The sequence below is a fragment of the Podarcis pityusensis genome, assembly GCF_964106645.2.
Source record: "Podarcis pityusensis genome assembly, chromosome: 3".
NCBI lineage: Eukaryota > Metazoa > Chordata > Lepidosauria > Squamata > Lacertidae > Podarcis > Podarcis pityusensis.
The window spans coordinates 92803305-92869159 of NC_138026.1; the positions used below are offsets into that span (position 1 = coordinate 92803305).

The following is a 65855-nucleotide window of genomic DNA, read 5'->3' on the forward strand; positions in this document are numbered from 1 at the left end:
GGGAGCCGGCGTACAGCTTCCGGGTCATGTGGCCAGCATGACTAAGCCGCTTCTGGCCAAACAAAGCAGCACACGGAAACGCCGTTTCCCTTCCCGCTGGAGCGGTACCTATTTATCTACTTGCACTTTGATGTGCTTTCGAACTGCTAGGTTGGCTGGAGCAGCAACGGGAGCAACGGGAGCTCACCCCGTCACGGGGATTCAAACCGCCAACTTTCTGATCAGCAAGTCCTAGGCTCTGTGGTTTAACCTACAGCGCCACCCGCGTCCCTTCCGGTTCTCCTATATACATCTTAAAATTCAACAGCTGACTAGAAAGCTAGTATCTTCTCCTCATACAATTGGAGGATACTGAATAAATGCTACAGCCACTGGAATATTCTCTTTCTCTGCCTTTCGCTTCCATCATCCTGACCCTTTCCCTCTTACGTTGTGTACATATTTACCTTTGAATGTTTCCTCCTTCTTCGAGGGTGTTGCACGGCGTAATGTGCTTGCTCATTCCACCCTCACCCGGCCACACTTTCCACCTTGCATTTAGGCTTTAAGACCTGCTGTGTCCTTCTGCCTTGCACGGAGCCCAAGAGCTATGGCAAACGTGGCAATTAAATTGGCCAGGGAGAAGGAAGCCCTGAAAGGTCTGGGCTCCAACCAGAATGCCGTGAAATACTTAAAACAGGATTTTGAAGCTCTGAAGAGGCAGTGCTTACAGTCTGGCACTCTCTTCAAAGACGAGGAATTCCCCGCCTGCCCTTCTGTTCTTGGCTACAGGGATCTGGGGCCTTATTCACCCAAAACTCAGGACATTATCTGGAAACGACCTCCGGTAAGATTTTTACATTGTGTTCATAATCAATCAGGTTCAGATAACATTTCATTCATCCAAGTGTCCTCTTCAGACTCACAAGGAAATCCAAATTATTATATAGTAATTTTACTTTGAACCCTAGATAGAGTTTGTTTTAATGTTTCTCTAGTGGCCATCACCTTGATCTTGCAGATTTAAACAAGAATAGAAATGCTGAAGCTTCTTCTCCAATGGTTTGTCCTTTTGGGACTGATAAGGTTGTCAACCAGAGCATCTAAAATCAGGGATGCTTTTGGAGTGGCAATATCTGGATTAAGGGACATTTAACATATTGCATGGAAATATAGTGTGTGAAAATTAGAGCCATTTATTATGTTCTTGAGGTTGTGGTGGTCTGGAATAAGGGACATCTGGCAACATTCAGTGTTGAGAACGCCTGGAAATATATTCTTTGGGGATTTCCTTCTGCCAATTTCTGAGGTTTTAATAAGCTTAAACTTCACTGTGCTATTAGAGATACTGTTTCAAAGGCACATTGATGGCACATTAACTGTCAAAACGGGGAGGGAAAACCTTTCTGTGTCTGTATCATTTTTGCAGGTTGTTAGATGTAATTCCATTCTGCTCTGTTTCCACATTAGTCTTCAAATCCTCTGAAAATACTGTTTAAATATGTATTTAATGCATTCCCCCCTTTTAAATTAGTATTTTCTCTCAAAATATTTATCCCCATTTTCTTTCAAAACATGTATTTAGACTGCAATCCTTTACCTACTTTATTGAGAGTCCCATTGAACTCAGTGAGGCATCTTTCTGAGTGGTCTTATCATCTTGTCCCGCTGATTTCTCCTACCCCCAGGGAAAGCCATACATTAGCACTCAGAGCAAATGACAATCGGTTTTTTGTGTGGATTGCCATTTGTTAAAGAGCTGGTTTTCCCCGGGAAAGGAGTGGCGCAAGGGGGAAACAGCTCAGACCCGAACTTTCTAGGCACGGGGCAAGCTTAAGTGTGGACAAGCCCTGTATCACAACTACTGAGAACTACACCCCAACATTGGGAGGAATGCAAAATCTGGTGGACAGCAAAGTTCTGATCCCATTAGTCCACGAGCTGCAGATCAGGCCATTTTGTTTGCGCATTTGCAAGACCGCATACTATTCCTATTTCAAAGCCAAATTGCAAAAGAAATGAAAGTAGCTTTAAAAACCAAACTCTCTTTAATAATACAGTGGTACCTCGGGTTACATATGCTTCAGGTTACATACGCTTCAGGTTACATATGCTTCAGGTTACAGACTCCGCTAACGCAGAAATAGTGCTTCAGGTTAAGAACTTTGCTTCAGGATGAGAACAGAAATCGTGCTCTAGCGGAGCGGCAGCAGCAGGAGGCCCCATTAGCTAAAGTGGTGCTTCAGGTTAAGAACAGTTTCAGGTTAAGTACAGACCTCCGGAACGAATTAAGTACTTAACCTGAGGTACCACTGTAGTTACCTTTATTTTATTTTTTTGCCAAGTACACCCCCCCCCCAATGTTCTTTTCAATTGTTTTCCTTTGACTTCAATTTCATTGTCTTTTCCTTCTCTTGACTCTCTCGCACAGTTTCATAGATCACATAAACATAGGAAGCTGGCTTTTACTGAGTCAGACCATTGGTCCATCTCGCTCAGTATATACTAACTGGCAGTACTACATTTCAGATGAAGGAGAGTCACTGTTCTTCCTGGACCAATGCTGAGAATTGGGCCTGGGAACTTTTGCATGCAAAGCCATTCCTAAACTTCTCTTTCGTTTTGGAAGCATTTTCAGATAGTGCAGAGGTCTCTTGTCAACAGCAGGGTGGATGGAATGGGGTGTGTGTCTTCAGTTGCCTTCATAAAGTTTACTGTTCAGTGAAATTGCATATGCAGTTTTTACTACATTTTTTAATGAAACAATCAAGGAACAAACACCTCCTTAGAAAGGCTTTTACTCTCCAGGCACTTAAGAAAGATTTGAATGCAATGTGAATGAAGAACAGAACAATAAAAACATGTGACTGTTTCTCAGGAAAGCAGTTGCAGCTTATTTTCATTGTTGTGTGCCTCCCCAATCTCTGAGCTGTATGGGGTTCCAAGCATTTATCCAGGCTTCGTGATTCTTTCTGGAAATGAGGCACAGTGGAAATGGGGGCGTCTTTGTGATACATAGGCTATTTACGTGTATATACAACCTGAGCCTACGATTGAGGGGTTCATGACATGAACACTCTAAGACGGTCTTGTTTTTCTCATAGCTGCAGCCTTGCAGATGATGCTGACCACTGGGCTGTTATCAGCATAATCAGTATTCTAATGCTGGTTCTTACTGTGTTATGTTGTATTTTAACTACTGTTGTTCTTAACTGCTTTGTTCTTACTACTTTGTATTTTATAACGATGTTGGTATTTTTTATTAAATTGCAAGCTGCCTTGAATCCCAACTTGGGATATAAATACATTAAAATAAACGGGAAAAAATTGTAAAAACAATTAAAGATATCTCAAAGCAGCTACAGATTTTTTTTTTTTTAAAAACCCACATTCTTTCACCCAGCAATCTTGGGTACCATATGAATAGTATAAAGCAATGCTGATATTTTGACAATTCTGGGTGGTATTATGATTATTCTTACTGTATTGGCCCAAATATAAGCCGCACCCACAAATAAGCCACACCTTTAACATTTGGCGGCTTGGGGGAGGCTTGGGAGCCGCAGATGGGATTGCCCCGCAATCCCGGGTTGCTCTTTGGGGCAGGGGAGCCGCACCGCTTTGCCAGTGGCCTCCCTCCCCTTTACCCCTTTGTTCTGGCTGCTTGGGGGAGATTTGGGAGCAGTGGGTGGGCTGGGCGTCGTTGCCCCGTGCTTCCGGGCTGCTTCCTGGGGGTAGGGAGCCGCACCACTTTGCCGGTGGCGTAAGGTCACGAATATAAGCCACACTTTAACTTTTCACGATTTGAATTTGGAAAAAAGAACTGCAGCTTATATTCGGGCCAATACAGTGGTACCTCAGGTTTCATACGCTTCAGGTTACAGACGCTTCAGGTTACAGACTCCGCTAACCCAGAAATATTACCTCAGGTTAAGAACTTTACCTCAGAATGAGAACAGAAATTGCGGCATGGCGGCAGCGGGAGGCCCCATTAGCTAAAGTGGTGCTTCAGTTTAAGAACAGTTTCAGGTTAAGAACGGACCTTCGGAACAAATTAAGTTCTTAACCCGAGGCACCACTGTACAGTATTATTAAATTTTATGTACCACCCTTCATCCGAAGATCACAGGCCGATTTACAGCATAAAGATACAAAATGAAAACACAAAATACCTCTCATAATAACAGCAACTCATCTCAAGATCTGATAGTGTGACTCAGAGAGTCTTCCAGTTACAGCTACATGGGAAATGAAAACTTTTCTCTCAAAAGCTGTGACACCTTGGCTTCTCCCCATTCCCATAACAATCTACCACCTGCCGCCTTTCACCTACATTTAGAACAGCATGCCATATGCCTGGATCAAGAGCAGGTTTCTTTCTTTTCCTTTTAACAAACTCCTTTGGAGTGTCTGTGTGGATTTGACAGGAACTTCAACAGGCTGTTCGTGTTTGATTTTAGACCTGCTGCTTTATATCCGCTCCTAAACATTTAGGTTTTTATGCAGCTTTTAGTGGTGCTGTTGGTAGTTTGTTCAGTGGATTGCATTTTTATCGATTGTTTTGTGTTTTTAATTTTGTACATTGCTTCAAACTATTCCAGAAAAGAGAATACAGTGGTACCTTGGGTTAAGTACTTAATTCGTTCCGGAGGTCCGTTCTTAACATGAAACTGTTCTTAACCTGAAGCACCACTTTAGCTAATGGGGCCTCCTGCTGCTGCCACGCCACAATTTCTGTTCTCATCCTGAAGCAAAGTTCTTAACCCGAGGTACTATTTCTGGGTTAGCAGAGTCTGTAACCTGAAGCGTCTGTACCCTGAAGCGTCTGTAACCTGAAGTACCACTGTAGTGCTGGTGACAGTCTTGGGAGTGAGGACCTTCAGAATTGTAGTGCAGAGAAATAGTTCAATTTGGATATCATTCTTAGAATAAGACAGAATGGCACATCGAAAGAAATATGTTCATGAGCCCTTTGTTTCTTAGAAAGTAAAATAATGAGAACTTACGCATCTGCCTACAATTATGTGAACCATTATGCTAAATAGACAAAGAATGCAAGCTTATGCATGTTTCCTCAAATGTAATACCCACTGTGTACAGTGGAGCTGACTCCTAGGTAAGTATGCATAGAATTGCAATTTTAAGAATTTGTGCTGACTATTTTTTTTAACCTCAGCAAATCAACCAGAGCTTAATTTTTCAATTATCTTGATGTTTTAAGCGGTGTCATCAATGATGCTCTGGTCTTTTTGTTAAAGTGGCTCAGCTGAATTCCTGATCTAGAACTTACGTAGAAATAAATGAGCTTTCCACCCCAATAATGAATCTGAAAGCATTACTGCAGAACAGTCTTAAAACTAGTTACAATTAAATATTACAAAGTAACAAAGTAACACATTGCACTCAAGTAGCAATCAATGCAGTTCAGTCCAAGAACTTCTGTCTTTGAATCCAGATTCCATTAGGTTGGAAGCTCCTTCTCCCAACCAACATGCTATAGAAGCCAACTTCTAGGGGCTGTGGGGACTTCAGCCCCCACAATAAAATATTTGAGGGGGCCAGGCCCCCACAAAGTTGATGTGCATTCCCATTCAAATAGTGTGTGTGTCATGTGATCGCTTATGCAGGGCGGGGCTTACCAGGGACCCCACAATATTTTATTCCAGTTGGTACCCCTGCAACACGCTGATTAGGTAGGTTCACATTTAAATGCAAAACCGGAATTGAATTTCTCCCCCAATCTTAGCAGAGGTTATTGCGATAATCATTTAGTGCATTTGAGCAGCACTGAATTTGTAGGGAGAGCTCAGTTTCAGTGGAAATCTGCAGGTGACGAAGATGCTAAAACATCACAAGTTAGGAATCATCTTTGGTACAGGATTTTGAGAAATGGTGTGCATGCAAATATAGCATTTAATTCATTTTTGTTTTCAGGAGCTAGTCCCCAACCCTCAGTTCATTGTGGGAGGAGCCACTCGTACAGATATTTGTCAAGGGGAACTGGGTAAGTAACTGAATAGCACTCCCTCTCGCGGTCTTCTGGGGTGTTTGGGGAAGGAGGGAAACATCACAAACACCAAACCATACATGTTTTAATTAGATGTACAAAGGTGAGTGCAAAGAAGAAACTCCAGATAAGTTAAGCAAATAAATAAATATCAAAGAAGCAATATGAATCCAGGATGTAAAACATGTCACTTGAACCCAAACTTTATTGCTTGTTTTGCACATGCCCCCCCAAAGACTAGTCTAGGAAGCTGAGGCAGGTTTCACCCTCATTTTCATCTTCTGTGTCAGGTTTCTTTTTTCATTCATTTAAAACTAGCACGCCCTGTCTAATTTAGAGGAATAAGAGACAGGCTGTCTCTAAGGGTTTCTTTCATTAAACTTTGTCTCTTTGTCAATAACAAAAATTAGTGGAAATATCAGCCTGGCAACTCTCAAGAGAACTTGAAAGACTCAGGATGCTTTCCATATATTGTACAAACAACCTGCTTTTTATTATAATACTAATAAAAAAACAGAACACACCAGGAAAAGAAAAGCTTAGCCTTAAAAGCTTTGCCTTAAATGCAGAATCACATCCATAATCTTTCAGAATAACATGGTTTAAAATGGATCTTCAAAGGCTGTTTGCATCTGTACACATAGGTTAATACTTCTGCTAAAGCTTTCAAATGCCAAGGGCCCTTTTTAAAAACATTATTTTACAGAGCATGGCATTTAAAATAAGTTTAAATTTCTATATCCTTGCCTTAAAGCGTAATAAATCAGCAAGCCCATTTGAAACGCAGGGCAAGTTCCTTATGGAGGTGACAGAAATGAGACGTTTCCATAATTTGACAGCAACGAAAGCATTAATAGGTTCATATGCTACAATGTCCAATTCTCCCATTGAATCTGATTCTTCCAGGAGACTGCTGGCTTTTGGCAGCTATCGCATCTCTCACATTGGATCAAGAAATTTTAAGCCGAGTTGTTCCCAAAGATCAGAGCTTCCAGAAGAACTACGCTGGGATTTTTCACTTCCAGGTATATCTTCCATATTATTTATAGAGTAGGAGACACTTAAGCAAAAGTAGTCAACAATGTAAAACCAGGATCATGTCCTGGAAAAGGCAGAAGGACTTTGCCCATCATGTATTTGCATACTTTTCTGTGTGTATAGTATAGGCAAGATATAAACCAAGCAGAAACTATTTCTTCTCTCCAACCTCAGCCAGATAGTCCAGCTCTCTATATGACTTCACTCAGCAAACTTAAAAGTTATTTGTACAAGAAAAGATAAAGCATTGTGTAAAAAGTGGTTAGCTATGCCTCATGATTTTATATGTTGAATCCAGCTTGAAGTGCCTTTGATGGCCTGATATTCAATACGTGAGCTTTCCTTCTCCCCCCCTTTTTTTGGTCAGTTCTGGCAGTACGGAGAGTGGGTGGACGTTGTTGTGGATGACCGGCTCCCCACCAAAAATGGGCAGCTCCTTTTCCTGCACTCTGAAGAAGGCAGTGAGTTCTGGAGTGCCCTGCTGGAGAAGGCCTATGCCAAGTAAGCAAATGATTCTCAGATTTTGCTCAATGGAGGCAGCTGTCATGAGGCCTATCAGTCACAGTCTACCTTCTGTACAGTGTCTAATGCTACCAGTGAATTTTTCACTGGGTGAAATATAGGGCTGTAGCCAACAGTGTTGCTCAGCTGATGGTAAGGTTTTCATCGCTTGAATGTCAGTTTGCATTTCTTCATGCAGAAAGTATTTGATGTGTAGAGATCTTTCCTGTTCTAATTAATTCAAGAGGGTTCCGGAAGCTTCTCTGTGTGAAAGGAACTAGCAGAAAGGTTCATGATGTTTGGGTTATACCTTCAGAGAAGCTGAGTACAGCTGGCTTAAACTGGTTTTTTGTTATCTCTTCTGTCAAGGTCATGCTGACTATAAAAAAAGGCCAGAAGGAGCCTGGGCTTCACTTTCTCTTTCTATCTCTCTTCCTTCTGGTGTGGTGTTCTGTACATAGCGTTAAGGTTTAGTCTTATTATAAGTTATTGTAAGTTTAAGTTAAGACTGCTGCAACTGGATTTCTTATGGACAGTGCCAATCCTGAACGTATTGAACGTATGCTCATTTGCCTTCAGTAGCTCTGCTGGATGAAATACAACTGCCTCTGGTCTATTTTTGGGGAGTCCTGCAAAATGTTTAAATTTTTACTCTGCTAACTATACATTGGAACCTGCTCTGGATCAATATTGAGTAGAATTCCATGACATTGTATAGGTAGGGAAGCTAATTCTATTCCCCATCCCTCTGCAATCCCTGTGTCCTCTCTAAGGGGTCCCTTCACCCCCTGCGGCAGATTTAGGGAGTGTGGTGGGAGGCAGAGAAATTGTCTTATTTAATCTGTATGACGTGTGTGTGTGTGGAGACTGCCCTCATGCTTTTTTCTGCACTGTAGGTTGACAAGGCTGTTAGTTTTGGCTTCTTTTAGGTTCTCATTTTTCCAGTCCTAAATGCAGTTTGCTCCATTTCCACATACATTGCAAGTTCGTTGTTGTTGTTTTTGACCCAGTTTGCATGAACATTTCCAAACACATTTCTCCTAATATGCACAAAATTTGCCTAGGATATGGGTTTTTGAAATGGATGTTCATCTAATAGAATTCATTTATGCATGTTATCTGCTTTCATATACACATTGTTTTGCACATATTTTTCCACTAATGTGCACATTCTTGTACACATATTTTAACTGGAGAGCCACATTTTAAAATTTAGAGAAGTGCAAAGTTTCAAAAACACTTAGAGAAGTGTGGATAGACAAATTTCTTCACCATCCATACTGCAGGCTGAATGGCTCATATGAGGCTCTCGCTGGAGGATCTACTGTAGAAGGTTTTGAAGATTTCACTGGTGGCATCTCTGAATCATATGATCTGAGAAAAGCTCCATCCGACCTGTATCAAATCATCCAGAAGGCCCTGCAAGCCGGTTCACTGCTGGGTTGCTCCATTGATGTGAGTTACTGGCATCATCATCATCGTTTTTCTGTGCTCCAACCTATGTTGTGGTGAAGTGACAGAACGCTAGCAGCAGATATTTGTGTTAGGAACTTGGAACAGCAATTGTCCCACTTTAGGGAAGCAGCATCGAGTCCTACAGCTAGAAAAATGCACTTGGTGTTTTGACAAAAGTTGCATCCACACTTGGTCTTTAGTCAGGGGTTTGGAAAACAAGTCCCATGAAGAGAGAATGTTTAGCATGGAGATGACTGATGGGCTCACATAGAAGAGGACAAAGACTTGTTCTCTCTGTTCTTGGGTTGGTGAGGGGGCAGCAGTCAGGACTAGATCTAAAGAGTTTAAGTTATAGGATGGTAGAGCCTGGCTGAATATGAGAAGAAATCTATCGATGGAAATAGAAGTTTGATAATGGAACCAATTATCTAAAGGGGCAGTGGGTTTTCCCTCACTGGAGGCATTCAAGCAAAGGCCAGAAAGACATCTGTTGTAGATGTTCCAGCATGTACATTTGATTTCCTGCACGGAGCAGGAAGTGGGACTAGATAGCCTACAAGCCTTACAACTCTATGATTCAGAAGGAGCTCACCAGGTGGAGTCATTGTGCTAGCTTCCTGGCTGGCGGGCTGGCGTTGCTTACTGGGAAAGGCAAATGCACTAGTGGAGCAGGTGTGTTTGCACTGTGCAAACTTCCACAGCTCCTTGCCCCTCCTGGTAAGCAGCAGAGACCTACCTCCTGGGAAGTTAGCAAAGTAGCTCTGCCTCACCCCAGCGAATCACTTCTAGGATTTTAAAGCACCGTGTTGTGTTTTTACAATAATTTTATACGCCCTAGATAACCAGTGCAGCTGAAACAGAAGCAATCACAAGTCTGAAGCTGGTCAAAGGTCATGCTTATTCTGTTACTGGAGCGGAAGAGGTAAAAATATAGTGTGTGTGTGTGTGTGTGTGTGTGTGTGTGTGTGTGTCTCTGTGTGTGAGCTTTAACAAAGTGAACTGTCATGAAATTAATACTGTTGCACAGCACCCCAAGTGTCTGAGCAGTGCAAGCTTCCAGGGTATTTGTTTTCTTTTGGAAAATGAGGCACAGTGGAGACTGAGGTATCTTTATGATATATGGTTTATTTACACATATATACAACCTGAGTCTAGGATGGAGGAGTTCACTCCAAGAGGTCTTGCTCCTTCCACAGATCCAAACAGACACCAGCTATGGCTCTCTGCCTGGCTGCAGCTTTTCTCCAGCTTCTGGCTCATATAACTCCTCACTCTAACCTCTCTAAGCTCTGGGCTTATCTTCTAACTAACTCTGAGCGGAGTCTTAATTGCTCATCCCCAGGCTATAACCTCATGAGGAATTTAGCTTTGCTTAATTAGCTTTCAACACTTGTTGATTCCAGGGGATTAGCATTGTCTAGCACACAGCTGAAGCCACACACAGATTGGGCTTAATCTGGCACCCAAATCTTAACATGCCAATAACTGACTGTGGCGATCACACACAGGGCCCCCGGACGTTTGACGGTCTATTGACCCTGTGCCACCTCTGCGATTGCTTTTTCCGCTGCCACCACCCCGTATCTCACGGGGACACACGGAGTCCAGTCAGTTGTTAACATAAACAAATAATCAAGTTTATTTTTAAATGCAGGAACAAGCTTATGGTTTCAGTTAGTTTTTCTTGACAGTTTCTTATTCTTAGTTTCTAACAACTTCAAACTGATTATTCCCAACTATCTATCTGACTCCACCTAACAATTCCTCTCACTCTCTCACAATACAACTCTACCAACCCACACTTAATCCTCCTTCTTCCTTCTTCACTTCCCAAACCTCAACTCCCAACTCCCAAACCTCAACTCAATGACTTTCAAAACCTCCCACTCTAACTTTTATTCCCCCCTTGCATTCTCACTGGCCAATCACATCACACCTATTTTAACCCTTTCCTTATGACCCATCCTAGGAGGCAAACGCCACACTGATTAATTCTAACCTTTGGTTGATCTGGAGGTTATAGTGGTCTGGCACTCACAAACTCCTAACAATACTAAATGGCACAAGTAGTTTGTGAAAGTGCACTCCTTTTAACCTTCCCTCTAAAAAACTTAAAGCGCACTTTAAGACTGAAGTTTGCAAAGTGGTTTCAAAAACATAACATAACATAACATAACATAACATAACATAACATAACATAACATAACAACATAACATAAAACAACAATAAAACCCATAACTTATCTGTAGAAATGCAATGAAGGAGAAAAACCAGCATTTTAGGGCTGATGTTTTGGACAAAAGTTCCATCCACCCATTGGATGAGCTGGTTACATTTAAGAACAGCCGGTTAATGGAACAGGTTTCTGGGGACTGTGTGGAGGTCCCTGGAGGTTTTTCAGAAAATTTGTGTCCGGGGAAACCTTGCTGTTTCAGGGATTGTACAACGTGTCCCATAAAATCCAATTCATGAGCCCTTGAGTTTTGTGGTAGCACTAAGAAACTTGCCATAGGCTGCGGCTTTTGCTCGCATTGCTTTTGTTCTTAATGAATTTATTCATTTATTTATTATATTTAAATACCACCTTTTCCTCCAAGTCACTTAAGCTGGGGCACATGGATCTCCTCCCTCTCCCGATTTTATCCTCACAACAACCCTGTGAGGTAGGTGGGGCTGAGAGGTGATGACTGTGAGCTTCAGGGCCTGAGGGGGGATTTTAACCTTTGTCTCTAAGGTCCCACACTCTAACCATTACACTACACTGACTCTCACAGGATGTTTTCTAAACAGGACTGTCATCTATCAGGACGGCAACACTGAGGGGGATTATAAAGTCCTGATGTTCTGTTTGTGGTGCTTCCCACAGGTTAACTACCGTGGCCGTCCGGAGAAATTAGTCAGGTTGAGAAATCCATGGGGTGAAGTGGAGTGGACTGGGGCCTGGAGTGATAAGTATATTATTATCAGTATATATCAGTATTCACTGTTGCTATCAGTACGCAAATTTATGCAGTTGATTCTGTTTCCCCCATTTGCATTATGCATCCTTTGCACTGAATGGGGTAGAATAATGGAAATACAATGTAACTTGTCTAATTTTGCCACAGCAGACAGTGAGATGAATAATGTATTTTGGGCAGAAGATGAACTGCAGCAGAATGGAAACAGCGCCGGTTGGGACAAACACAGGACTGGATGGAAAGCAATGCTTTCTTACATCCTTAGTCCTGGGTCATCTTCAGATTGTCACACCCCCACCCCACACCCAATGCTTGTATAGTAACTCCTGAAATGCCATTTATTCATCTACTTCAGTGATGGGGTATCTGTGGCTGTCCAGATCTTGTTGGATTCAAACCCCCATCAGTCCCAGACATCATGGCTAGTTCTCCTAGATGATAGGAGTTTGGGTCTGGAGGGCCACAAGTTCCCTATCCTTGATTTATTTATTTTTTGAATATGTACCCCACCCTTCTCCAAGGAGTTCAGGAGATTATCCTATGTTAGTTCCATAGCAGCTCCATGAGGTAAATTAGAATGAGATATGGTGGTTGATCCAAAGCCACCCAGAGGGCTTCAAGGCAGGGATTCGAACCCAAGTCTCCTTAGCACAATTACCACACACTAGCTGAATACTGTCCTCCACCTGTGAGATTCACACATTCTATAAGCATTTGTAGTGTGGGCATCTGACTGGGAAGATGTTCGTGTTGATTTTTTGAACGTTGCCCTGGAAATGAGATGGAAAAAAAGGAGCTATCAATCTCTTTTACATTGTCACTGGCTCTGCCATATAACATATGAAGTTCCTCTAAAATTACATCTGGCAAAGTTAATATATCAAATGACAGCTGAAAGGAAGAAAGTAATATTAATAAGTTAGGAGGGCTATCTATTAACTCACACCCATGGCTTTTCATGCCTGGATAGTAGAGCAGAAACATATAGGAAAAAGAGTATTTCTAAGAGGATTCTTAAGCCTGGCTGAACATGGGGCCGAGCTAGACACAATGGCTAACTGCACCTTTGCATTTTACGCACATACTGAAATAAATGTAAGCACCAGGTAAAGGGAGGTGGGTGGGGGCTGATAATTATCAGCATTATTGGAAGAGTTTAACCCTTGCAGTGATCCCTGGAGCCACTTGTGTTGAGATGTCACCTTATTTTGTACTCTAAAAAAATCTGCACATTAAATGCAGTTCTATACATGTGCAATTCTATATATGTATACTCAGAAGTTAGCCCCATTGAATTCAATAGGGCTTTCTTCCTGGTAGGCATATACAGTATAGGATTGCACTCTTAACACCATATGCTTATTTATTTGAATGACTGATTGATTGATTTGTATACTACTCTTGCTCCCGTCATCCATCGTTACAAAATATTTCATACCACCATTAAAAATCTAAACACAAACTTCCAGAGCTACAGTCTTAACATTTCCATCTGTTGGGTCCCTGGGGACTTAACTCCCAAAGTCCTGGGCAGATCAATAGGTCTTTAACTGGCATCTAAAGGCCAGCAGTGAGCAGGAGAAGACTTATTTCCCCAGGGAGAGAGTTCCAGAGGTCAGCACACCTGTTTCCTACTCTGAAACAGAATTAACTGTACGTTAAACCATCTCTGGAAGTTTATTTTTATTATTTACTGAAATTTAAAACGTTTTCATTTGAGAGGCATGTGATCAGGATCTCCCTAGAGGAGTGGAGATTCCAATAATATTTCTTTTCTTTTCAGCAGAGCGTTCCTTGTATCCCCAGAGTAAATAAGGAATTGTTTCTGCTTTATCCCCAACTCCAGATTTAATTTACTACTGTATCTCATGAATAATGCCATATCAGTAGATAAATAATCATATAAAAAACAGCCAAACAGCAGGCACATAAACAAGGATTAGATTTCAGGTATTATACTCACATCAAAAAGGGCTCAGTTTTAAAAATAAATCGTACAATAAAAATGATTTAAGTCAGAAATTATAAAGCGTTTAACACTTCTTTTCTATCACTTTATGTGACTTTTAATCCAGCAGTGTGGAACCTGTGGTTCTCTAGATGTTGTGAGATTCTAACTCCCATCAGCTCCAGCCAGCATGGTCGATGGCGAGGACTGATGGGAGTTGTAGCCAGTGTTTTTTTCCTGGCAGTCTTCTTTCTTCTTTGGCGATCACTTGTAGCCGAGTAAGATTGTCTTCCATAAACACAGTTTTAACAGTGAGTCAGTAAGTGACTGTGAAGGCCGATTCTGCATCCATACGTGCTTCCACAGTGGGGACATAGGTTTCTGCGCAGGAGTTGATCACGATGTGGATTTGCCAAGCATGCCTTCCTCTTAGCGTGTTTCTCCCTTTTGTCCTGAGTTCGAGTGTCTTCAAAGCCCATGACACCTTTGGTAAAGGCTGTTCTCCAGTTGGAGCGCTCTCAGGCCAGTGTTTCCCAGTTGTTGGTATTTATACTACATTTTATTTAGATCTGCCTTGAGAGAGTGTTTAAACCTCTTTTGTTGACCACCAGCATTACGCTCTCCATTTTCTGGCAGTACTCACTGGTACGCAGTACTGGCACCCTCCCCCCCTCCCGCAGCTGTGATGGGCCCCATCCAGTCTTCCCATGGCTACAGCGGGCCCTGTCTGGCCTTCTTGCAGCCATGGCAGCCCTCCCAGCCTCGGTCCCTCAGGGCTCAGAGATAGGACTGCGTTCATATACATATGCAACTATTTCATGCTTAATTTGTAGTGGCAAAATGTTTGGTTTGTAATGCTCTCCTATCCCTGCAGTGCTCCACAATGGAATTATATTGACCCCAAGCAGAAAGCAGCTCTGGATAAGCAGGCAGATGATGGTGAATTTTGGTAAGAACCTTTCAATCAATAGCAGAATGTAGATAAACATGCTGCAGTGCGAGGGTGACACTAGATGTGATGTTAAATGCATCACTTGTGCTGTGTCATTTGCCTTCTAATTGCTAACAGCAGATGAAGGAAGGCCAGATTTTTGTCAGGACTGTGGCACATAAGGAGAGAGGTTTTCATGTTTTCCCTCCTCGCATAGTCCTGATGAAAATCTCCCCCTTGCAATAATAATTTATAATAATAATAATTTATTATTTATACCCTGCCCATCTGGCTGGGCTTCCCCAGCCACTCTGGGCGGCTTCCAACAAAATATTAAAATTCCGTAATACATCAATGATGCCTTGTGGCGACAATTGGCTAATAGCAGTTGTGGTGGTGAAGATTTTTGTTGGACTTGCATCGGGGGAAAAACGGGATGAACACCCACAACACACTCCTGGCAAAAAACCTCATAGGAGCATAAGAAGCTGAGTCAGACAACTGCAGCTTAGTGGTAAGATAAAAACACTCTGCATGTGTTCAGAGACTGCTATGCAACATCTTCCTTCACTGGCAGCAGAAATATATGTGTGGAGTAGACCAGGCTATTAGGCTGCTGTTCTTTACAGTCATTTGGCAGTGCAGTTGGCTCTTCTCTGTCATGACAACTGTTGGTAAGAGAGGGACTTTTATCATTTATTGCCCTGGGATCCCTAGCAACTTAGACCTGGCCCTTGAAATGTAATGTGGGAATGGCAAGTCCTAGACTCTAATTTGGTATGAGCTAAGGATAGCATGACTGACTGGACGCAAGAAGACTAATCACTGAGAATTTGTAGGCCTTCCATTATTGATGGGGATTCCTAGAAGTTTCAGAGCTTTGTAACGCCAAATAATTCCCTCGTGCTATTGCTGCCTGCTGTCTCGGTAGAAGATAAATCAATGGCAAGTGGATAATGGCTTTCTTCCAGACTCACTAAGCACTCTCGTATGCTCTGCTCCTATGGCAGGATGTCCTTCTCAGATTTTCAAAGGAACTTCACAAGGCTTGAGATCTGCAACCTGACTCCTGACACCCTGACAAGCAACCATGTCCACAAATGGGGTATGACTTTGTTCAACGGAAACTGGAGACGGGGCTCCACAGCCGGTGGGTGCCAAAATTACCCAGGTAATGTCACCGTGGAGAAGCCAATAACTAGCCATAGCTATTGTTGATGGGGGAAGCTTTTATACTGTAGGACTGCCTGCAGGTTATTTCAGTGGTCTCACTATTTGAGCCATGGGGGCAATTGTAGATCGGGCTCTTTCCCAAGTGCCTGTTGGAAGTGCAACAGCAGGGATCGTTCAGTTTGCAACTTAAGAGTTATTTCTGTTGTTGGTGAGTCAGCTAACCGAGGTGATGGTGGTGGAGGAGGTGTCGCGTAGCAACCAGGCAGATTGGCATGATCTCTAGTGAGGTAGCACCTGCTGTGTAGTTCTGAGGGAGTTTTCATTTGTATGTTTAGTTGTATGTCTCCCTGCTATGTACAAGGCCTGATGGGAGAAAGACAAAAGCTCTCTGATCTTGTCATCTCAAATTATACACTGTTTTTGTTCAGTTTCCCTCAGCAAAATGCTGTCAGGGTTTCTTGCATTATGGCGGATATAGGTTAGATTCAAACCGAGCTGTGATGCATGATGCGCACATTTCCATCTGGTCAAAGTACAAGAGGTGGGACATTGCTGCTGTGCCGTCCTACATTCTGTGGCAGTGCGGCTGTTTGCGAAGATTGGGATGGAGCATGGCAGAGCATCTGCAAGGGTGGGGGCTGCACCCAGGTGGCGGCAGGCACACCTGTACCTGCCACTGCTGACTTCCTGCTCCCCACTGCTCACTGCCGCTCTGCTCCACTCCATCCTAGTCCTGCTGAGATCCAATATTGCTGCTGCTGGGAAAACAGCACGGCAGGCACATCAAAATTCAAGTGTTAAACTCTGCTTTGCAGTGTTCATGTTAGTATTTTCATTGCTTTTCATTTTTGTTTTCATACATTACTGTTGTGTGTGTGTGTGTGTGTGTGTGTGTGTGTGTGTGTTTTAAGTTCTAGTTCTACATCTCATTCATTTTTCAGTATGGCACTGAAACTGTGATAAAAAGGACCAAACTGCAATATTTACCATAAAATTGCATATATTAATAGTCTAGAAATAACTGTTTTGTTTTTATGTGTCGAATGCTAAATTAATTCCTAAACCCATTGCTGTTTGGGGCTCCAGCCTGAATATGTAATTAAAACGAATAGCAGTATGGCGTGCGTTAATTAAGCATTTTAAAAAATGTCTTCAAGTGGGAAAACATTTTTCTGCAGAATTAAAAAAACACGTGATTTTACTTGTAAGAGCCATTCCTTGGTAGGTTCAGTGCTGTAATCTGGGTATAATAATGAAAGCATTCAAACTCAAACATTACAGATCACAAACAGTTGTTTGAATAGAAGCGATGCCACATTTCACTGTGGGCTGGTGTCAGTGGAATGCCGCTTTGAAATGGTTTGGGAAAGAGCTGAAGAGAAGAGAAAAATATCAGCATGTTATAAAATCTCTCTTAACTGGGAAATTAATGGCTTCAGACATACTCAGAGACCAACCATAACACAAACATGCCATAGTGGGCCTTAGGATCACCACTCCCCCACTTCACATTATTTTGAAGCTGCTTTTTCTCCTTTCATTTTTGGAAACAAAACATCTTTTTCTGTTTTGTCTAAATGCAGGAAATGATTTGTGCAGACCATAGTTAAGAAACTGGGATACCCTGGTTTGATACCCTGTTTCGTTACCTAACAATGGTTTGCACAAACCACAATCTTCTCCATGTGGACAAGACAGGAAACAGGTTTGTTTTAAACTGTGAGTGAAGGTTTCACCTTTCTTCCCCTCATATGTGAAGAAGGGAAGGCTGCACAATCCCAAGCCCCACCACGGTGTGTTTTCTTATCACAACAAGGTTATGGTTTGCTGTTATGTCTGAATGCAGTCTGTTCTCATTATATCGCAGGGTATGTGTCATTCCGAGTTTTTGGGTCACCAATCAAACCCAGTCATTTCTCAGTCTCAGTTATTTCTAGAGACGCTGAGGTTTTAGAGAAGAAAGTCAGAAAGAAAGGTGGCCACCTTAAAAAGTGGGAGTGAAAGAGACCCAGGATGCAATTTTGGGATAATTTTATTGATAGGATACATCTTCCTTAACATTTTGGTCTAAGATATGGGGAAGGGCCATAACTCATTAGAATTAAGCTTAGTACCTTTTAAGTCATTGTGTACTTAAAAGTAGTATGGGACCATGCAGAAGCATCAATGTAATGGCCTGAATATACTTGCAGCTGAATAACTCATAACTGGGTTTTTTAATTTTAAAATATTCATTTTCAAGCCAAACCTGAGAGTTGTATCTTATATGAAATGGCCCAGTAACAGTCTCCTGAGGATAAATAACGGGTTTGTGTTAATGACTGCAGTCTCTTTGAGCTGGTCACCGCTCCCCCGAGGGAATGTCTCTTAGTAGCTTGATTCATTATAACTGCAATAAATATATAGCATACTTGGGCAGGGGTGGCGAAGGAAGCATAGAATATATAAATATAATGGGAAAGCCAGGCTGGAAGCCAAAGTACAGTTCATTCTTAAGGACAATTCCCTGCAGCTCAACCTGCTTGCACTAGCAGCAAAGAAACCCCTCTCTCGTTTCTCTGGTGATTCTTACATATATTTCTACCTTTGCCTTTACAGCAACATACTGGACCAACCCCCAGTTTAAAATTAGGCTGGATGAGCCAGATGACGACCACACAGGAAGTGGGAGTGAACCATGTTGCAGCATCCTGGTGGGCTTGATGCAGAAGAACCGTAGGAGGCAGAAGAGGATGGGGGAAGGGCTGCTCAGTATTGGCTACTCCCTTTATCAGGTATATTACTCATTGCTCCTTGATACTTTCTGCCCCGCTCCACTTTCCATCAACCTCAGACAGCATGGCCTGTGACTAGGTGAATGGGAGATGGAGTCCATCAACAGCTGGTGTGCCATCAGTTCTCCACACCTGCCTGAGTGCCGATCAATAACAGCATTGCTTCTCTCTGTGCATTTATTCTGTGGTGCCACAAAATAGCGGTGGAACACATGCTGTGCTCAAACAAGGTTCCAGATTCAACCCACAGTAGCTGGTTGGAAATACTGCTCCTGGTCTGAATAAATAGCATTCAGCTACCTGGATAGATGCCTTGCCATAAAGCAGCTTTCTGCATTCAGCAAGATTCTTCAGAGTTCCGTCCTGAAAGCTCAGCTGTGAAATACCTTGAAAAGGCTCAAATCTTGTGAATGCAAAGCCAAGGCAGGCTGATGTACGTGAATCCATCCCTGAAAGATGCTCTGAAATTGGCATTGGCCTCAGATTACCAAACCAGGCAAAAATGACGGAATGTTTAAGTTGGAGCAGAGATATTGCTGAGAAAGGTTCATCTTTGGCTGAGTGTGCAGGAAAGGGTGGTCACCAGGCATAACAGACCAGCTGTTCAAATCCATTAAATATTCTTTTGGTTGACTTTTCATCCAGCTGCTTGTGAAAAATATAGAGCCACCATCTTTCACCAGGCCTTTATGTCTCTACCCCTTTATATGTCTCTTGCAGGTGCCAAAAGAGGTACATAAACTGTGCTGGAAATATGCATCCTCCAAAATAAAAAGATCATCTACTGCTTCTTGAAGGCTGATGTGCCCCAAACTGACAATTGCCCTGCTGACATATGAGGGACATTTGGTTTCTAAGGGTGTATGCTGACTATTTTTGGAAGGAAGGAAAGAAAACTTTTAACTTAAGGGCTGATTTGCGGGGAAAGTGGTCCTAAGATGGCAGTTCAGAGGTGTTTAATGTGCTTTTCATCTCCCATTACATTGCTTCTTTGAAAGGAGGCTTTCCTGAATGTCAGATTTGTTGGTTCAGCACACCACACCTCAAGCATATGTGGACTGACCACGGGGGAGGGTTATATGTAACCCAAATAATTGCTCATAAAGGATTTATTTAAGTTTGCTGGGTGTGGGGCAGGGGGAGAAAAGAACACTAAAGTTTAAAAACAAATAAATCGTGTGGTACAGAAATAGGGATTGGGAGAGAATTTCCACATTTTATCAGAATATTAGAAGTCAAGGTCACCCAATTAAATTGACTTGTCCTAGATCCAGGATGGATAAAAGAAGTACTTCCCACAACACACTTATGATGCTTAACTGCTGCAAGTGATGGCTATGAGTTTAGACCAGGCATAGGCAAACCCGGCCCTTCAGATGTTTTGGGACTACAGATCCCATCATTTCTGACCACTGGTCCTGTTAGCTAGGGATGATGGGAGTTGTAGTCCCAAAACATCTGGAGGGCTGAGTTTGCCTATGCCTGGTTTATATAAAGAAAATAAAAAAGGAGGAGGCCTATCAGTGGCTATTAGCCATGGTGGTTGAATAGAACCCCCCCCCCGCCATTTTCCCTAAGTCAGTATACCTCCAGATACCAGTTGCTGGAGGCAACCCCCCCCCCCCCGAGGGCTATTGCTTTTATTTTCTGTGCTTGTGGGCTTCTTGAAGGCACCTGTTGGCCATTGTCAGAAACAGGATGGTAGGCTAGGTAGACATTTGGTCTGGTCCAGCAAGGAACTTCTTTCGGAGTGGTGGTTGTATAAAACCATGCATGCCACGCTGCTGCTGCTGCTGCTGCTGCTGCTGCTGCTGCTGCTGCTGCTACTACTGTGTGTGTGTGTGTGTGTGTGTTTAGAAGTAGTAGTGCTTCCCCACACTTCCAGTTTGCTACTGTATTGCACAAACCACATCGCAGGAAGAGAAGCTTAGAGCTAAGTGAGCAAGTTAAGGGAAAGGTGACAGCCTCCTGTTGGAACCCAGCTGCTCTAAACAAATTAAGCTGTTGCTTTCCACAACAATGCCTAAGAATCACAGCAATGCATATTGTAAAGATATTCTAGGCTATAATTCTGCATCAGACCAGCATGGGAAGTTGCACCTGATTCCAGTTGCTAATGTATGTTTGCTGTTTGACATTTCTAGTTAAGAGATATATGCTATCAGTAGACAATGGAGTACACCCTGTTTCAAACAAACTCCACCTTGCCTTAATGAGTCACATTTTGAAATGCAAGCTCACGCTGCAAAGGCACTGTTTAAACATTTATTGTTTTGCTTTTGTGCTTTTGTTCAATTTAAGGCACCCAATTTCCTCTTATAACTCATGCAGAGCTTTGGAACAGATTTGTATTATCAGTTATAATATAAAGATGCTTGTATGTTGCAAGCTCGGATAGTAGATTAGCATTTGGTGGAAGGTGCAGAAGAAAATGAGCTGTGGAAAAGCTGCTTTCTTGAGATTTATACAGGCTGAAGGTACGTCTACACACTGTGGAAAGCACCTCATGTTTTTGATAAACTTAATATGCCAACTCATCAGTTTGTAGGGAAAACGTTGTAGGAAGAAGATTATGGAGATGGCAGGGGGATGGCAAGAGACTGGTGAAGCAGAGATTAAATCTCATTTAGAGAGCAACTGTGTGCCACATGCTAGTTATGGCTGTCTCAAAACAGCAGACCCAGTTATTTGAAACACTTAACTTAGGCTGTGTGTACACCATAAATGAAAAGTGTATTTAAAGCACATAGCTTCCTTCAAAGAATCCTGGGTGTAGTTTAACCCTCATAGAGCTACAATTCCCAGCACCCTCAACAAACAACAGTTCCCAAGATTATTTGGGGGAAGCCACATGCTGTAAAGGTGGTGCTGTGGGTTAAACCACAGAGCTAGGACTTGCCGATTGGAAGGTCGGCGGTTCGAATCCCTGCGACGGGGTGAGCTCCCATTGTTCGGTCCCTGCTCTTGCCAACCTAGCAGTTTGAAAGCACATCAAAGTGCAAGTAGATAAATAGGTACCGCTCCGGCGGGAAGGTAAACGGCATTTCCGTGTGCTGCTCTGGTTCACCAGAAGTGGCTTAGTCATGCTGGCCACATGACCCGGAAGCTGTATGCCAGCTCCCTCGGCAATAAAGCGAGATGAGCGCCGCAACCCCAGAGTCGGTCACGACTGGACCTAATGGTCAGGGGTCCCTTTACCTTTGCCTTTACATGCTGTAAATGCCCTGCTGGATCACATCAGAGACTTATCTAGTTCAGTATCCTGTTCTCACAATGGCCAGCCAGATGCCATTTGGGAAGCCCATAAGCAGGACATGAACACAGCAGCAGCATCTTCCTTGTGTTCCCTGGTAACTGGCATTATGAGCCCTAAATACCTCTAGAACTTGAGGCAATATATAGTCATCCCAGTTAGTGGCCATTGATAGACTTCTCCTCCACTAATTTGTCTAATTTATTGGTTTGTTTTAGTGTTTGTTTTATGCATTTTGTGTTCTCATTTAGTATTATGTTGCAAACCGCCCTGTAATTTTTGGATGAAGGGCGGTATATAAAATTTAATAATAACATAAACAAATAACAAATGAATAATCCTGTTTTGCTGTTGGCGGCCATCACAACATCCTAGCAGGTGAACCTTGGTGGCCAGCAAGGAATATGTGCAGGACAAAGTTGAGAGGAGACCCAGTATGTTGACTGGGGAAAGGTTACCTGGTTTATGCTCCCACTTGGATGGAATTGTTTCTTGTGTCCTATGTCTTGCTAGCTGTTTTATCCTGATTTTTCATTCTCACTGTTCTCACTAGCTGGGAAATCAAACTGATGTTCATCTAAGCAGAGATTTCTTCTTGACGAACCGACCTGTCGCTCGCACCGACACATACGTCAACTTGCGTGAAGTCTCAAACCGCTTCCACCTAGCTCAGGGAGAATACCTCATTGTACCTTCTACATTTGAGCCTTTCAAAGATGGAGACTTCTGCCTTAGAGTCTTCACAGAGAAACAGGCTAAAGCTCAGTATGTATCTTGTACCCCAATGTGCCAAAAGGCATTGTCCCTTTGCACTCAGTGCATCAAAGCTGTGGCTTGATCAGGTGTCTAATCAGGCTTATAGCTCATGACCCCCCCTTTTTTTTGCTCTCTAAGTTCTCATTAGGGAGTAATGACTATTCAACCATGTTCCATTATGCCTCTGCTGGCATAGTGACTGAAGTGATATAATAAAAGACGAATGAAAAGATAGTTGGGGTGGATCTTGGAGTTTGGTGAAGAAAACTTTAATTTATATGCATAGACATTTTGCTTGTTTGTTTGTTTGTTTGCTGCCCTTGACCATAAGGTCCAGGGTGGATTACAGCATTAAACACCACATTAAAAACAGTTTAAAACAACTTGCAATCATAACAACAAACAGGTTACAAGAAAAGTGGTGGTGGTGAGAACACCTCCACTCACTGATTTCCCCATTCCTTTTAAAATCCCCTTTCCTTCACCAGAACCTATTTAGCATGTTTTTCTTTGGATGACAATCAAATATTCAATTAGTTTGAAAATGTTCCTTTTATGGACCAGGGTAGAAGTTAAGTCCATGTCAGATGGAAACAGCAAAAGCAAGTGTACACAATTTGGTTCTGGAGTATTAAGGTGAATGAACCATTTTGTCCCTAGTAGATAAAGGATCTTGCATGGTTACCTTAAGGCTGAGATAGCCAGTGCGGTCCCCTTCAGATATTATTAGAATTCCATGAGTCTGTGTCTAATGATAATGGATGATGGGAGTTGTAGTCCAGCAATGTCTGGAGGGTGCTATGTGGGCTAGCTCTCATCTGCTCCCATACAGGCAATCTCAGGCTTTAAGGTCTGCCTCAGGCCCGCCACTCTCTATACCTTCATCTTGGATCATCAGGCAAGTAAGCATGAGTGTCAGGGCCTTCTCAGTGGTGGTACTGCACCTCTGGAGTAACCTTCCACTGGAGATGCATCGGAATATCTCTTTACTGTCTTTTTAGAGAGACACCAAAAACATTTCTGTTTCAACAGGGATTTAATGTTTGATCGTGTTACTGTTTTAAACTGTTCTTAAAACAAACAAAACTATTGTAAGATTGTTATCATTTTATGTTGCGGCATTTTAAAGCTTTTATCTTAGTAGTTTGATTTTACTTAATTGTATTGGGTTGCAATTTATTTTAATGGGCCCATTCTAAGCATGACTAAACCAAGATTCAGCACACTGAAATTTTTGATGTAAGCTATTTCTGAGTGTTTCTATGATAAGGAGAACAGGATATTTAATTATATTCTTCTTATTATTATTTTTTCCTCACAGGGAAATGGGTGATACTGTGGCTGCAAATCCATATGAGGTAAGCAAATCAAGTGGGGTCAAATTCACAGATTCAGCTTTGGGATACAGAGCCTTATTACTGCAAAAGCTGAGGACCTCTTTGTTGTAGCCCAGAAAGTGTTGTACGCTAAAGAAAATAGTTCTTTCTTTGCATCCATAAGGCTTAATTCACTGACTTCTTTGCACAACTCGTTTCTAGAGAAGCAAAATTCTGCACCATAAAGCCTAAGATCAATCACAATGTTTGACAAACGTAGCAGAGATGACAGACTTCCGCTTAGCAAAAGCAACCTTTTAAGTTTCTGTGCTTACTGAGCCAGCTTCTCAGGTTTCTGTTCCTTTCAGAGCTTATTTTGACTCAGGAGCCCTTTGGAGGAAGCCTCAGACCTCGGTGTAAAATGTAACATTATTCATGATTTCTTTTAGCCTCATGTTGCAGGCAAGGACATAGACAGCGAGTTCAAGAGCCTGTTTCAAAAACTTTCTGGGGAGGTAAGAGGGTTTCTGTGCTATGATAAATATTCATACCAGGGAGAAGAGTCGGGGGAAGAAGATTGGAAGAAATTTAAAGACTATTTACAGAAATATTGCAAAATTAATGAATGTTAGAATGATGTCAGAATGAAATTAAGTGGTCTTAGCAGCAATGTTATAAAGGTGTATGTACAAATGGATTGTTAACAGATGAGAATCTAAAGTTATAATATGTTAAGTTAAAGGATTAAGACAAAAACGAAGAGGGAAAGGAATTGCTGAATTAACTAATAGAACTGGAATACAAAAAAAGGGAGGTGTGAGGAAGTCAGGGAAGTAAGGAAATGAAATGTAAGTTATGGAAAGATCGATGTGTTTTTCTTTTAAGTGTTTTCTCTTTTTTCTGTATTTTGTATTTTGTATTTTGTATTTCTTTTTCTTTTCTTTTTACCTATGTAATTTTTTCTTTGAAACTTTAATAAATATCATTTTAAAAAAATGATAAATATTCAGAATTAGGCAAATGCTTCAAAGATTTCCCAGTGCATTGGCTGCTTCTTTTTACTAACACAGTTGGCAGTAGACTCCTGGAGAGCCGCTTTTCTCGTTCTCAGTCTTTTTATTCCTGCACCATGTTCACCATCACTTGATGGGGGAACTGACAGAGAGGAAACTGGTCCTTTAAGCATACCCCTCCCCAGGAAAGAGGAAGGACCTGAGAGAGGTGTTCTGGGCTGAGAAGCACAAAAGGCCTTATTTGAACTTTAGACGTCATTGGACCAAATTGGCCACTTGGAGCTCTCTCAGGTCCTGAAGTCTGATCTTATCTGTCCCCTGGCAACTTAATATGCTCCTGCTCAAGAACAGGACAATGAGGAAACAGCGCCTTGTAGACCCCAATTGCCTTCTTTTTAACCTATTCTACATATCAATGTGCCACAGAGAAAAATCGGGATGCGGGTCTTTTGGGGCCGCGCTCCTGCACGAGTCATGTGATTCACGGAAGAATATGACCCTCCCCCAAAACCCCACATGTCTTTCAGAGCCGTGCTCTTGTGGCACCCAGGTGACCTTCACGATAGCACGGTTCCCCCAAAAAGGCATCTTTTGGGGCTGCGCTCTTTCAGGAGGCAAAACAGGACATCTTGGAATCCAGGCAAAAGGCAGAGGGCCTTTTTGGTAGTGGCACCTGCCCTGTGGAATGTACTCCCAACAGATGTCAAGGACATAAACAACTATTTGACTTTTAGAAGACATCTGAAGGCAGCCCTGATTATGGAAGTTTTTAATGTTTAATGTTTTATTGTGTTTTTAATATCCTGTTGAAAGCCACCCCGAGTGGCTGGGGATGCCCAGGGTATAAGTAATATTATTATTATTATTATTATTATTATTATTATTATTATTATTATTCCAGGATGTCCCACTTAAAGTAGGACAGTTGATAGACATGATTCTAAACACTGCCCTCCAAATCCAGTAGCTGTAACGTGCATATAGGACATCACTGTGGATACCAATCTACAGTAAGCCAGGGCCTTGTCCCATTTACTTCTATGGGAGAAAGAGCCCTTCCCTGGAATGGGAGTGTGCTTATGGAGCTATTCTGACATTTGAAGAGAATAGGGTTACCAGCCCTATATACAAGGGATGCGGAACTTGTGGTCCTCCAGATGTTGCTAGATTCTGACCCCCATCAGCCCCAGACAGCATGGTCACTGGCCAAAGATGATGGGATTTATAGTCCAGCAACATTTGGAGTGCCACAAGTTCACCATCTCTACTATATACTATGCACCAGCTTCATTGTGTAGTTACATTCCTTATCAACAGTGTGAGCATCCCTTTGTCTTCTTAGAGCTCTGTTTACTTCTTGTGGAAGCCTTTGTCCCTGGCCTTTTATCATTAACTAACACACCCAACAGCTATCATCCACTAAAAATAAATTTAAATTGAATTTGGAGAGCTGGGGCAGAGAAGTCTCTCTTGGTTTTTGTTTGACATTAGATCTAGGATAGAGGCTAGGTTTAGCCAGAAGGTAAGGGTTTGGTTGCCACGGTTGTTAAATCTTGGATTTGACTCCTTTTCTGCAGAACAGTGAAATGACTGCTGATGAACTTCAGACTGTTCTGAACAGAGTTGTGTCAAAGAGTAAGTTGCAGTCACTGCTTCATAATTGTGGGGGGAGACTCAAATACACACTCAAATACGTATATCCAGAATTATATTCAAAACCAGTCTGAATAATTCCTAACCGTAACTGCCATTATGCTTTTCTTAAATTGCTTGTTATTGTTGCAACTGATTGCTATACAACTTTCAGAATGATAGCTATATTATTTTGCGTAATAAAGCCAGAAATACAAAAAAATAATAATGCATATTTCTGCAGTTCCTCAGAGTATGCATGAGAATTTTGCATTTATTTAAGTTCATTTCTACTACGAATTCTAGGGTTGTAGTGTGGGTTTAGGTGAAGCATTGATCCAGCTTAGATTAGTTTGTGCCTGTTTATATTTTCTTTTTGAAAATGTTTTAAATAAAGTTGTTGTTTTTTGGGGGGGGCACCACAAAGAGAACTGATTTGCCACAGAATCAGCTCTTGCCTTGTAATCACATCTTTCTGCTGATGTTCTTGTGAAATAGCACTAGAATCTTCCCTCTGTGAGATGTTCAGCTGTCTTCAAAATGATCTAGCATATTTTTCCTTAACTGCAAAGGCTAACCATGCACAAAGATAACTCCCTAGTGTTTCCAGGGAATGCAGATAAATATTTGTCTAACATATTTTTTGCCTTTTTCATTGTATAGGAAGAGACATTAACAGTGATGGATTCAGCATAAACACCTGCAGGGAGATGATCAGCCTCTTAGATGTATCCTTTAAATGTCACTCTTCTCTACTGGATTTCCCTTATGAACCTTTTGACTAGATAAGGCAGGGCTTAACATGTCTCATTTTCCTGGCACATCTGTCTTCACTTGCTGTAGGCATAAAGTGCAGAGTGTCGATCTAAACAGCTTAGTATAGCAAGGTTATTAACCCTTTGTTTCTGGTTGCGTGCTTGGTTTCCCATTGTATTGTGTTCAAGTTCTGCTGGGATGTATGAGAATTTGTCAACGATCCCTGCCTGGATTTAGCCGTGGTTGTGTTGTTATGAACCACCTGGCTGCGATTCTAGTCCGATCATCAGATCATAGGTTGCTCTCCTTTTATACACAAGGAAGATGTACAATGAGATTTGGAGAGCTGTGGGGAGAGTGGGCCAAATGGTTAAACCGGCCCCTCCTATCCACATGGCTCGGCAAATATGGAGGAAATAAAAGCTGGAGGAACTGCCAATCTTCACAGCATGCCCTTTTCTCATAGGAGAGTAATTAACAATGCAAATGATTTAACATGCTAGAATGAATTTAATATAGCTGTGTAGCCAGGTGGCTGGCAGAGAGCCACAGGGAGGGCTGGTAGAGAAGACAAGCTGTAATCTAGAGGGATGAGCTGTGCTGCTTCAGCAGAAAGTCTGCATAGGGAAAATAATGGTCGAACTGGACTCAGGTGCACCCCTAGGGCCTTCAGAACTGTGCACTTAGAAAGAAGCCTTTGGTATCTCAGTCTCCACACCTACATGATGGCTGAAGTCCTCTGTTCTATTTTATTTGTCTTCTTCTGTGCTGGTCTACACCTGCAGCTGAATGTGGGGAAAGGGAGTAAAGACAGGAGAATAGAGTCATCCCACTTCAAGTTGCAGATGGGAGAAAAGCAGTGCTCCTTTCCTTCCTCAAAACAAACAAACAAATGCCACAGAAACCTCCAAAGTAGGAAACTGGCACGGCAGAGAGAGGGGCCTGTTCTATTCCATGTGGCAGCCTCTGCAATGCAGGGGTTCTGACCCAAGACAAAAGTTAAGGTTTCAGCAACAGAACAAGGTAAGCCAAAGTCGGATAAGGTCTAGGTCAGGCAGTGCAGTGAAATTTTTCGTAGGGGAGTAGTTAGGGCCAGATGTGCCAGCTTGCGAGGGCATATGGGGGTGAAGTCTTCCACCGGGATTTCCTGATGTTGCATGCGTGAGCATCGCGCCTCCTTCCCTAAGCTGTACAGAAGCTTCCTGGGCTTTGGGAAGAAGGCACTAGGGTTTAATACTTTAATACTCTTAATTTACCGGGAAAATTTAGGGGACTAGCCTAGTTCCTCAAGTCCACTGACTGCACACCACTGAGGTCAGGTGTGGTGAACCACTAGTCTTCCAGATGTTTCTGAACCACAAAGTTTCCCACACCTGGTTTAGATTTCGGTGAGGCAAGATGAGGCCAGAATTTAGTGGTGCCATATCTAGTTCAGGCTGGAGAGTCCATAAGATCAGAACTTGAATGTTGTTGCCTATTTCAGGCTCAAAATGAGGTTTAATGAGGAGCTGCTGCTCTAGCTCCACCTTCAGTGAAAGGAGCCTCCTCACTCAAGGGGCCCAGCCTATTTTACAGTCATCACTCTCATAGAGTGAGGGGCAAATTGAGCTTCTGAGTGTGAGTTCTCAGAGTCAGAGGTGGGCAGTGTGACCTTCTTCAGCCAGAGAGCCAGTGTGGTGTAGTGGTTAAGAGCGGTGGGCTTGTAATCTGGTGAACCGGTTTCGCGTCTCCTCTCCTCCACATGCAGCTGCTGGGTGACCTTGGGCTAGTCACACTGAAGTCTGAAGTCTCTCAGCCCCACTCACCTCGCAGAGTGTTTGTTGTGGGGGAGGAAGGGAAAGGAGAATGTTAGCCACTTTGAGACTCCTGAAGGGGAGTGATAAAGCGGGATATCAAATCCAAACTCTTCTTCTCTTCTACCATGGAATCTTCTTGTGTTAGGGCTTACAGGTTGGTATAAGCATCAGGCTCTGACTCTGAAGGCAGTTCCCTCTCCTACTCTGAATCCCTAGCTTGACCCTCCAAAGATGAGGATTCTTGCATTAGCATCATGATAGGGTCACCATGGGGTCCCCCCAGGGAGTTTTCTCATTCAGAAATAGGTAACCTCCACCTACAGCCTCAAGTGGTATGGTTTATTCTGCACTAGGGTTTCTATTACATCAGTCAATGCCTGTGGAGACCAAGCCTCAGTCTCTCCTTTTGTCTTTTTTTTTAAAAAAATAATATTTATTGAGAATTTTAAGATTACAAAGAAACAAAGAGAAAAAGAAGGAGAAAACAAATAACAATTAAACAATACCAATCAATAAAAATCAAAGTCAAAAAGGAAAAGCAAAACACATAATACATCAAAATCAAAAAGCAAAAATAAACAAAAAATTTAAAAACAGATCCAATATTCCCAAATCCTTAACTGTCATTACCTTATTTCATCGACCTCCTCGCACCTCCCTTTTTTGTATTCTAGTTGTTAATTATCTCAGCAAATCCTTTCCATCTTTCATAATATTCTGTCATTAAATTACCTTAATCTATTTTAACCTTATCTTACCATAAAAAACCCTAAAACTTAAAACTTAAATCTTATTTATACCAATTTCTCATGACCATAACATATTCTTACATAATTCTTTTTAACATTTCTGCTAAAGCCAAATAATTTCATTCCAACATTTTTCTAATACTTATTAATTTTACAAAACTTTCCTAAATAATTTTTTAAAAACTTTCTTCCAATCTTCATCCAACGTCTCTTCCTCCTGGTCTCGGGTTTTGTCAGTCCTTTCTATCCCATCCATCTAGTTCATCAACCTGGTAACCTTATGTCCGAGGCTCTTAAATCTCTTCCATATCCCTTCCACAGGTCTTCTTCATATTTATACCTGTACTTTACTTTGTCTTCTGCTCCTTTCACTCGTGGAGACTCCAGCTTGACAATATTTTTGTCCCTTCTCGACAGATCAGCCCCTTTTCCATAGTCAACACTGAACTCCATGTGGTATTTAAAAGCATGTTTCAAGGTCCCTCCAAAGTTAAGGACCCCCACAACTCCGAACTCCTCCCAGCCCAAGGCCAGACTTGAAAGGTCAAAACATCCCTGCATAGGGGGGTCTATCCAACCCCCCATCTCCAAGCCAAACAAGACTCTATCTCTCCAAATCTGGCTTTTTCCAGGTTCACTCGTCAAATCCAACAACTCATGTTCCTGCTGGGCCACAGTTCCCTCCATCTCTGCCTCCCGAGGTCCAGCAACAACCTCCTCCCTCATCTGATCTGTCAGAGCACACTCCTGGATTAATTCCTGAGTGGGTTCTATGTATGTACCCACTGCCTGTCCAAAATTTCCGATCGCAACAGTCATCAAATCCGTCTTCTCATGTAACTGTTCCAATAAGGCACTTGTCTTGCAGAAGGCAAGCACCAGAGCCTCCGAGTACATTCTTGTTCAAGGTCAGAGTCTAATCCCACGATCTTAATCTATTGCAGCTGCAGAGCTCCCCAGTTCGGATTTAATAACAGTTTCGCAAGCTCCCTCTAGGGGAAAAAGCTTCTATTTGTATCCATCTCTTTTTTTTTTTTTAAAGCAGATCTAACAACAAAGTTTCCTTTTTCAGATATTTTGTCAATATTTTGTTCCTTTTAGATGCGAAAGGGAACAATGGAATCAATATGTTTCTCTTCTTTTAACTATCTGTCAAAAACCTTTGTCTATAGTCAATGAACTTCCCGAGGACGTCTGTCCTGACACCTCGCTCCCAGGTTCAAGACGGTGGAAAATTGCTTTTCTTTACTCTCTCTTCTGCAGGTTTAAACAGTCCAGAAAAAGTTCCCCCCTCTTCTCCTGCTTCCAAGGGGGGTTCAGTAATTTTAAATGATGAAAGTTGATCCTTTACAGACGACTTTCTAAATTCTAGCTTGCCGTGTCTTTGCTTTAATCTATCTACAAAAGCGGAAAGGCGGACTTCCTGTTTAGACCTTCCCGCTTCAGTGCCAAATTAAAAGAAATTTCTTAATCCAATTTTCCGTTCTACTCACGGGCAGTTATTTAAAATCCAATTGTCCACAGGAAAAAGTCAGCGCTCTCCGGCAACAGCAATGCGGCTTCACTCCGTGAAAGAAGTAGTCGATTCAAAGCACCGCGCCACTCACCCCACGTCGCTCCGGATCCCCGAAACCGGGTTTCCCCGCGAGTGGGGTGGGGGCGCAAAGGTGCCGGCCGAATCCCACGTCCACAGGCTTCTCCCGCCTGTGGTTTTTGATGGGTCTCCGCCTCGCTGTGGTGGTTCAGACCCTTTTTTCCACGGAGTGGATTCCTCCCGATCGGAGGAAATCCGCCATTGCCAGAGGCGCCAACCTCTTCAGATCGTATAAATCTTTCACCTTTTACAGTCTCTCCTTTTGTCAAGCCCTTCCCCTCCTCAATCCCTTCTCACTCCTTACACTCTGCACAAACAGCCTATTGTCTTCGCCTTCATATTTTTCTCTGGCCTTCATTTCATTCTGTTCTGCCTGCATATCTCCCATTATCTGTTCATCTAGCCATGAACTCTCTCCACTTTCAAATCTCTCTTTAAATTTCTTTCATGCCAGAGACAGAGAGTGGATTTTAATAACTATTGAAAGTGGTTAAGATGGTGGGGGACCTTTTGCCCTCTGGTTTGAAAACACATTTCTTTGTCGCTCGTGGTCTTCTCTGGAACAACACAAGTACCTCTCACTAGACCAAATAATGGGGTGACTGTACACACCAAAGTCAAACATGCTTTTCTTGTACATTTTCTCTACATTTGGAAACAGTAATTCAAGAAGCAAATAAAATCTTTCCTCAGGCACCTTGGCCTCACTTTACCTGCTCTTCCACTGTCTCTGACCCCCCCCCATCTCTGTTTGATGTACATTATAACCCTCTGGCCACAGATCAGATCATGCCCCTAGCAGAACTGCCTTGTGGGTAAGAAGGACCATGGGCAGTTGTATGGATAAAGGTAAAGATAAAGGGACCCCTGACCATTAGGTCCAGTCGTGACCGACTCTGGGGTTGTGGCGCTCATCTCGCTTTATTGGCCGAGGGAGCCGGCGTACAGCTTCCGGGTCATGTGGCCAGCATGACTAAGCCACTTCTGGGGAACCAGAGCAGCGCACGGAAACGCCGTTTACCTTCCCGCCGGAGCGGTACCTATTTATCTACTTGCACTTTGATGTGCTTTCGAACTGCTAGGTTGGCAGGAGCAGGGACCGAGCAACGGGAGCTCACCCCGTTGCAAGGATTCGAACCGCCGACCTTCTGATCGGCAAGTCCTAGGTTCTGTGGTTTAACCCACAGCGCCACCCACGTCCCATTGTATGGATGCCTCATCTTTAAACAGAGAAAACTAGCTTCATGGCTAGGTTGTGAGAATGAGCATGGGGACCACAAAGTTCTTTGCGCAATTAAAGAGCTGTAGACTTAAGAAACATTTCTCTGGAGTAATGGAGTGCTTCATCACTTATCTCTGCTGCCAGCTTCCCTTCGCTCATTGTGAAGTGAGGCAGAAGCCTGCTTTTAGCAAGATGGCTGTGAGGTCAGTTCTTTGCTCTAATGATGGTTCTAAGAGGCAATGGGTCATTTGCTGGCTTCTGTGATGCCAGAACTGGACACAATGTTTTGCTTATTATGCCAGATCGTTCAATGCAATTTCTTTCAGCAAAAAGGGAAAAGAGAGATGATGTGCTTGGGACAGACCTGCCACTTCTGTCTAGAAGGTCACGGATACCAGATGCAACTCAGCTTTGCTGCAATCACTGGGGTCTGGATTGTACCTATGTAGCCTGCTCCTGTACAAGCTGACTCATAAATAAGCATACATGCAGAACTGGCACCTTTTTACAAGTGCCATATCATGTTCATTTTGTACTTGCAAGGAATTGATCTCTCAGTGTGACAGCACAAAAGCTCTGGAACTCCCTGCAGGTCTCTATCTTGTTTTCAGCACCTGCAAAACTTTTTTTTATTTAAGCAAGTCTGAGTAGATGTACAATTTTGACAGGCATTTTAATGTGCAGGTTTATTTTATTATGTGTTTTGGGGTGGAGAAAGTCTGGCCCATCGGATATAGTTAGTCTCCAACTCCCATCAGCCCCAGCAAACATAAATTAGGCAGAAAGAGAGTTGGGAGTTGAACAGCATCTGAAGGGCCACAGCTTCCTCATCTCTGGTTTTACTTACATTTTGATTTATTTATTTTTTTGGATGTTGATTTAATCAGTATTTTAAATGTCTATTTTATACAAACCACTTGGAGGTCTTGACGATTAAGTGGCATATAAATATCTTGTTAAATATAAATAAATAAATGTCTTACTCACGGGTAAGTGTGCATATAATCACAGCCTAACAGTGGAGGACTTAGACTTTAAAATTTCAGCGGTGCCTTGTGTGGTGCCAAAATTTGGTGTCCAACCCCACCTTCAGTCGTTCATCATTGTTGTGGTACCCCCTGCGGTGCCCTCTCAGCTGAACCGGTCACACTCCCTATAATCCGCCTCTGAGCCCAATTTGTATTTCAGCAATTAATGTCCCAGTAAATATTCTGGGAGCACCTGATATTGTGGCAATGTTAAAGTTAAGAAGGTGTGGTCCTTATCTGTGCTTTGATGGGATAACAGGAGGAGTTGCGGAGGAGTTGCTGATAAGTCATTGTGTTCTTTCTAAAGGAAGAATGCAGCAGAATTGTAGCAAATGGAACTTAGGCTGCTTGAAATGTGTGCAGGTTTTTAAAACAAAAGTATTTCCTAAAAAGGACTTCAAGCAGGTGGCTACTTCTTGTAGTCCAAAGCATGATCTATGTGGCCCTACGAAAATATAATAAATCACTCTGTAAAAGAGAGCGCAGGAATCTTCATCATACCCTTATCTAAGCAAACTGAAAACAGCAGGTGTGCCTCCTCTGGGTGGGTTGAAAGTGCAGGTTCATGCATCAGGTAAAGTGGCACATTTTAATGAGTCATTCATTTTTATCTAGGCCAGAAGTCCTTACTGGCTAAAGGGGGGGGGGGGGGAAGAGTTATTTGCTTCCACAGATTAGACCTTAACTTTCTGCAGAACCATGGAACTGGTACGTTGGATCTTTTGGAATTCAAGATACTTTGGATGAAGATTCAGAAATATCTGGTAAAACAGCTCTTTTCTAAATGTATTCTTTCTCTTTGATACATAAATGGATGAGAAATGGAGCCCTGAATGCCAGAAATACAGTTGTTGGGGTTTTTTTTGGGGGGGGGGGAGTATGGAATGTACATGTAATGGTCCCAAGGGTAGGAAATAGTCTTGTATCCCATGGACAGCTAAGGATGTGGGTGGTGCTGTGGGTTAAACCACAGAGACTAAGGATTCATGGGGTATCTTGGGAATTGTAGTTTGTTAAAGATGCTGGGAATTGTAGCTGTGTGAGTTTAGCACCCTTAATGAACTACAGTCATGTGACCCTATTTCTTTTTTTTAATGGAAGCTGGGAGTCATGGGAATAACAATAATATTAATAATTTTATTTGTACCCTGCCCATCTGACTGGGTTGCCCCAGCCACTTTGAGCGGCTTCCAACATATATAAAACATAACAAAAACCTCCCTATACAGGGCTGCCTTCAAGTGTCTTCTAAAGACTGTATAGCTACATATCTCCTTGATGGGAAGGCATTCCACAGGACAGGTGCCACTACCGAGAAGGCCCCCTGCCTGGTTCTCTGTGTCTGCAGGCTACCTCACTTGTCAGAGGCAGATTGCCTCTGAAAACCAGTTGCTGGCCAACAAAAGTAGGGGAAATGCTGTTGCCTCTGGGTTCGAAATGCACGCTTCCTTCCCCTAGGCCTCTGATTGGTCACTCTGAGAAGAGGATACTGGACTCAGTTAGGCCTTGGGCCTAATTCCTCACATCCTTAATAACTGAGAGTAGGATGGGAGAATGCTAAATGTCTTCCCATTGTTAGTTTGGCACCTGTCACACACATGAAAATGACATGAAAATCATGCTACTTATATGCAACTATATTTCTTATCGGGCCCTCGGTACTCAACATTTTGATTACTTTTGCAGTAGTGGATGAAAGTGTGAAAGAACAACTGTGGCAGAACTTCCTACTGAGTTACAGGCCAGAATAGCTTCTAATTACACAGCTAGAGCTGGATAAGAAGCCATTTGGCACCGAGAACTGTCTGTTGTTCTTTTAAAGTATTAATCTCAATAGAGTTTTATATTACAGCCTTTGCCAGAGGAAGGGGGTTATTTCTCAAAGGTCCGTTTGCCATGTGGGTGGGCAAGTTGCCAGCCCTGTGGGAGCCATTTCCCAGGGCACACAGCTTGCTATTAGTTAATTGAATTCCTCCCTCTCCTTCAGTCATTAACGCTTTCAGAGAGAGGAGGCTCCCTTGCCAGGCATGAGCAGCAGTGAATATCCTAGCCAAACTGATAGGTCTTCTAAAATTAGCCTAAAATGACAACCAACAGCCTTCCCTATTTTTTTGGCTTAGGAAATCTATAAGAAAGTGGATACTGACTTTTCCGGGACCATAGATGCACATGAAATGAGAAATGCTCTCACGGAAGCAGGTCAGTATCCAAAATGTAGAGATGCGGGATAAATCCAACTTTTTTTTGAATTGGAACAAGAAGCCACCTAATGTGCATTTCTTGAATCAATATATGGTGCAGAAAACAGTTCTCCTGTGAACTTTGCACTTCTCTGAATTTTGCAATGCAGTCGTCGAACCAATCACTGGGTACAAAATGCATATTTTCAGGGAAAATGTGCATAAATATGCATACCTTAATGAAAACAACATAGAAAGATGTATTATATTAGGGGAAATTTCTTGCAAAAATGTGAATACAGTCATACCTTGGGTTACAGACGCTTCAGGTTGCGTTTTTTCGGGTTACGGACCGCCGTACCGGAGGCTCCCTTGTACCGGAACGGGTTACTTCCGGGTTTCGGCGGTCACACATGCACAGAAGCGCTAAATTGCGCTTTGTGCATACACAGAAGCGCCAAATCGCAACCTGCGCGTGCGCAGACACACCGCTGCGGATTGCGAACGTGCATCCCGCATGGATCACGTTCGCAACCCAAGTGTCCACTGTATTAGTCAAAACTATATACAAAAATGCAGTAGCACCCAGGGTGGGGCAGGTTTTCCATCTACCTGTCCACTAGTCCCCCATCTACCTGTCCACTAGTCCAACTCACCTGCCACTGTTCCTCAGCTGCCAGGGCACTGTGCGTGTCGTGGGGCCCCCTGATTGCTCTCCCTCAAAAATGTGTGCCTGGGGCCACCCCCCTGCCCTGCATACTACGACTCTGCAAGTAGGTGTATATGCGGAGAAATTTGCATTAACATGCATTTCCATGATTTTGTTTTTTTAAAGACTCAAATAGGGGAATTTGGAGAAATGAATTTAAGATGGGAAACAGAAAAATTGAAACTGACTGATTTGTCCATCCCTACTGTGTGCCAGTGGTCTTTCGTGTGACCTCTAAGGTACCCAATCCTCCATGTCAAGGAATCTTTTACATCTGCCATAGAGCTCAAGTGTATTGCAAATGATTCTGGGACATGTTCTTAGATGCCCATTCATATGAGGCACAGACTGGGCTTGTTGGGCCTCATAATTAGCCTGCTTGAATTGAGAATATGACTCAGAACATCCCCAGCAGCAGACTCATGCAGCTGTGCTTCGACAGAGATGGCGGTCAGCATGCTGGTGACGGCGAGTCTATATTACAGGGAAACTTTCAGGAATTAGGGCCTTGCAACAAAATGTTGCCACATGGAATGCTTCTGTTTGGCACTCCTGACACTCTATTCCACCCCCATTCTTTTCCTTGATTCTCTCTCCAGCCATTGGTCACCTTTCTATGCACCCTGCGCATGCTCAGCCCTCATTGGACCCCACTTGGGATATTTCCCCTCCATTTCTGGGTTTTTGGAAGGGGGAGAAGACATGCAGGTGCCAATCCCAGCTACATTAAAATTTTTCTCTATTGATCTCTATGGGCATCTCTCATTTAAGTCCCTGAGGACATATGAAAATGTGAAACATTGCGTGGCCTATCTAAACAGTGGCATACCTCTACCTTTTTTATGTCCAGCTGTTTCTTCCTCCATCCTCTTTTCCCAGCCATGACATTGCCAGCGCAAATACTGCAGTGGTTTCTGCAGGGGTGAGAAGGAGGCATCAGATCACCCTCTCCAAGGCTGTACTTCTCCCGGTGCCCTTGGAGAGGAACATTCCATGTTTCATGTGACAGCTGGGGCATCCTCCCAGGGCCCATAGTGGGACCAGTGTCTCTTCTCATGCAGGTCATATGCATCAGCTTCACTTGGCTCCAATCCTCCCTTCTCCCCTCACAATACCCTCTGCAAACTGAGGATAATATTTCAAGCATTTGATGAAGTGGACTGTAGTCTACAAAAGCTGATGCTACAAAGCATCTATTAATCTTTAAAGTGCCACAAGGACCTTTGTTGTTTCTATAGGGGGTGGATGGGGACCATCTGGTCTTGGGGGGGGGGGCAGATTATCGCCACAATATAGGGAATTGCTGACTTTCCAGCAAATGTGTTCCTCCATTCTGGCCAGCAAACTGTGGCTTCAGCCTCGGCTTAAATGAAGCTTTAAGAAATGGATAGGAAGTATATCCTGTGCATGAAACTGACTCCCTGCAATGGATTTCGTTTGGCTGGAGCCCCAGGAGTGCATTAAGACTTCACTAATTAGGTGCTTCTCTTCTGAACATAGGTCAAGGGAATTCCTGTGAATTGGCATTAAAATGTGTCATTTTAGAAAACATTATGAGGGAGTGTTAGTTCTGTTACCTCTTGAGAACAATGGAGACTGGGAAGGAGAGCATAATAGACCAACAAACCTGCCAGGATGGAATAGCTAATACTTCTTCATCACTGTCTGTCTGCAGCTGTTTTGTTGTTGTTGTTTGTTGTTATTCATTTCATTTCTTTACTGCTTTATATTTTAAAGAAAAATATCTCAAAGTGGTTTACAACACATCAAAACATTGTATAAAACAATCCAGAATGAAACAAATGCAAACTTCAAGGAAAATATTTCAATTTCTTCTCCAAGTGACATTTTGCTTTTGCCACATTTATTTACCTGCTTAATTTATATAGCTGGCCTATAGCAGAAGTACTATAAACCGCACAAAACAGGTGCAATGAAATAGAACTGTGTGGATCAACACCAAACATTGTGTTACTCATGCCTGGCTTTCCTTTCCACATAGGCTTCACTCTTAACAACAAAATCCAGCACAGTATAGCTCTCCGTTATGCTGGCAGCAAGATGACCATTGACTTTGATGGCTTCGTGGCCTGCATGATTCGCCTAGAGACTCTCTTCAGTAAGTCTTCCTGAAGTAAAAGGAGGTAGAGTGATAGAAAATACTCTGGAGTGTCTCCCTTACCACCCCCCTGGCTTTTCTCTAACAAGCAAAAGAGCTGTCCCTATTTTTAACCTGAGCACAAACAACTGCATGTCAAGGAAAAAGGGACCAAAATGTCTGTAATTTGCCAAATTAGATAAGTAACCAACTACTCCCAAGCTAGTGTAAGATCCCAAAGCCTGTCAGACTCTGCTTTTGACAAAACAAATACAGGGACTCAGATGCAGAAGACATTCTATCCCCCACAAGGTCTAATAGGATCTGCCAAAGGGATTGATTTGCAAACCTCACCCAGTGTGTGACTGCCATCTTGCTATGCAGAGAATGGTGTAGCTGCCCAAATATGCGAGTTTAGGTGCTTTCCAGACAAGGATTGCACAAGAATATACAATGACCAGATCATCTTAATTGCATTCCTCCCCATGCCCCATCTAGTGTCTCTGCTACAGGGAAACAACTTTTCCAATCTCATTTTCATTCAAGATAGTGCAGGTGCTCCATTGTGAATGGAATAGGCAATGTGACTGTGAGAATCCATAGACACCTGCTGGATGCTATCTGTGACATCCCCAGTGTCCAGCAGCTCAATTCTTCCAACTTTCATGCCTTCGCTGTTTTGCCATTTTATAAGTATTTAAAATACTTTTTAAAAACACACAAAAAACCCGTCTTTGGAAGCTGAGCACTCTCTTATATACCACCACAGCTGGAAGTACTAAGTCAACCCTTTAAAGTTACCAACACCATAGGAATATGTCTCATACCAGACCACTGTCCCATCTAGCTTAGTGTTGTCTACACTGACTGGCAGTGGACCTCCAGGGTTTCAGGTGGGACATTTTCTCAGCCATACCTGAGGATAGTAGAGATTCAGTCTGGGATCTGGGACAAAGCAAACCCTTTGTCCCACAGCTGATAAAACTATGCACTGAAATAACCTGATTTGAAGAAGCCAAGTTCTCGGAATTGTGCCCCATCCCCAGGTATTGTATTTCTCATGTACCAAATGCTACTGTTTAACTATAACACCTGCTCTTTTTTTGCCACCCAGAAATGTTTCAGATGCTAGACAAGGATAAGCATGGAGTTGTCCAGCTCTCTCTGGCTGAGGTAATGATGATTGAATTAAGCTTCTGCACAGTTGCATTATGACAGATTGGTGGTAATAAGATGCCCAAATAAAATCACCACTGCTTTTAAATCACACCTATTTATTATTATTTCTAGTAGTACTGATGCAGCTAGGATACCTGTTAAAACCACAGCTCGGCATGTTAAGATGGAGAGCACATCTTAGTGGATAAGCTCACACATTATATAATTCACTGACTGGAATATATTTGGATGCATGAGGTAGAATCCTGGGTAGTCTTTAGCCTCAGTAGATATTAAGATCAAGGTGGCAATAAAGAGCCAAGTTCTAGCCCTTTTAACCATGCATTCATCTTTTTTCTCCTTTGGGAGCAATGTGTGCTCTCATTACTACTCAACTGACAGGCACTAGCAGCACACATTCATATACTTTGTACTAATGAAGCAAGCCTCATTGAAGGGACGCTTCCACCACCAGCCAGCTGATTGGGGCTGGGAGTGGAGGTCATTGTAACAACCCACCAGCTGATTGGCAGTCACACCAATCCCTTTGAAATTTGATGGGATACATGACGTCAGGTGATTGACAGGGGGTCTGTCCCACCCACCTGGCAAACTTGGGCTGCACTGGTCGGCTCCATCTGCTAGCTCAAAGATAGGGAATCTTCTTCTGCATTCCCTTGGGGATAATTTGCCAGGGCTTCATGTAACTGGTGGGCAGGCCCCAAACCATAAATGGACAGAACAACTATTTTCTTCCGTTTTTTTTTGTCTCTCCCTTTTCCTTTCCACCCAGTGGGTTGCCAGAGTTGGAACATCCTTGCCAGAGCCCAGAACTGATTGTTCGCAAGAGTTTTCTCCTCTTATCCTTCCATTGCTTGATCTGTTCCAGCTTCTCCATCTCCTGCGCTCCTTTCTCTCTCCAGTTCCCTCTTTCCTGGCTTGAAATGAGGTCAAAGGCTGCAGGTTGCCCACACCTGTACTGGCCTAGGACCCTCGTACCTACGGGACTGCCTCTCTCGGTATGCCCCACGTAGAGCCTCAAGGTCCATAAATAGCAACACCCTAGATGTCCCGGGCCCTAAGGAAGTTAGATTAGCCTCAACCAGAGCCAGGGCCTTTTCAACACTGGCTCCGGCCTGGTGGAATGCTCTGTCTCATGAGACCAGGGCCCTGCGGGATCTGATTTCTTTCTGCAGGGCCTGTAAGACAGAGTTGTTCTGCCTGGCCTTTGGCTTAGAATCAGTTTGATTCCCCCCCCCCTTCTTTTTTCCTTTCTCTTCCTGTGAAGAAGCTGCATTTTAATGTTTTAATGTTGTAATTTAATCTTGTTTTTTAAGTTGTATTTTAATCAACTTGTTTTTATTATTGGTTGTTAGCCCCCCTGCGCCCGGTCTTGGCTGGGGAGGGCGGGGTATAAATAAATTATTATTATTATTATTATTATTATTATTATTAAACAAGCCAGGTGTTGTAAACAAGGATGAGTAGGTGAGCAATGGTCGCAGCAACAGCGATGAGAGTCTGGAATGGGATTCTCTGGCTTCAGCAGCTGACAAAACCCAAAACTGGAGGCCTTCATAAGCTTCAGCATGAATTTCTGCTTTCTTCTGAGCAAAAATGACTAGAATTGGGCTCCGAGTTTTTAAAGCCAAAAACAATAATGCTGTCAGAGCTAGTATTGTCAAATTCATCAGGAAAACGTAGGCTATATATGGACAGCAATTCATTTTGTCACATAGGGAGCAGGACATAAATATATTTCTGTTATGATCACTCTGTGTTCATCTTTGTTATCCACCTACAAAGGGAATGAGACAAAACAACTGAAAACGTGCATGAGGGAAGCAGTTCTTGCCCAGAATGAGGTGAAAATAAGTGACCTGATAGGTCTTAGCAATGATCTAGATGTTATGAGTGATGATTCTTTTTTTTCTTATTTTGGCTAGAATACAAAAGATGTCAGGGCCTGCTGTAGTCAGAGAAAGGAACCTTGCTGTGAAACTATAATGAAAGCCACATCCATCAGAGATGTTAGGAGCATTCAGTTTTATTTAATGGCATTTGGGAAGCAGACTCTGACCTACCTTTTCTTCTGTCAGTCAGCAAGAAATTTGATGCGTTTTCATGCGATATGTCTCCTACCCAGCTCCCAATCTAGTGGGATTATTCACCCTAGGTGAAATGCCAACAACTGTCACGGTCCTGTAGCTCAGAAATTTTCAGGCTTGCTAATCTATTTTGGACCCTCACTGCCACCGCCACCCGTTCCTGTAATTTCCTGGGTCTGCGGGTGTGCAGAAGGTTGATTCTGGCCAGAAAAATGTAGAATGGGGCTTTGGGTGATCCTTCCAAGTGCTGTGCATCTGGTGTGGCAGGGCATGGGCATCATGCCATTCAAGTGAGTAACATGAAGCTTGGGGGAATTGTGGAAAAGATCTAAGCTACACTGGCAGGAGGTTGAATCACACGAGTCTCTAGGTACCAATGAGGCCTATTACATGCCTCCCAATATGGACTCAACTGCTCAGAAGTTCCCATATATCAAACCAGACCTGTTCCATCTAGCTCAATACTGTCTGCATTGACTGATGGCAGTTTTCCCAGGGTTTTGGACAGAGGGCTTTACCAGCCCTACCTGGAGATCCTAGGGATTGAGCTTGGGCCCTTCTGTATGCAAAGCATTCTGTTCTAATGGAGCCTGATTCATTGGGGGAAATGGGGCAATGTCCCCCTACCTCAGTTTGCCTGTAGCCAGCCCACACCTGCCTGCCTTCTTACTTAAAACCATTCTAGGGCAGGGCTGGATTAAGGTTTGATGAGGCCCTAAGCTACTGAAGGTAATGAGGCCCTTTATAGGTCTAGCTGTCCTTTGTCAACAACAAATTGTCATTGTTTTTTGTGTTGAATATATGCTATATGGTAATTTTGGGGAGCAGGCTAGCCGGTGGGGCCCATTACTTACATCATAGGAGCCTACACAACACTGTTGTTTTGTGTAGGTTTTATTTTATTTGTTTTTTATCTTATATTTTGAAAATGTACATCCAGGTTTTTTCCTTTATTTTTGGGGGGGGCCCCCAAGAGAATGGGGCCCTAAGCTATAGCTTGTTTAGCTTATACGTAAATCTGGCACTGGTCTAGGGGCTGGCACTGGGTGTCAGCTTCTTCTTCCTTAGTCTGAGTTTTGCCATTACAGAACTCAGTAGGGAGGAAGACGGGGTGAAAACCAGAATTAGTTGGCTGTGCTTGTCATTGGCTCTTACTCCACCTGCTGTCTCCCTGCCTTACACATCACCACCAGTCTCGATGGCCACCAGTGAGTATTCATCGGCTTTGTCCCTGAGCAATGACCTTTCCACAGATTAAGTGGTACAGCCAAAATGGTTCCCTTCAGAATCAGGACTACTGACTCTTGTTTGCAGACTCTTAGATCCCATGATGCAGCAGCAGCAGCAGCTCTACCAAGATGGAACCATAGAAAACTTTGGTGAAGCTTTGAACATGTCCAAACAGATGCCCTAAGTAAGTTCTAACAGTTATATTCTCTCTTTCTCTCCCAGTGGCTGTGCTGCACATTGGTTTAAGACGGCGTTTTGCAAGTCATCTGAGAGCTCCACAACTAGCACTTCTACAGATAAGCTCCTACAAAGCAGCTGAAAGATATGAAGAAGGAAATCAATTTCTGCACTTGGCAATACTTTTTAACGTAAACAGGTCATTCAGAAAAATAAACACATCTATTTGGAAACAATGACTTGCTATCATTCCCTCTGTTTCTGATGTTTAGATTGTGGGTGCCGTTGCTTAGGTAGCCAAAATGGCTGCACTCTCACACAAGAGGGAGTTAGCCTAATGAACAGAAGGGCTGCCTTACGATAAGTAACTGAATACATGCACATGACCCATTTAAGGAACCCCTATCATAAGACCCAAGTCTGAAATTACCTTACTTCCCTACAGCTTGGGAAAACCCCAAAGTTTGTAGAAGTAAAAAGAATCTTTTGGGGATAAGCTCTAATCCCCCCCCCCAAAAAAAACCACATCTCAATGAGGATTGAGAATATACAACACATCAGGCTGCAACTTTTGGGCTGCAGGTCCCACTTGAAACGAAAGTATCATCATATTGTAGGATTCTCAAGCTTCAAAACAGTGATTTGATTCCAAATACATAGCATGGAAGGAAGTAAACAAATGTGAGTTCAGTCAGGCTCCTTTCTTTCTGTCAGAAAAGTCAGAAACTTGCATCTTGCAAGGCTCTTCTTTACAGTTCATGCATTCCATACTTTTGTTTGTAGGTTCTGATATTACAACTGACCCCTTTTTGAGACATGACTCTACATGTTTTCAAAAAGTGAAAAAATGCAGCATCTATATCAAGCAGCTCTGAGACAGGGCATAGAGACAAAGGCAGAAAGCAAAATGGGGCAGTGAGAGATGAACTTGCAGTTCATGCAAGGCAGGAGATGGCTGGAGAAATTCTTTGCAGAAAAAACCCCCAGACATTCAGGAGGGATTGACAGACAATGGCCAGATGGTGGTCTGCTTCTTGGCACCAGCACCCTCAGAAGCAACAGACATCAAGTCTTGGAGCTTTGAACAGCCAACAAACTCTGGACAAGTGTGTGGTCTCCAGCTCCATACAGCAAAATCATTTTGCTTCCTAGAGTGCCCTCTAGCCTGTTAGTCCAGTAGAGGGACTGGGATGGACCAGCTTGACCTCATATTGGGGTCTTCTGCAATCCTGGCCAGAATCAAGGAACAGATCCATCCTATGCACCACATGGATAGCTCCTTTTAGAACAGGAAATTAAAAGTTATATATGGAAGTGTTGCACTGTAGGAAGGATGCATGACTTGGCGCTCCCAGCTTCACTTCTCCTTCTTGGTTGATTAAAAAATTGCTGCAACTTCACATTGTTTGTTTCCTTCATTTGTTAAGGAATGAGGACATTGTCACGCCTCCTTTCATCATAAATATTTCAGAGCACTATGCACATCAAATTTCCTTAACAACATAAAGTGCAATAAAATACAATCAGCACAAAAGCATCAATCACAGGGAAATAATAAAACTGATACACCATTTGGATCAGATTCTCAAGCTTTCGTTTAGTTATTGGACTTTGGTTCAACGTTATTGCTAACCCATTAAACAGCCTGGTGCGCTCTGTTTTACTTACATATTCACAATCTTACATTCTCAATTACAGATAGGTAGCCGTGTTGGTCTGCCATAGTCAAAATAAAAAAAATCCTTCCAGTAGCACCTTTAAGACCAACTAAGTTAGTTCTTGGTATGAGCTTTCGTGTGCAAGCACACTTCTTCAGATACGAAGAAGTATCTGAAGAAGTGTGCTTGCACACGAAAGCTCATACCAAGAACTAACTTAGTTGGTCTTAAAGGTGCTACTGGAAGGATTTTTTTTATTTTACATTCTCAATCATCCCTTTGCTCCCTTGTCACCTTCCATCTTAAAAATAAATATGACTGAAAAACCCAATCAGGATGCGGTGGATCTTCCTCAAAGGGACTGTGCAATCAGCTTGTTTGATTTGTGGCTGTTGTATTTGGGTAAGGATGATGTAACGGGAAAGATGATAAAATGTGACAGCAAATCTGCAAGCAAATATGGGCTGGTGCAATCTAATCAAAAGAAACAAGAACTTGTTCAATGCGAATCTGTTAATTAAATGCTGAGGAGGCGGTGCAAGAACAAGCACAGGGAGTTTAGTCATACATCCACATTGCTGACAGGTCAGGACAGTGTTCCTCCAGCACACCTGAGAGTGGCAAAGCTAGCTTAGGAGGCCAAGCTATGCAGCACAAGCAAATCTGTCCTGCACACCTTACCCACACCCCCCCCAGCACCTGCCTCCTGGTGCAGCTGCCTCACTTTGCCTAATGCACACATGCACACAGGGTACACTGTAAACAGTGATATCAGAAGGAAATGAGACGGAATCTACCTGATTTGTGCTTCCCCAAACAATAAGTGACCCAAAACATAGCTAGCCTTCAAAATTTCCTCTTCTCTAAATTTGCAATGCAGTTTTCCAACCAAATAATGCTTACAAAAATGCATATATCAGGGGAAAGTGTGCATAAAGGCGATTTTGGTGAAAATAACACACAGAAATACACCGTATTGCATATGAAAATATAGATATTAGGCAAGATTGCATACAAAAATTTGTAGAGACTAGGGTGATGTCTGCTCTTTCCAGGAACTCTTCTCATTGGGAGACTTTTGTGGGTGTGCTGAGAGTTTGTTTGGACCCTGGTTGAGAATCTAGAGGCTGAGAGGGAGGGTGTGTCAGAAGGAAAATGAATTGATACTGATTTTTATATATTAGTAATTGTGTTTTAATGTAACATATTTATATGTTGTGTATTTTTGTAATATTTTAGGTTGTTGCTTCTTTTTCGTACACTGCTTAGAGATGTTTTTTAACATATTAAGAGGTATAGAAATTAAATAATCCACAATCAATCCATCCAATCTGCAGCCTGACGCTGACTGACTCAAGCTATTGACCTTCAGGTTACTCCCTGCCTGTCTGGCTTTGTGTGCCTTGGATAAACAGTTTTGCCTGATTAAGAGAGGACACTGGCATACGGCTGAGTTGGATTTCATGATGACTGGGTAATAATCGCACTGCACCAAGCACCTTATCATTGTTACCTCCACAAAGCAGGTATACAGTAGTACCTTGGGTTACAGACTCTTCAGGTTACAGACGCTTCAGGTTACAGACTCCATTAACCCAGAAATAGTATCTTGGGTTAAGAACTTTACCTCAGGATGAGAACAGAAATTGCACGGCGGCGGTGCGGCGGCGGCGCAGCAGTGGCAGCGGGAGGCCGCATTAGCCAAAGTGGTACATCAGGTTAAGAATAGTTTCAGGTTAAGAACGGACCTCCAGAACGAATTAACCTGAGGTACCACTGCACAGGGTTAATGGGACTAAGTGTCTGTTTTAGGCAAAGAAAACAGCAGTGCCTTCACAACTTAAATCCAGGCATGTGTCATTGGCGGATGAGAGGAGCTCAACTCCAAAGGGGCCTGCAATTCCCCCATCAAGCCCTGTTTACCCCAGGAGTCTAATGATCTCCTTCCAGCTTTGTGCCAGCTCCAGGAATTTCCTTGCCTCCCCCCGCCAACTCTGTAGCATAGGGAGCCACCAGCAGGCAGTTCCGCATTCTTTTTCTCCCTACACCTGCTGTTTGTAAAAGCTTATTCTCAGTCATGAAGGCACCTCGTAGCAGGTCTGAGAAGAGTCAAGCACATACAAAATGGATGTTCCTATTCCTTTTCTCTTCATCAGGCAAGATATCCTAATTGCATTATTGCTTACACCCATCTCAGTAGCATCCTCTCCCCCACCTATTCCGGCAGAGCATCATGTTGTACTCCATCGTCCTTTATCTTCGGAAGACAAGCCCTTCTGGAGGAAGCACGGCTCCTTTTGTTTGTGCTTTGAGCACAGAACTCAGGTAGCTTGTGTCAGACAGCCGCTGAAAAGCAAGGGCTCTTCATGGCATCTGCTTTCCCTTTCCTCTCGAGGCTGCATCTGCGAGAAGCTGATTGAGGCTGTCGTGCGTCTCTTCATCACACTACGAACTGAACAAGTCGGTGCTCATCAATCCCTCTTCTCTTTATAGTATTCATAACTTGCTTCCCCAAATGCCCTGCAAGCCACTTCAACACGACACCCAACAGCTTCGGTGAAGGAGCCAAGGATCTCCTAGGCCAGAGGTGGGGAACTTTAAGCCTGAGGGCCAAATGTGGTTGTAGAAACCTCTGCTGTTTGCATATCTGAAACGTGGCCTACTGTACAAAGGTAAGAAGTACATCCATTGCCCAACCCACTTTTGCCTCTGGCAACGCCCACCACTCCAGCCTCCAGTGAGAGCTGGACCGTAAAGAAGGCTGATCGCCGAAGAATTGACGCTTTAGAATTATGGTGCTGGAGGAGACTCTTGAGAGTCCCATGGACTGCAAGAAGATCAAACCTCTCCATTCTGAAGGAAATCAGCCCTGAGTGCTCACTGGAAGGACACATCCTGAAGCTGAGGCTCCAATACTTTGGCCACCTTTGGAAGAGAGTGGACTCTCCTTCCCTAGAGGTTTAAAAGCAGAGGTTGGCTGGCCACTAGCCTGGGATGCTATAGCAGCCGATTTCCTGCAGTGGCAGCAAGTTGGACTAGACCTTTGAGGTACCTCCCAACTGTATGATTGTAAGGTAAACAGCATGATCAACAAAGGCTTTAGCATAAGTTCTCCCTTGGTGACCTCAGTTGCTCTCCTTTGGTGGTAGTGTTAACTCTCTGTTGTTATTTCCTTAGTGGGATTTTAAGAGCCCTGGGTCTCCATGTTGTCGCATCACAAAGGAGTGAGTCAGAAGGCAGAACCAATGTGGCAGGCCTTCCTTTCAACCTTACTTCATTCAAAATAATGGTTAGTAGTGGCTCAACAAGTACGTGAGAATTTGGCCTAATTTTCAAGGATATATAATAGCTAGGTATTCCTTTGAATTTCTATTTGATTCTTCTCTTCAGTATCTCTTTGCTAGCTTCTCATTGGTTCAGTCAAACATAATACAGGATTATCTGCTTGAGTGAGGTCTTCTGGCTGTTGCATGCCTCACTAAAGCACATAATTATACATTGTCAAAAACTAAGGCATGATTCTGGGATTGCACAAATGTTGCACTGGCATTACAAGCAGAAAAACCAGCATGACTGTTTAGGATAAGGGATTATCCTAGGGATAAAAGAGTTGGTGATGAGATACAAGGTTAACTCGCCATGCTGTGGTAAGGCCTTAAAACACACACACACACACACACACACACACACACACACACACATCTTTAGAGTCCACTGTTTTGGTTCATTATTGTGTAGTCCATATGCCAGCAGTACTCTTAAGCTGCTAATCTGATTCTTCAGTGTGTATGTAGCCCTGTCCAAAAATTCACCCACTGAGGAATCAGGTTAGCAGTTTGAGAGCACTCCTGAGTAGCTATAGCCCGGAGTATTCTTGCTCATCTTAGACTGATGCTACCTGTGCCCTTTCCTGGAGAAAGCGAATCTGGCCACTGTCACTCATACCTTAGATCAGGGGTCAACAACCTTTTCCAGCCATGGGCCGGTCCACCGTCCCTCAGACCATGTGGTGGGCCGGACTATATTTTGAAAAAAATAATGAACAAATTCATGTGCCCCACAAATAACCCAGAGATGCATTTCAAATAAAAGCACACGTTCTACTCATATAAAAACACCAGGCAGGCCCCACAAATAACCCAGAGATGCATTTTAAATCAAAGGATACATTCTACTCATGTAAAAACACGCTGATTCCGGGACCGTCTGCAGGCCGGATTGAGAAGGCGATTGGGCTGGATCCAGCCCCCGGGCCTTAGGTTGCCTACCCATGCCTTAGATACACCCAGAGTGAATTACTGCAACGCACTCTTCATGGGCCTCCATCTCAAATGTTCTGAAAATGCCTGAAAATTTAGCTGGGGCAAAATGAAGCTATGAGAGTTCTAACCAGATTAAGTCTTTTAGATCACTTGACCACTGCTGCACCAACTTAGTTGGTTTATGTTCGTTTCTAAGTCCATATCAAAGTGTCGGTTATTACCTTCAAAGCCATAAATTAGCCACCTCCAACCTGGTGTCCTCCTGATGTTTTGAAGTTCAACTTTGGTAAACAAGTCCCCATCCCTTGTGCAGAGGAAGCTGCAGCCCGTCGTGGCTTCCTGTAGTATGTTTCTGTAGCGCACATTGGGTGGATAAATGCTTCAACCTCCCACAGTATGGCACATGAATGGGTATCTGTTCTGTGTTTGATGTATACCTGCTAAATCTGTAATGTGTGAAGCATCTCTGCCCCATCTTGATTTCCTTTGAAATTGCAGTTATGACACAACAACTAGAGGGCAAATCAGCCAGAGAGAGCTCTATCTCCCCACTCTGCTTGCTTTACTTATTCCATTTTCAAGAATTAATTCCTTATCTGCAGCAATTGGAGAGAATAGGGTGGTACATTGGCAACAGAGCTGTTCATGGGGGATTAAAGACATGGCAACAAGCTGTGCACAGTGTTGCTCACAGCACATTCCCTTTTGGTTATTATTTAATTACACATAATACTTGCATTCTACTTCTTTGCAGCTCTTAATTTTCAGGGGAGCCAAGCAAGAGTGATTAGAATTAAAGCTTGGGGATTATTCAGGCGAGAGTGTTATGCTGTGCTTTTATTTAGCTTTACATAATTGTGCACCAGCCCTGAAGCCACTCATTGAATTTTTACACATGCCCTCACTAGAGGGCAGTGATAACAATTCGGCTCAACCAAGTGGACCAGCTGTTACGCTGTATGTCTTGTAGGGTCAATACAAGCACAGGGCCCTTCAGATATTGCGCTGTTCATGAGGTGACACATTTTGGCTGCTCAGAGAGAATCAAAGTGTCAATGCAGATGGAGGAGATTGATGGGGAAATATCTGTTTTAGAAGGAACTGGACTAGAGTAGATTAAGCCAAGAAAAGGAGATGAAAAGAGAAGAACTTGAGGAAATGATAAAGTACCAGCTTTCACTTTAATTTGTAAACACCATCCATCAAAGTATCTTTGAGCAGGTGTCCCAGGGAGATGTGCCCAAGAAACAGAACATGGGCACACCATTTAAATTAATATCGTGAATTCAGGAAGCCTGAATATTTAATTAAGCAGTTGCTTTCCTAAAATGCAGTTTTCAAAAGCAGCTGGTTTCCTTGGGCATTAACTCCTGCCTTCCTTACTGAATTGTTAGAATTCAGCTGAAATTCTAGCCATGCTTATGCCAAAAAATGTCCCAGGTAAGTGAGGATAGGTAAATTGGAATATGCATGCATGATAACTCACCTCGGGGATAAAAAAGTAAAACAACAACAACAACAGCATCTTAGTTTGCTTTCCTCATTTTTCATCAGTGGCACCAGTGCTATTTTTCTACAAAAAAGGTGCCGAAACTCACCACGAACACCTCCCTTGTTCTCTTATAATGGCAATGGCGCCCACCTGAGAGGTGCCAGAACTGAAGTCCAGTGACTTCCTGATGAAAAAATGCCCTGAGTAGAACTAATTTTATTTGGAGCTTGCTCCTGAGCACAACAGAAGCCCAAACACAGAGGTTTAGTGCTTGCCACATGCACCTCCTTTAGGCACAGCTTAACCCTCATATACTTGTTTTTACATTTTGCTTATTTTTATTTGTATATTCTTGGTAAATTTTCTGTTTTGTTTACACTACTTAGAGATTTTTGGATCAACTGGGTTATACACCTTCTCCAATAAAATAAAATAAATACCTGTCACTCTGAATTCCAGATGTACCTGCTGTAACAGTTTTTATTCAACTCCTTACTGCCCTAGACACCCAGGTGCATCTTGCATTGGAGTAAAACACTCAGTTCAAGCCAATTTAAGAATGCACTTCTTTGCACAAAAGCTAATTTTGCACCACTAGATTCAATGGGTGATATCCAACATTGGTCATACTCAGACCTACTGCATCAGTAGGCACATGTGCTTGGAAAACCCGCACCCTTGTTTATCATAGTGGTAATTGCTCCTGTGTACAACACAGAGAGGACTGTGCTGGCATTCAGTTGGTATGGGCTATTATTTTAAGTCCATAGCAGCAGTAGCTATTGGCACTCTGGGCATTCCAAAATAAACACAAACTGTAGGGGGGAAACAGCTGTGAAGATGAAGACATTCCTGTGTGTCCTAACCAAGATTCCTGTCTGGATTAACTACATAAGACTGAACTGTAGGTGGGTTCCCACAAGGCAAGACACAGTGATAACAGCACGAACCTTTATTGAACTAAGAGAACTGGACAACAGAGGCAAAGCAACTGCTTATATACATTTCTGAAGGCCTAGGCCACTTCCACTCCCAATGTGATTGGTTGTTTAAACTTCCAAGCTGCAAATCATGTCTCAGAGTTTAAGGGCCAATGGCAGAGGCCCAAATCCTGAAATGTTCTGTGATTGGATATCATGTATCGAATCAGAACACAGGGGCTCAGAATCCTTAGTCTCAGACTCAAGCTCAGGCAAACAGACCACTGAATACATAGCAAAGACCTTGCTGGATCAGGCCAAATGCCCATCTAGTCCAGCATCCTCTTCTCACAGAGGCTAAGCAGATGCCTATGGGAAATCCACAAGCAGGAAAACATTCTCCTCTCTTGGGACCCCAAGCAACTGGTACTCAGAGGCATGCTGCCTTTGATACTCGAGGTAAACTAGCCATTAATGGCTAGCAGCCAGTGCAATGGACCTGTCCTCCTGGCAGCAGCACTGCTACCATATACTGGGACAGTGTGGGGCAGGGACAGGAAAGTGCTGCCACAACAGCAGAGTCCATCTGATATTCTTGCCAGTATGCCCACACTGCTCCAACCTCTTTGCTGCCCTGCCTCAACCCCACACCATCCCGGTGAATGGTATCAACACTGCTGCCAGGAGGCCAGCTCTGTGGCGCCCCCACCTCTGCTGGCCGCTCTTTGATGTCTAGCTGTCAGGCTTCAGGGAATCCGACCCCGTTCCCTCACGGCTGGCAGTCAGAAATGGGAAAACAAGACGTTCTTACCGTGGTCTTTTATTAAATATTCACAGAGAGAGACGCATGATGCTGTCTCTCTTAGATAATGGCATTGCTCCAAGTAAAGTCGCACCCCCTCCGTCTCTCCTACTCTATGTCATTCCTGTGCTGACTGATCTGAGCTTTCTGCCTCTGAGCTTTCTGTTCTACTACTCTCAATGCACGCCTGGTCCCAGGAGAAGGGGTGGTGGTCGGGAATGCTTTCCAAGGGCACTGAGTCTGTTAGTGCTTCTTCTTCCTGCTGCTCCTCTCCCAATATATCCCAGCTTCTCCCCTCTGCAGCCTCTGAACTATGACCTTCTGCAAACCGCTGTTGTAAATCTATACTGTCCTCCTCTTCTCGGGAAGGTTCAGGATGAGGGGGCACACAGCCCCCACCATTCCTCCTCGGTCCAGTCCCCGACACTAGTAGCCATTCGTAGAGCTATCCTCAATGAATTTATCCAATCCCCCTTTAAAGTGATTCTAGTTGGTGACCAGGGACGCAGGTGGCGCTGTGGGTTAAACCACAGAACCTAGGACTTACCGATCAAAAGCTTGGCAGTTCGAATCCCCGCTACGGGGTGAGCTCCTGTTGCTCGGTCCCAGCTCCTGCCAACCTAGCAGTTCGAAAGCACATCAAAGTGCAAGTAAATAAATAGGTACCACTCCAGCAGGAAGGTAAACGGTGTTTCCGTGTGCTGTTCTGGTTTGCCCGAAGCGGCTTAGTCATGCTGGCCACATGACCCAGAAGCTGTATGCCAGCTCCCTCGGCCAACAAAGTGAATTGAGCACTGCAACCCCAGAGTCGTTCGTGACTGGACTTAACTATCAGGGGTGCTTTACCTGTTTAGTTGGTGACCACTGCTACATTGAAGGCACCAATCCTCTACACACATTCCAGGAAACAAGCTCCATTTTACAGAGGAACATATGAACCTAAGAGGAGCATGCTGGATCAGCAAAATGGCCCATCTAGTCCAGCATCCTAGTCTCACAGCAGCTAACCAGATGCCTGCAAGCTGGGCATGAGCAAAACAGCATCCTGCTCACCTGTGGTTCTCAGCAATTGGGATTCAGAAGCAGGATGTCTCTGACAATGGCAGCAATACACAGCCATAATGGATGCAGCCATTGATAGTTTTGTCCTTCATGAATTCGTCTAATCCTCTTTTAAAGCAACCTAAGCTGGTTCCATCACTACCTTCTGTGGGAGTGAGTTCCATACTTGAATGATAGGCAGCGTAAGGAAGTGCTTTCTTTTACCTGCCCTGAATGTTCCAACAGCAATTATACTAAATAAACTGCACCGATCTTTTCTTCTGAATATACCTTACATAGCAGAGGATTGGGTTTCTCATTTAGTTAAACATTGACAAACCATTTCTTAACAAAAGTTTCTGAAGGAATACACAAGAAAATTACAAGAAAACAAAATCTGTGGTAGAAATGAACGTATGCAGAGCAATTTAAAAATATGCCTTTAGAAAACATTAAATTACACCAATTCAGTATATTTTACAATATACTGAATTGGTGTAATTTAATGTTTTCAAGGCATGCTTTTAAATTGCTCTGTATTTATACCATAGATTTTGTTTTCTGGTATTTTACAGCCGAGTCTTACTTCAGGGAAGGCCCACTTGAAAATGTAAGCTTTCAGTAGCATCCTAAAAGCAAGAATGATAGGCATGTGCCCATTTTCAATCAGAAAAGGACTCCAGGGAGCTGATTCTACTGACTATAAAGGCATAGGATTGGGGTTTAGCAGTGCAGTCCTATATGTGCATAGTGAGAAGTTAGTCCCTTCGTAAGTCCCAGTTAAGTGAGGATAGGCCTTGAATTACTAATCCTATTAATGAAGGCTATTTTTATTTTTCAAGAAGAGCTGCATCTTGGCTATATACCTTTTCAGGAATTCATAGGTCTGGTCCAAACTCACATGCATTCCTGCTTCTTTGAGTCCAACCGATGCTGCCAAGAATAGATTGTGAGGTTGGAAAGCAATTCTCAGTTGAGTGCATGTCTTGCATTCTTGGATATCTGCTGCATCAAAGTGCAAAATGAGAAGTGGTAACTGATGGCGGGGGTGGGGGGAGGGAGTGAAGGAGATGGCAGACAAGATTGCATTGTAGTATGACTTCAGCATCTACTCCCTAAATGTTCTATTAATTGATTTCCTTAATTATACCACAATGCCCTTGCTAATTACAAGGAAAATCACTCTAGTCTATTAAAAGGTCTTTATCTGCGATATGTATTACCACATACCTTTTAGTAGTAGATATTGCTGGCTCTATCCTAATACCATCCACACTGTGGTTTTTCAAAATTCTATCTGTAAAGATATATGGATGGAAAACTTGATTCAAGCAGTGCTGCTATGAATAGCAACAGAGACGCACACACCTTCCTCCATATGCCTAGAACTGGCCCAAGCCAGCCCAAGCTAAAGTCCAGTCCGATATTAATTTTAATGTGTATTATGTATACTTCCATGAACTTTCCTAGGCAAGAGCCTACTGAGTGCATGGTTCATCCCAGGGTGATTCCTCGCAGCAAATCCCAACTTTTGCCCACGTGTTTATAGAATGCACAAAGCACTGCCCTTAGGTATGTCCTGTTGGGTTATCCTGGAATAAATTTTGATGTTTCAAAGTTTCCTCTGTCTGACCACTTGTTTTTCATAAGCACATTTTTTCAATCAAGCTCCCTTTCAAAATGGTTGACTCCATGATTCTGCCTTAGCATCCATCACAGCGCAGCTGCTGCCCATTTAAAGATGCCTGGATGGTCTAATCCAATGTTTATTTTTCTGGGAGTACTTAAGGGTACGCAGTACCAGCATCTTTTTTTTCTAGAAGAAAAGCACTGGTCTCATTTGAGTTTTTGATTTCCTGGTTTTCTTTGGCATTCATCTGTGTACTGCATGGTTAGTTCATCAGCAATTTTAAATCGTGCATATTTAAATGAATGAACATATACAAATGAGGAACACCCTGGGGCAGTTGGAGAGGAGGCCATTCATTTTTCCATTTTGCAAATTTCAAGCCACTTAAATTCATCCCTGCTTTGATAATATCAAGGTAAGATAATGGAATTGCCCTGCAGCACTGGGTGCTACTTACTACGGCAAGCAGAACTAATTTTCTTGAATCCCAATATTCAATACAGCCCAGTTACAGCTCAGTTAATATTAAATCATCCAGATCTTGCTGTCTGGAGAAAAAAGCCTAATTGGTACTGAGAAGAGTAAATATAGAATGAAAGATACAGAGGCTCAGTTCAGACATTTGCCCTAACTACACTTTAGAACTGAGAACTGAAATGTACAAACCATAGTTTAGAACTTCTAGTCTACTTCCATTTTCACCTGCTTGGCACTCTAGCTGCTAGAGACACAGCAACAGCCTTATATTAACAACTATAATAGTAGCAATAATTTCTTGCAATACAGATATGATGCCAAATCAGTCACCACAAACTGGTTTGCAGGCCCGGTTCAGAGCTGTTGATCGTGATTCCAGTTTGGTGACCAATCATGAACCATGGCCTGGCAATACAGACATCACACTGAACCATACGTAAGATTCCTTAACCATTGTTTGGTGTGAAACTATGGTCTTTTAGCTGGTTTAGACATCACAGTAAACCATAGTTAATCATGACAAACATGAACCACATTGAACCTCGAGCTCAAGGTTCTCCATACTACATCCAGACCTTTAATCTTAACTGGTTTGTTGAAACAATACAGCTTCATGGCCCATGGTTTGAAGTTGGCATGTTCCAGTAAATCATAGTTAGGTTTAATCACAGTTTAGTGCCATACATAAACCAAGACAACTTAAACATGGTTTACTGGAACACCAGCCTCAAACCATAGGTTATGAAGTTGACTCATTTCAACAAGCCATAGTTAAGATAAATTGCAACTTGACTGGTTTCAAACATACTGTAATGCTAAGCTGCAGTTAGTTAAAAACAGAAGCCAAAGCTTCCAATCATCTCATTATGGCTGTGCCAGAAGGTCTGTGTGTGGCAGCAAGTGGGGGAGCACATGAACTCAAGGCTCATTCACACAATAATAAACCAATATCATTGCATCAGAGTGCAGTTTGTTACTTGCCTTGGGCATCTTTCTTCACAGGAAAGGGAGAATATAGAACAATATTAACAGTCACCCAATGAAATTTCCAGCCCCCTCCCCTGCATAGTATTCCTATATTAGCATAATATATTAGCATAATATTCCTATATTAGCAAGGCTCTCATTTGTCTCTGTTCTGATTATCCAAACACCTCGACTATCTCCAAGCCGTTTGTATAAAGGATATTGCACTAGAGTATCATTACAGATTGCACATCTGTTGCTGTCTAAAATCTCCTCCTCTGGCATGACGTTTTCTGCAATAAAATTTAATTGTTGGGGAAATGGTCTAAATTTGAAGAGCTAATGCCAAGTCCTGATGTATGCTTGCATACAGTTGGGATCGCTAAAATACATTTTCTGATATCATCAAGGGATCAATCATAGCCAATACAGCAAGCACCCTTTCTTAATCTAGTGCCCTCCTGATGTTGTTGGACTACATCTTCCATCAGCCCCAAGCAGCATGGCTGGTGGTTGGGGATGATGAGAATTGTAGTCCAACAGCACCATATTGGCTACCCCTTTCCTAGAGGCTCTACAGCAAAAGAGCAATACCTGAGTCACATAGCTAAGTGACTAGGAGGGAGCTCAGTGCTGCTGAAGCTTAACTGGCTGAGTTGTTAACATGTTATTTGTGTAGTTACATACATATTCCATCCCTCCTTGAAGGAGCACAGGGTGGACACACAATTCTCTTCACCTTCTTTAGTCCTCACAACTACCCTGTGAGGTAGGCTGAGGAAGACTGATTGGTCCAGGTTTATCCACTGAGCTTCATAATTGAGACGGGATTTAAACCCTAGCCTCGCTGGTCTTAGTCTGGAGCAATAGCCATTGTACCACACTGGTTTTAATGTTAGGTAGTTTGTTGTGTCTCTGCTAATAAATGCATTTAGTAGTCCTCTTGTCTCCACCACTGCTGCCTGATCTAGAGGAAAGACCATAGCACACACAAAAAAGGTGGAAGTATATAAGTCTTCCAAACTGAAATGGATTCCCAGGGCAAAGCTTGGGAGCAGGAAAGGACGCTAGCAATGTGATGATACAGCTCACATCATTTCTGCCTCTTCAAATGGTGAAGACTCTTTCTTGAAGGCTTTTCTTCCGAAATGCCCTCAGAGAGTCCGGCTCAGCAAGGTTCCTTCTATTTAAGCGCAAAGCCTCCTGATGATAATGATGCCTAAAGCCTTTGGCTTGTTCAAACACTACCAGAGTAATTTTTCTTCTGCTAGAGAGAAATGCCTTAAAACTTCTGAGGTGAATAGATATATAGATGACAAGAGAGAGAGAGAGAGAGAGAGAGAGAGAGAGAGAGAGAGGGAAGTGTTCTGTGTTTAACAAAAAGGTCCTCTGGGATTTCATCGTATGCTTCAGCCTTAGTGCAGAAGACGGAAATGTGTGCTTGAGCCAGGCTTGAGGGACACTCGGCAAAAGTACCAACTGGTGCCCTTGGTTCTTGGAATGAGGTAGCTCAGTTGAACCAAACTCACGGAACTAGTTCAGAAATCCCAGGACTACACCTGGAATTTGTTCCTGTAACTGCCCTTCCCACAACTTCAAAATCTGCTCCAGAGGGTGGAATGGGAACTTCCATTGTATAAACTGTTGTCTGTTTCATGAATAGAACTGCAGCATTAGCCACAACCCACTGTGGCTCATCTGTTGCATTATAGTGTTGTTGTTTTTTTATATTATAGTGATGTCCTCCCATTTTCCAGATATGACTTCTTCTTTATTTTTACTAGTTCTTTAAAAACAGAAATTGCAGTGAAAGCTTTCCCAGTGTGGACTCACAAGCACTACTGTGCCTGTAATTAAGAGCTTATGTCTCTAATTTCTTCCTCCTCATTAAGAGCCCTCAGCTGGTCAACTTCTAGTTTCTTCCATTTTTCTTTTCTTTTGAATTTGTGAAATAATGCTAACTGGATAAATAAAAAGGCGGCAATTAAAGCTGTCACACATCCTTCCCCCTGTAGGGTATAGAAGCAAAATCTAATTGCCTTCTCGTGAGAGTCAGAGTAGGCTTTGTTGAATGGGACTTACTTCTAAGTAAACTTTATAGAGGCATCATTTCTCACCATGGCTTTGAGCACTGCTGGATAATACAGCAATGAAACGAACTCTACGGCCGCTCAACTGCATACCATGTGGAACCACTTCTCCCTCACCTTTGCAGTTCCAGGAAATTGATGACAAACTAAAGAGCTCTTTTCCAAGACACTTTGGGTCTTGGTGAATGTTAATGCTAACTGGCTTACGCAGCTGGACCAGGGGATGGGACTGTATCGAACTGTATTTCACAAATTCAATAGAAATAGTGGCTGCTGAAATTAAACCCTGATTAATACTGTACATAGCTGGGAATGAGTGACTATGCCGTGACCTTTGATCATCAGGAGGATTCCCCTCTGCACCCGCCATTGTACGTGCTTGAAATCATGTAAGCCAAAGAGCTGGCTGTGGAGTTTGTGTGGAGACTATTAATACGCATACATACATAGATGCGTATGGCATACACAGGCTTGCAATGTAACTACAGCCCTCTTCTGCATCACACCCTCAGGCAGCGTAAAATTAATGGACCTGTCATCTAGTGAGATAACACAACACTGATCATTTACAATTCTACTAAATAAGCCATTCTGGAAATTTAATTATACAGCCTTCTAGTAAGATTAGCTCTGGTGCATTCTCTTTAACTCAGATTATCATGTCAGGGTGGGGCATATTTCATCAGGAGATCTTTTATTTAGTTTCCCCCAATTTTTGTCCTACCTATTGTCTGTACATTCTAGGTGGCATACAGTAAAATCACTCTGATCATAATACTTCAATTAATAATAATTGCCAATTACTAAAACAATGGCTAAAACTTTTCAGCTAACCTAAAGTATGCTGTCAGAATAATTTCTAATAACTTATAATCATCTGTTTTTATAAAGTTTTATATGAGCATTGGAGAGAGAGAGAGAGATTGAGAGAAAGAAAGAAAGAAAGAAAGAAAGAAAGAAAGAAAGAAAGAAAGAGTTGTGTCTGCCCTGATGTTGATACTTTCAATGCCTTTGTTTTCACAATATCTAAGCATCCAGACACCTGCATGAATGAACCCAATGTTCCATTTATCCAGTCTATCAATCGATATGGGAAGATCCATGGGTCCGGGTGTCTGTGGGTAGGCTCTGTGCATTTATTTGTTAAAAGGACTGTGAACTTGCCCTTGCTTATAAAATTCCCTCAATTGGTCGGTATGTAAGGCTCCAGAACATGTGGAGATCAGTGTGTGTGTGTGTGTGTGTGTGTGTGTGTGTGTGATCAGAAGGAGGCTTGACCGCGACCCTCCCTTCAGCATCTACTCTTTCTGCATGGATGAATGGGGAAGTCTTCTAGATGTCTCTGAAGATAGTTGAGGAAGAAGTGACCACTACACTACCGTTCATAAGTTCATAAAGTTCTGCGCCTCTTAGCCACACTCCATGAGATCATTAGGGACATAGGATGCTGAGTGAGACCACAGGTCCATCTACCTCAGTATTTCAGAGAAGCTTCTCTCGTAGCCCTACATGAAGATGCTGGGGATGGAACCTGGAACCTTCTGCATGTTCTGTCACTGAGCTATTGCCCTTCCCCTGGAAATAAAGAAAGGGTTGTATTGTCCCAGAAGCCCCTCCCATGAGCTTGTGTAATGCATCATACTGGACCTTCAAGATCACTTAGCGAAACCTGCAAGAGCTGGGGATGTATGCATTCCTTTATGTGGCACGCAATGAAACTGACGTTTAAAATGTTTCCTTTCTGCATCACCATGATAGCGTTCTTGGTTGATGTTAAAGGTGGTTGCAGTGATGGAATAAAGATGTTCTGTGGTATTTGATGCTGAGCTGTTATGGCTTCGCAAGTCAAGGGCAACACCTCAGAATGTGTCCGGAAAGCAACGTGATTCCATTAGGCCAACAACACACCACAGTTCCTTCTTCATCCGCAAGGTTTTTGAGGGGCAGACCAATAGGAAAGTAGAGCTTTTATCCATACTCACCTAACTTAGCTTAGCCCAGCTGCCTTGTTTCTTGTTCTTGCCTCTCCTTGTGTCTCGTCCTTCTCAGTGGCATGCCAATATTGTATATAGCATCAAAACAATCCATTGCAACTGCTTTCTGAGCTACGCAATTGTGTAAAGTTGTGGCTGGTCAGCAATGTCCATCATCCCTGACCATTGGCCATGCTGACTCAAGGCTTGATGGGGTTGTAGTCTAACAATGCCTGGAGGACAGTAGGTTGTGGAAGGCCTGCTTTAGTTGCTGATTACAGGATTGTATTTCTCTCTGCCCCCAGGCTATATATAGTATGCAAGTGTGGAGAGTAATGCTACTCTATTGAAGTTGCTGCTTCAAGGTTTTCTGCACACTGCACAGGACACCTTGTAGCTGTTAAAAACCGGAGCGGGAAATACCTTAAGGGCTTCAGCTTCCATTCTTCACTTTCCTTTAAGGGAAGGAAACATTTTTTCTTTAGGGGTTTTCGTTGGAAATTTGATGTGCCTCACTGAGACTTGCTTCTTGTTACTTTTAATTTTTCAAAATACAAGTGCAAGAGGGTTAAGAAAGAAATTAATTCCGCTTCTCAAAGACTGGGAAGGCTCTTTGGGCAAGGCTGTTCTAGCAGAGCCCCTTTTCAAATTCGAGAAATTGACAAATTTGTCCATCTCTAACTCCAGACATCTGTGTAATTTTCCAAAATTCTATTCATTGCATTTCCACAAGAGTTTGCATTTTTTAAATAAAAAAAAAAACAAGTCCACATAAAAATGTGTACCTGTTTCTCATGCACATTTGACCAGATATACACATCTTTGTATGTGTTTTTCCCAAATGTATGCATTTTTGCAAGCAATCCTTCCAAATGTAATGAATTTGTATATGTTATTCTCACTAATTTGCACATCTTTGCGGCTTTGCAGACTAGGTTCGCCTCTCGTCTCTGGATAGTTAACTGCTATACTGTGTTCATAAAGTGAGTGGCAAAATAAGAAGATTCCAAGGAAGAGTTTAAGATTACCCTGGCTTGCCTCACTGAGGCAAATGTTAGACTGTCAAATAAGTTCTACAAGGAAACATTGAACATTATCTTCAGTGTAAACAAGTTAGTGCATTGGACCATGGTGTTTTTCGAAAAATGGATGTAGAATTTTCAGTCATCTTAGGAAAACATGGCTGTAAGGGAGAAGATGTTAAAAATTTTGAAGCTTCTTAAATCTGCTACTTGCCTTGCAGAAACAGGGTGGGTGTGTTTATCCTTAAACCTTGAGGGATATGCATAGAACAAACACTTCCACCTCAACCTGACTATTTGGATATAGGTGGGAAATGTTGGTTGCAGATGTCTCTTTCTTGCCAGCTTATCTGTTTACGAGAGAGGTGGGGAACCAGATGTGAAACTCCAATTCACCTCAGTGCCCCTCACCCAACATGGCCAATGGCTGGGGATAATGGGAGTTGTAGTCCAGCAACATCTCAAGGACCACAGGGTTCCCACCTCTGGTCTAATACATTTAATCCAAACACTTTATTTAATATGCTACAGTTTGAAAAACTCTCCAGTTAGCTTGCTATATGGCATTTTGGGAGACTATTAACTCTTAGTGACTGTGGTCAAAATTAGTGTCTGAACTAACAATCTGCAATGCTTTATACTACATGTAACAATTTTAGAAGGCAAAGTCACAAATGCCTAGAGATTTGGGGTTTCTTCCTGTTTGTAAGATTTATTTTTTAACTTAAGGATTACCGGTATCTTCAGGCCAAAGCTCATCTAAACCAGCATTCTGTTCCAACAGTAACTGACTAGTTGCTGTGACGTTAACCTATGAGAGTGCTGGAGGTGAAATAGTTGAACAGGTTACTCAATTAGAACCCAGGGGGATGGAGTCAGAGGGACTATAAAATCAGCTCGGGGGGGGGCAAAGGGAGGAGTTTGTTGGAAGTTGGGTGGTTGGTTGGAGTGGGAGTGAATTGGGATAGAGTCTGTGGGTAGGTTGAGTTAGTGTAGCGAAATAAGCTGAGTCAGGAACAGTTAGGGTAAGTAAATATCTGAGAGGTGGTTTAGTGAGTGAGAGCAGGTAGCGGAAGTTATAGGTCTGGATAGGCACCCCATGATTGTAATTGACTGATACCGTTTATGAAACCACACGCTTGTTAAACTGCAATAAATAAACAGAACTTTATGTTCCAATTTAACCCTGACTGGACTCAGTATTGTACCAGGTAGGACCTGGGTGGTGGCAGCGAGAAATAAAGTGGTGGCACAGGGATCAATAGACGGTGAAATGTCCGGGGACGTTGTGTGATCGTCACAGTTGCCTCTCAGAAGACCCCTGTTTCTGGCCTTCACCTGCTTTTCAGAGGTATCCCCCTTCAGACTGTGGATGCTCCATTTAGCTATCAAACCTAATAGCCATTGATAGAAAACATGCCAAGAACTGCCTTCCTGGACGAGGGTCCAACTACTCCAACATTCTGTCTTGAATAATAGCCAAGCGAATGTCTCTAGATGACCACTTCCTCTTTGTCTCCCTGCCCCCAGCAACTTGTAAGCATGGGAAAAAAATGTGTTTTTATATTGCGGTGCCTACTCCGGTTGAATCAGCATACTGAGATTTATATCTGTGATGCTCTGGTATTAAAATAAGGAAATTTATGACCAAAGAACTTGTCCTACCGAGGGCAATGATCTTTGCTGCCGGGTAATACATAATCTTGACTCTGCTGGACAGCAAGTTCTAGTCAGGCAGTCTCTTTGCAACCTAAGGGCTTGAGCTTAAAATAAAGGGCTCAAGTGATGGAATGAAGACAGTTGCGCCTGGAAGAAAGGAACATAGTGGGAGCCTGAGAGTTACATAATGATCTGAGGAAATGTAGGGCATGTCAAAACTCTTCAGTGGATGAGTTTAGCTTCACTTTCAGGGTCTAATTGACCTGGGCTAGGAAGGAATTTCTCCCCTGGGATTTCTGCCCATATACTTTCTTTGTAGCAAGATTTGTAGACAGATCTCTCCGTCTTTGAACCCATGTGCCTCACAGCAACACAGTACCCAGGGGCATCTTACCCATAGACATTAGTGGCACGGGGCACCAGGGTGCCAGATTTTGGAGGGCGCCACAGGCTGAGTGTCCGGGAAGGAGAGTCAGGGCGCGCTCCCTTCCCCGCTCTGGGGCAGCCCACTCCTTTCTTCTCAGCTCTCAGCTGCCCATTGGAGTGCGTTGCGTCCGGCTCAGGGAAACCCCTTTGCGTCCCCTTCTGCCGGGGCTGCCTGGGCACCTGGCGGGTGCAATCGGGGGCGGGCATAGGGCGGGGCGGGCATGTCTCTCTCGCCTCTCTCTGGCCCGGTTGCTTCCTGTGCGCCTCCCTGCGGAGTCTGCAAGCGGAGCAGGGAAGCGCCCTGTGCAATCCTGACACCAAGTGAGGATGGCACAGCCGGTGAGCCACCTGATCTGCTTGCTGGCCCTCCTGTCGTGCGAACTTCCCTGGACGGGGGCAGGTAAGGGGCGCCGGGCGTTTAGAGGAAGGCTTCGCGGGAGGCCGTCTGGCCTGCAATCCGGGCGCCTCTTTCATGCAGCGCCGAGTGCGTGTTGGACCAAGCGATGTAAACGAGCCGGGCTGAAGTCCCCCCCCCTAAAAAAGGTCGACAACTCTGGGAAATGCGGGGGGGGGGGGCGCACCAGAGAGATATTTGCACCCTGTGCCGGATATGCTTAAGACGGCCCTGGCAGTACCTAGCCAGCATTGGAGGCAGAATATGCCTCTGAATAGCAGTTGCTGAGAATCACAACTGGGGAGAATGCCGTTGTGCTCAGGTTCTGCTTGCAGGCATGTGGTTGGCCACTGCAAGAACAGGATGCCGGACAAGATGGACCTTTGGTCTGATCCAGCAGAGTTCTTCTTATGTTCTCAACTTTCTCGGCACGCAAAGCCTCAGCATGAACCTCCCAAAGTTCCACACTTCGAACTAACTGAAGTGGTGAAGGATATGCTCTGATAGCACATGCAAATCAGTGGGACTTAAAATTGCTTAATTTTGATTAATAATCATTAGATTGTGTATGTCCTCTTTAATGCTTTTTCCATCTCTCTCTCTCTCTCTCTTTCTCTCTCTAGAGTTCTATATATAATTTTTATTAAGTTTTCTGTTTTACAATTTAAAATACTCATTTTACCTCCTTAAGATATCAAAGACTTCCCTTCTCTTTCCATGGTTCATTTTACATATCATAAATCCCTGCATATTTCACAAAAACTATACCATTCAGTATTCCATTATTGCATCCGTCAAAATTTGTTTACACTGCTGAATTTATCTTAATGCTGCCAACGGTTTCAGCTGTATTCAGTAAACGTTTTCCAATCTTCTTTAAACGTATGTTCTTCTTGTTCTCTTATTCTATATGTTAAGTCTGCAAGTTGTGCATATTCTGTCAACTTAAGTTGCCATTTTTGGGCTCTCTTTCTAGAGTGCTTGCATCAGCCTATCATCTATATTATGACTATATCTTTCTCACTTTAGTTCTGCCTTAGATGATGGTACTGCAGAATGGAAGATGGCTGGATCCCCAAGGACGTGCCAGAAGCTGGCTTCTGGCACCAGATCAATTGGCAGACCAACTCTGCAGCACAAAGATTTTCACAATTGTGACATGAAGGCTGGAGGCATCAATCCTGTCATGTGGGAATCCCTTGCAGATGACCACAGTCAGGTGATGCATCCATAGCAGTGACCAGAGAAGAAATGACCGTTGGGAGAAGTGCAGAGAGAAGAAATGCCATGGTGCATCTGCAACAGCACAACCGGACGCCTTCATCTGCCCCAACTGCAACAAAACATGTCTCTACAGCCACAGGAAGAACTGTAACCTCACCCCCAAAGGCACACTCCTCAATTGTCTTCTGAGACAGACGCATGCCAATTTCAGGCCTTTTGAGCAATCTGCATATGTTATGTACTGAAGTTTTCACCCTGGGCCAGCAGGGGGATACTG

At 43.1% G+C, this 65855-nt stretch overlaps 1 protein-coding gene across 1 annotated transcript; it reads left to right on the plus strand.

The window, feature by feature from the left end:
* The first annotated feature begins 518 nt into the window (after positions 1 to 518).
* LOC308474218 (calpain-8-like) lies at positions 519 to 43778 on the plus strand. The gene is made up of 21 exons (XM_081000355.1): positions 519 to 826; positions 5914 to 5983; positions 6893 to 7011; positions 7392 to 7525; positions 8812 to 8980; positions 9819 to 9902; positions 11848 to 11933; positions 14764 to 14838; positions 15831 to 15991; positions 18592 to 18767; positions 19488 to 19499; positions 22574 to 22785; positions 24098 to 24134; positions 24542 to 24607; positions 26683 to 26740; positions 27401 to 27465; positions 34578 to 34646; positions 36003 to 36081; positions 38774 to 38890; positions 39984 to 40042; positions 43588 to 43778. Exons 1-21 carry the CDS (start codon positions 590 to 592, stop codon positions 43609 to 43611), a joined length of 2109 nt encoding a protein of 702 aa, XP_080856481.1. The 5' UTR covers positions 519 to 589; the 3' UTR covers positions 43612 to 43778.
* The last annotated feature ends 22077 nt before the right edge of the window (positions 43779 to 65855 follow it).

What these genes read in the sequence shown, in the direction of transcription:
- LOC308474218 (XM_081000355.1), top strand. Translation starts at nt 590, where the DNA reads ATGGCAAACGTGGCAATTAAATTGGCCAGGGAGAAGGAAGCCCTGAAA. An exon ending in TGGCTGCAAATCCATATGAG is followed by an intron (nt 24,135 to 24,541) that starts GTAAGCAAATCA and finishes GATTTCTTTTAG; the next exon opens with CCTCATGTTGCAGGCAAGGA. An exon ending in GAACAGAGTTGTGTCAAAGA is followed by an intron (nt 26,741 to 27,400) that starts GTAAGTTGCAGT and finishes TTCATTGTATAG; the next exon opens with GAAGAGACATTAACAGTGAT.